Genomic DNA, 65949 nt, shown 5'->3' with positions numbered 1-65949 from the left:
GGGTACAATGTGTGATGCACATTTCTAGTGTTCCCCGCCGTGATATTGCTGGAATATTGCTAAAAGCGGCGTATAACCTTATCACTCACTCACTCATATTGGTTGCACCGACTGCTACTTCATGGGTTAGTGCATGAGTGAGGGTTGTATCATCCTCCCGATAATAATCTATGATATCCACCAAACAATGGAAATGTCAGAAATACCTTTAGACGCGTATAGTCCGGTACCTATAGTCCTGTCAATTCTAAATGTTCCAGTCTCATCAGAATCAGATGATAGTGCTCGCTGCCTCTAGATGGTTAAACGGGTATATTAGAGACTACATCAGAACGACCAATAAAATGAGTGAGTTTAGTTTTACGCTGTTAGTTTTACGCTGCTTTTAGCAACATTCCAGCGATATCGCGGCCGGGGACACCAGAAATGGGCGTCACACATTGTACCCATGTGGGCTAATAAAATGACAAGCGCTAAGTCGACATTAGCCAATCTGAATGCAGCTTTGCCAGTCTTTCGACTCCATTTCAGATGATTGTAGGAACATAGTTCCTCGGTTATAAAGTACCGAAAAAATAGTCCTGATGTAATAAAATCCTATTTATTCATCAACTTTGATGTCAAAGATTTTAGAAAATCATTGATAACTCACACATAATTATGGGTTATTAAACAGATAAATTGATCGTTTATCTTCAAACGTGTCCATGCGTGTTTTTGTTCACTGATTATGTTGTGATTTTAATTGATTACATTGTAGTCCAGTGTTTAGGACTTTTTTTCCGGTACTTATTTTCCGAGGACTTTCTTCCGCTCACCTTTCAGATTACCTTTGGAAATAATTTGACGGTTCTAGATTCAATATTTTGAAATTGTACAAAAGAATAATATCGCGTGTGCCTATAGATGTCTGAGAGTTTATGTCATAAAATCCTGCGGCTGATCGAAAGTCTTCCGTTTCAAATGGTTGCTTGACCAGTCACCACTTGTGGCAACATCTGTAATCACCATATTACCACTTCTGTGATCGACCCTGTGACTACTTCCTTGACCGACCCTGAAGACAAGCTCGATGATCATGTCTGTGATCAACCCTGTGACCATCCCTGTGATCACGACTCTCACTACCCCTGTTACCACCTCAGTGACCATCCCTGACACGACGTTAGTGGCCGACGACTGTTGACCATGACCCCTGACTCGATGTTGACACGACGTTAGTGGTGGCCACGACTGTGACCATCCCTGACACGACGTTAGTGGCCACGACTGTGACCATCCCTGACTCGACTGTGTTAGTGGCCACGAGTGGCCATCCCGACTGTGACCATCCTGACGTTAGTGACCTGACCGATCCCACGACGTTAGTGGCCACGACTGTGACCATCCCTGACACGACGTTAGTGGCCACGACTGTGACCATCCCTGACACGACGTTAGTGGCCACGACTGTGACCATCCCTGACACGACGTTAGTGGCCACGACTGTGACCATCCCTGACACGACGTTAGTGGCCACGACTGTACGTGTGACCGACTGTGACCATCCCTGACACCGACGTTAGTGGCCACGACTGTGACCATCCCTGACACGACGTTAGTGGCCACGACTGTGACCATCCCTGACACGACGTTAGTGGCCACGACTGTGACCATCCCTGACACGACGTTAGTGGCCACGACTGTGACCATCCCTGACACGACGTTAGTGGCCACGACTGTGACCATCCCTGTGAGTGGCCACGACTGTGACCATCCCTGACACGACGTTAGTGGCCACGACTGACCATCCCTGACCGTTAGTTCCCTGACACGACGTTAGTGGCCTGTGACCATCCCTGACACGACGTTAGTGGCCACGACTGTGACCATCCCTGACATCCCGACCTGCCACGACGTTAGTGGCCACGACTGTGACCATCCCTTGACTGTGACATCCATCCCTGACACGAGTGACGGCCACGACTGTGACCATCCCGACACGTGGCCACGACGTTAGTGGCCACGACTGTGACCATCCCTGACACGACGTTAGTGGCCACGACTGTGACCATCCCTGACGACTGTGACGACGTTAGTGTGGCCACGACTGTGACCATCCCTGACTGTGACCATCCCGACGACGTTAGTGGCCACGACTGTGACCATCCCTGACACGATGTTAGTGGCCACGACTGTGACCATCCCTGACACGACGTTAGTGGCCACGACTGTGACCATCCCTGACACGACGTTAGTGGCCACGACTGTGACCATCCCTGACACGACGTTAGTGGCCACGACTGTGACCATCCCTGACACCACGTTAGTGGCCACGACTGTGACCATCCCTGACACGACGTTAGTGGCCACGACTGTGACCATCCCTGACACGACGTTAGTGGCCACGACTGTGACCATCCCTGACACGACGTTAGTGGCCACGACTGTGACCATCCCTGACACGACGTTAGTGGCCACGACTGACCATCCCTGACCATCCCTGACCATCCCTGACGATGTTAGTGGCCACGACTGTGACCATCCCTGACACGACACGTTAGTGGCCACGACTGTGACCATCCCTGACACGACGTTAGTGGCCACGACTGTGACCATCCCTGACGTTAGTGGCCACGACTGTGACCATCCCTGACACGACGTTAGTGGCCACGACTGTGACCATCCCTGACACGACGTTAGTGGCCACGACTGTGACCATCCCCCTGACACGACGTTAGTGGCCACGACTGTGACCATCCCTGACACGACGTTAGTGGCCACGACTGTGACCATCCCTGACACGACGTTAGTGGCCACGACTGTGACCATCCCTGACACGACGTTAGTGGCCACGACTGTGACCATCCCTGACACGACGTTAGTGGCCACGACTGTGACCATCCCTGACACACGACGTTAGTGGCCACGACTGTGACCATCCCTGACACGACGTTAGTGGCCACGACTGTGACCATCCCTGACACGACGTTAGTGGCCACGACTGTGACCATCCCTGACACCACGTTAGTGGCCACGACTGTGACCATCCCTGACACGACGTTAGTGGCCACGACTGTGACCATCCCTGACACGATGTTAGTGGCCACGACTGTGACCATCCCTGACACGACGTTGGTGGCCACGACTGTGACCATCCCTGACACGACGTTAGTGGCCACGACTGTGACCATCCCTGACACGACGTTAGTGGCCACGACTGTGACCATCCCTGACACGACGTTAGTGGCCACGACTGTGACCATCCCTGACACGACGTTAGTGGCCACGACTGTGACCATCCCTGACACGACGTTAGTGGCCACGACTGTGACCATCCCTGACACGATGTTAGTGGCCACGACTGTGACCATCCCTGACACGATGTTAGTGGCCACGACTGTGACCATCCCTGACACCACGTTAGTGACCATCAGTCTGACCACCTCAGGGACCTACGTGACCACCTATAGGACCACTCGTGTAATTATCTCGGGACTACCCCATGTGACCAACTGTGTGACCATCTCATTGACAATCAGTGTGACCAATCCAAGCAGAAAATGTGGCCACGATAACCTATGATTGATTGATTCATTGTTGCCGCACACTCAGCAATATTACAGCTATATGGCGGCGGTATGTAAATAATCAAGTCTGGACCAGACAATCCGGTGATCAATAGCATGGGATACGATGACATGTGTCAACCAAGTCAACTACCCTGACCAACCGATCCCGTTAGTCCCCTCTTACTACAAGCATGGATTACTGAAGATCAATTCTAACCCGGATTAATAACCTATGAACTGCCAAGACTGTACACAACCCGGTGTTATGTACGAATAACCTTTAAAGCGCATGTTTATAATGATCAAGCGGGTTGGCTTTAACGTCCTTTCGAACAGTATTTTAGTACCCCGGCTTGAAATACAAGATTAACAAATCTGGGCTTTCAACCCATGACCCTTTCTCCTGGCCCGCCCACGTAACGCAACTCTGAACCTAGAAATAAACTGGGTCATCCGTGCTCCCTCACATAAGCAAACGAGTGCGTAAATAAGGAATGACGCATGCATTTTCATACTATACTGCTACAGCAATGGGTAAAACCAGAACTAACTTTAGTCATGTATACATGCCCGATACTGAAGTTTGGTGACGATAGATGTGTACGTTACAGTGATTATCTGATTGTTCAATCAGAGACCATATAACTTTAGTCATGTATACATGCCCGATACTGAAGTTTGGTGACGATAGATGTGTACGTTACAGTGATTATCTGATTGTTCAATCAGAGACCATATAACTTTAGTCATGTATACATGCCCGATACCGAAGTTTGGTGACGATAGATGTGTACGTTACAGTGATTATCTGATTGTTCAATCAGAGACCATATAACTTTAGTCATGTATACATGCCCGATACTGAAGTTTGGTGACGATAGATGTGTACGTTACAGTGATTATCTGATTGTTCAATCAGAGACCATATAACTTTAGTCATGTATACATGCCCGATACTGAAGTTTGGTGACGATAGATGTGTACGTTACAGTGATTATCTGATTGTTCAATCAGAGACCATATAACTTTAGTCATGTATACATGCCCGATACTGAAGTTTGGTGACGATAGATGTGTACGTTACAGTGATTATCTGATTGTTCAATCAGAGACCATATAACTTTAGTCATGTATACATGCCCGATACTGAAGTTTGGTGACGATAGATGTGTACGTTACAGTGATTATCTGATTGTTCAATCAGAGACCATATAACTTTAGTCATGTATACATGCCCGATACTGAAGTTTGGTGACGATAGATGTGTACGTTACAGTGATTATCTGATTGTTCAATCAGAGACCATATAACTTTAGTCATGTATACATGCCCGATACCGAAGTTTGGTGACGATAGATGTGTACGTTACAGTCATTATCTGATTGTTCAATCAGAGACCATATAATACAATTTTTTACATGATCTCTGGTTTCTTTAAAGGCTCTGATTAACATAAATATATATTCCTAATTAAAGAAACTGCGTGATATATAGGATTTTCTGCAGATGAAGTACTTCACACGTTACGCTTATGTGATCCCTACGCGATGTACATGATGGCCTCTTTTCATGTACAGCAGACTAGAAAACCTGTTGACAGAGAGGCAAACAAAGCAATATATCCACCTCACTATTATAATTATGAGATGAGTGTAACCAATATTACTTCAGGTTTCAGCAAATTATGCTGTAAATAACTGTCCAAAGTGAACCAACTCTCATCACATTTACTCTTGGCGAAAACTGTTTCATTATGTCAGAAAATGTATTTTATTGTGTTTTGTATACTGTTTCCGTTATCAATTCATATAATTTTCACCCCTATTTTCCATTGTACACTTAATCGATTTATTATTGGAGGATAAATAACACTTGCTGTTCCTTGACGATGGCGTTTAATAAATGGCGCATGAATACGTTACTATTCCTTGTAATCTTTTCGTGAATACAAAACAGACATGCATTCATTCTATGTAGTTTCCAACTTGACTGTCTATATTTCGCCTTCTTGTATCAGAAATGATCATGATAAATGCCCCTGACAGACACCCCGTGAAGATTCGGGTTAGACTTGATCTTCAGTAACCCATGCTTGTTGAAACAGGCGACTAACGGGATCGGGTACGTGGTCAGGCTCGATGACTTGGTTGACGCATGTCATCGTATCCCAATTGCGTAGATCGATGCTCATGCTGTTGATCACTGGATTGTTTGGTCCCAATTCTCGATTATTTACAGACTGCCGCCATATAGCTGGAATATTGCTGAGTGCGGCGTAAAACTAAACTCACTCACTCCTGACAGACATATCTTGAGATTAGCAAGACACGTTACAGAAAATAATTTACATTGTATCAATAATGATGGTAGCTCATATGTAATAAACTGGGTGTGGAAGACGGAATTGATGACTGATACTGACAATAAGTCCTATCACAATCCTCAGGGAACAATTTGATGACGTCAGTCGGATGTCGCTCCTTCTCTTGAGTGTCCAAGAACAAACGGCATTATTCGGTCTCTGTCAAGGAAACCTGTAAATGATCTGAAAACAAACAGAAATATTTACGCCATTGAGCTTTTGTTTGCTGTCCAGCGCCGAATAAATAGTTAAGCCTGGACCAGTTATTCCAGTGATCGATACAGTGAGCAACAAAGCACACCGTCAGGGCACGAAGTGACGCAATCAACCAAGCCACCCAGCTTAACCATCGATCCATTTGGTTGCATATTGCGAGCAGAGTGGATTGTTAGGGACCAAATATAAGCCTAAATTATCACGGGGTAGTATAAATCCCTGATTCATCCATCCTTCATCCACGGGGTAGTTGTTACATTTACTACATATCTATGTAGAGGACACTAAACGACCTTCCGTGAAATACCATTTTTATTAAACGAGTTAATGATTTGGTATCAAACGAGCAAAAGCGAGTTTGATACTAATTCTTTCACGAGTTTAATAAAAATGGTATTTCACGGAAGCGAGTTTAGCATTCTGTTTATTACTCTCCAACATAAATTGATAGAAATTGCTTACAGTGTGATGACTCTGAGCTTTCCGCGTGTCAAGCAAAGCCTAATACCATTGTGACAGAGGTATTAGAATTGTGACGTCATAACTGTAAAACATTATGACGTCATACGCCTAGCGGTATTACTCTAGTGTAATACTGACGTAAAAATATTACACAACGGTATCTTCCACGGGAGAGAAATAATTACTTTTATTAACTATCGTCGGGTTGGGTTGGGTTGAGTTGGGCTTTACGTCACATCGGCATTATTCCAGCCATATAGTGACGAGAACAAGTCTGCATTAATATACATTGTAAGTACAAAGTGGTTTCGTTTCAAAGACACACATTCATTACATTGTCATTTTGGAACAGAGAATGTCATAGCACTAAATTGAAAAGCAGGTAAATTCGTTAGTGACATTACACAGTTACAATTTATGATATAGATCAACTTCCCTCAGGTAGTTCAGAATCAGATGAGCGCTCACGCTGGAGAACAGATCTTTCAGATTGGTTGCGTGATAATGCCAGTCCCTTGCAGATGTAAAGTCCACACAGTCACGCAGAATATGCTTGACGGTGAAAGCCTCATCGCAGGAGAGACATATGGGGGGTCCATCCCCATCCGTTTTTAGCAGATAGTCATGTGTAAATCGACTGTGGCCAACACGACATCGTCGTAAAATTACTTCATCACGTCTTGACTGGCAACCCAAGTAGGTATAACCGATTGTTGGCTTCAATTCATGGAGTTTGTTTCTTCCTACTTGAGTGTCCCACTCTTTTTGCATCAGGTCCCGAGTATAGCTTCTGATAGTGGGTTTGAAATCACTGTACGGGATTAGCAGTGGAGATAGGGGCTTTTCAAGAGCTGGTTTTGCTGCAGCATCGGCCTTAGTGTTACCTGCTATGCCGACGTGACCTGGCAACCAGCAGAGGACGATGTCATATTGGCCAGTAGAAAGGTCGTTGTACAGTTCTAGTATGTCCAGGATGATTGGGTGACTTGAAGTCACGTTTAGAAGTGCTTGAAGGCAGGATAATGAATCTGTAAAAACGATGAAGTTTTTTGGAATGATTTGCTGTTGAATGTAGGTCAAAGCTGAGAAGATAGCTTTGGCTTCAGCGGTGAAAATGGAACTGTTGTCGGGGATCCTAGAGGAGACAGTCTTGGCTCCGATGACTGTAGCGCTGGCAACTTGGCCATCGTCCTTGGATCCGTCTGTGAAAATGGATCTGTGAGTGTTATACTTCGAACGTAACTGGTTGTATTCCTGTTGGAACACCAAGGGATTTGTTTCAGACTTTTTGAGTTTGGTGAGGGTAAGATCGACCTGTGGTTTCACCATTTGCCATGGTGGTGAGGACAGAAGTCGGTATGGTGCAATGATGTTGAGATCAATTTTAGCTGCAGATATGTGTGGTTTGATCCTGATTCCAAGTGGTGGAACCAGGCTTGGCAGTTTAGGAAATAAGTTTTCATAGAGTGGGTTGAAAACACAATTGTATGCTGGATTGGACTCATTTGAACGAAATTTAGTGATATACTGCAGTGAGAGTTTAATGCGGCGTTGTTCAAGGGAAGGTTCATTGGCCTCCGCATATAGACTGTCTACCGGAGAGGTCCTAAAAGCTCCCAGGCAGAGCCTCAGCCCTTGGTGGTGGATAGAGTCTAATTTTTCTAAATTGCTTTTGCAGGCTCCACCGTAGACAATGGAGCCATAATCTAGTTTACTGCGAACTAATGATCTGTACAAGTGAAGTAGGGTGGTCTGATCCCCTCCCCACTCTGTATTTGAGACTACTTTTAGCAAGTCTAGAGCCTTCAAGCACTTTGTTTTCAAATATTTTATGTGTGGTAAGAATGTCAGGTGGCGGTCGAATATGAGTCCAAGGAATTTGGCCTCTTCTACTACCTTGATGGGAGTACCATCTAAAGTTAGGTCTGGATCCTTGTGTGGTTTGTATTTACGACAAAAGTGAATACAATTTGTTTTGGATTTTGAAAACTTTAAACCATTTTCATTGGCCCATTTTTGGATTTTGTTAAGGCAGAGTTGTAGCTGCCTTTCTATTGCGTGCATGTTCTTACCACGTCATGAAATATTGAAGTCATCCACGAAAAGGGACCCATCAACGCAACTGTTCAGAACGTTAGTGAGGCTGTTAATTTTGATGCTAAAAAGTGTGACAGACAGGATGCTGCCTTGGGGGACGCCCTGATCTTGGTGGAAATAGTCAGACAGTGTGGAACCCACCCGAACTTGAAATTGTCTGTTATTTAAAAACTGAGATATGAATTGAGGTAGTCTACCCCTCAATCCAAACTCGTGTAAATCTTTTAGGATACCATGTTTCCACGTTGTAACATATGCTTTTTCTAAGTCGAAAAAGATAGATACGGTATGTTGTTTGTTGAAAATGGAGTTTTTGATGAATGATTCCAGACGCACCAGATGGTCAATGGTACTTCGGTTTTTTCGGAAACCACATTGGAGGTCACTGAGGAGGTTATTGGTCTCCAAGTACCAGATTAATCGATTGTTGACCATGCGCTCCTTGGTTTTGCAAACGCAGCTAGTTAGTGATATAGGACGGTAGTTTGAGGGATCAGTATGATCGCGGCCGGGTTTTGGTATAGGGATGATAATGGCATTGTGCCACGAAGGGGGGAAGTGTCCGGATGTCCAGATGTCATCAAATATATTTAGGAGTGTTTCCAAGCCTGTGTCAGGGAGGTGTTTCAGAAGCTGATAATGGATTTCATCAGCTCCTGCCGCAGTGTCGTGAGCCTGTCCTAGGGCAGTACGTAATTCATGGAGGGAAAACGTTTCGTTGTAATCCTCCCCATTATCAGAGTTAAAATTGACTGGTTTCTTTTCTTGGTTGGTTTGGTATTTCTGGAACTGAGGGTTATAATTTGATGAGGAGGAGTGGTTTGCCAAAGTTTCGCCAAGTTTGTTTGCAATTTCAGATTTATTTGTTAGGAGGGAGTCACCATCTTTCAGGTGGTGAACTCCTGATTTTGACCCTTTGCCCTTAATCTTTTGAATCATGTTCCACACCTTGGACATGGGTGTGCGGGAGTTGATTTTTGACACATATTTCCTCCATGACCGGCGTTTAGTTTGTTTGAAGGTACGTTTTGCCCTGGCATTTGTCATTTTAACAGCATTCAGGTTATGCACTGTAGGATGTTGTCGGAAATATTTTTCCGCCTTCCTCCTATTTTTCCTAACTTGTTTGCAGTTTGTATCAAACCATAGTTTGCGTATGTGCGGGTTTGCAGAGGACTTTGGAATAGTTTTGTCTCCGATGGCATTTAGGACGTCTGAAAATAGTTCAATGGGGTCAGGAACATTCCTGAAGTTGTCCGGCTTAAGTTTTCTGAACATAGGGTTTGGAATAAAGGCCAATTGGCCTTAGTAAAATTTGGTTGATAGGAGTAAGAATTGTTGGGAAGTGGTCGCTTCCACAAAGGTCGTCATGGACCGACCATTCGAACTCATTTAAAAGATTAGAATCTGTAAGTGATAGATCGAGAGCAGAGTATGATCCAGTGGCAGGATGGAGGTAGGTGTTTGATCCATCGTTGAAGATGCATACATCATTATTTGAGAGAAACTCTTCAAGGACCTTTCCCTTACTATTTGTATCAGTACTCCCCCATAGGGGGTTATGGCTGTTGAAGTCGCCCATGATTATGCAGGGCTTCGGGAGTTGATCATATAAGTTCTGAAGATCTGATAGGCGAACAGTTGAGGTGGGAGGGAGATAGAGGGAACATAGTGTAAACCCTATGTTCAGAGTCATGCGGACAGCAACAGTTTGTAGGTTGGTTTTAAGTGGAACGGGGCTATGAAGGACGCCCTGCCTCACCAGGATAGGTAAGTGATTGTTTAGTTACTCATGTGCTTGTATTGTATGCTACCTTTATTAATACCTTCAGTATCCCTGAATTGTCTCCAGTGTTTAATGTAATGAAGAGTGCGAGGACATAATAAAGCACCAACTAGCATATTGTACGGCTTTAGCAAGAAACTTTCTTTATAAGCATCTATTTGAAACATGAAGCCTCCAACGGTACATGTGTATCGAAGAATGTGCAGATGACGAAGCCAAAATTGTGAATTACTAGGTGGCATAACCCCTATGGTAGAGAATATGAGCCTTGACAGTTGATGTGCATCACATGACATAAGCTCCTGGAGCCTGCGATCACTGCTTTATCTATAGACAGTGATCTTACAGGCAGTGACGTATTTCTCACAACGATCATGTAAATATGTGGCTTTGTGAAGATTTCATTTTTCTTTATGATACCTTTGTAAATATGTTATGTTGAAGGGGTGGCGAACATGTGTCACTCTCCGGAGTAACTGGAAGAAATAGAGATCATTAATTCATATGTAATTCAACGTATATGTATTATATCCTTGCTTAATAAACAATAGCTTCGAACTGACCATCTCCTTATATATATTTTCTCGAGTAGTTGTCACTGGAACACATATTTATAATTATATGCAGGTAAATGTAGAGCATAGGTATAAACATTCTTGAGATATATTTTGTTCATCGCGTGACAGTGCAGTGATTTTAACGTAAATGGTTTTCATTCATTCGAAAGTTGTATACTTCTCAAGGAGCTGATAATGCACATTGACTACGGCATTCCTTTTACCAGACAATGCTTGTCTTCTACATGAGCATGTGATGTGTTTTGCAAAGATTATGAACATATTTCCATTGATACTATTTGTACGGCTCAGCCTGTTTGCTGGTTCAGTATAGAAATACCATTCATCCATCGAAACATCCGTCTACCCCTTTATGTGAGGTGAGGTGAATTTGGGTTCAACGTCGTGCTTGAGAATATACACACGCATATGACGACGTGCATGCGTGTGAATGTGTATGTGCGGCTGCTTGTACTAGCCCAGACTGAAGCTGGTTTTATAGTGCTAGCCCACTGAGATACCATGCCGCAGTGAAGCATGGATACCTCACTCAGACACATTATAATGACTCCGAGCCAACCAGTCCTTGTTGTACCCATTAAAGACGAGCGCCAGGCAGGGACCAACAAGTATCATATTTTAACGTCTTTTGGTATGACGCGATCGGGGATCGAACCCGCGACCTTCCGCTCTCCGGGCGGACGCTCTAACCACTACACCACGGAGGCGGTCCTATCCCTTTATGTGATACCTGCTATACGTGTATGCGTATATATTCAACATGATGAGATAGAGACCACAGCTCGACTCTTTGAGAAATGTTAGTGTTGAAGACAATGATAACTATGCATGACTTGACATGATACAAATCTTTCAAATGAATGAGGAAGGAAGCTGCCAGTCTAAATGTAATGCACATAACGCAATACATGAGACACGGCATTAATGCCATTTCATTGACTACACATATCACGAACTGCCATGTTGGGCGAAGTGTCGTTTGACTGTTGACTCAGTTGAGATGTTGATTCATGTGGTGTGCCTGTTTTTGTGGAGTGTCTCTCTTTGTTCCGGACAAATATGTGAGTACGGTTTACTACTTCACTTCTTCACTATATCAAATCACAAGTACATACCCAGTGAGACTGGAGTATCATGTTTCTATTCGACGATATGAAATAATGTATGGATACAGACTTTGATTTTTGAGTGGATTAGATTGCTGGCTTTCTATTCTGTCGATTAGGTGTCTGAGAGTGTGGGTTCGTATCCAGGATGGGACTCTACCCAACGAAAGTACTAGAATCTGTACTTTACTGAGAAAGTGTAATCCCAAAACTAATAATGAGATAAATTAACCACTGCATTGTTTTCTTATAGGAAAGCATACAGTATGTAGTCAAACGAAACATTAATGTTTAAACCAGTTCAATCTTTCCTGACTGTGTAAACAGGTACTGGAATGTGTACTTGAAAGTGTAATCCCCAATATAACTTAAATTACAGATTATTTTCAATTCCACCACTGGCATCAGGGGTCTATTTACACATGTTCCGACATAAAGGTCATCGCTTACAGATTATATACACTTAAACACCGTTGTGTCGAAGTATCTGCGCAAATATTTCGCATTACCCGATGCTCGACATAACCGAAATGATAACTAAACTGAGAATACGAAGGGACCAAACATATACTTCGACACAACCGTCGGTTCGACACATGAGTGTTTGACTGTACAATATACTGATTACGCCTTGTATTAGATAACACGGCTCACCCTTCTGTTTCAGCTGGGGCGGTGTTTGACTGTACAATATACTGATTACGCCTTGTATTAGATAACACGGCTCACCCTTCTGTTTCAGCTGGGGCGGTGTTTGACTGTACAATATACTGATTACGCATTGTATTAGATAACACGGCTCACCCTTCTGTTTCAGCTGGGGCGGTGTTTGACTGTACAATATACTGATTACGCCTTGTATTAGGTAACACGTCTCATTCTTCTGTTTCAGCTGGGGCGGTGTTTAACTGTACAATATACTGATTACGCCTTGTATTAGATAACACGGCTCACCCTTATGTTTCAGCTTGGGCGGTGTTTGACTGTACAATATACTAATTACGCCTTGTATTAGATAACACGGCTCACCCTTCTGTTTCAGCTGGGGCGGTGTTTGATTGTACAATAATAATAGCATGCTTGTAATGCGCTGTTTTCCATGTACAACATGCTCAAAGCGCAAGACATAGATGTACATACAAACAGACTATAGGAGAGAATAAAAGATTAGATAGATACATGGAAACAATGCAATGAATTATCGTTAACAATCATAAGCTAATCTGAAAAAGTGAGTCTTTAGTTAAGATTTAAAATTAGAAAGTTCTGTGCAGTCACGTAGATATTGAGGTAGTTGATTCCAGGCTGTAGAGGCTGCATACGAAAAGGACCTTTCACCATACGTAGAAGTCCTCACAGTGGGGATAACGAGGAAACGTTTATCCTGTGAACGGAGAGAGCGACATGGGCGGTGCTGTGTGAGGGACTGATACGAAGGGGCAGATCCAGACAGACAGCGGAAAGTGAGGCACAGAAGCTTGAATTGAATCCTATAGTGAATGGACAGCCAGTGTAAAGAATGTAGGAGTTTCAGAGCGTCATCAGATTTACGTGACTGGGTCACTATACGTGCAGCAGCGTTTTGCACACGCTGAAGTTTCCTTATCTGTGTCTTAGTGGCACCAGTGAGAAGACAGTTACAGTAATCAATCCTGCTCATAACTAGAGACAGGACAAGGGTGGTGGCAGATTCGGTGGTGAGATATGGTCGGATATGTCCAATCACAGGGGTTCGAATCACTGTTTGGACAATAATTTTTAAAAATAAAAATCTAGATTTTTGCAACCGTATATTGTTTTTATATGTTATGAGTAACTTATATTTCAAATTTGAACGAAATCGGTGAAGAAATGGATTTTTTAGAAAATTCTCCCGCTTCACTCATTTCATAAAATACACAAGGGATGACACTCGCGATGCTCAGAGCATGATCGAAAACGGCACGAAGTATGAATGTATAGTAATCTATTGTCCATAGAATTCCCCAGTGACAAACATCTGCCTCACATAATGACAGATGTAAATCAAATATGTGTATATTGAAAATATTTCTTATTATAAACACAAAACTTTCATATAAAAAAGACATCAATGTTCGAGGGTTACTCCAACAAATTGATTCTGTATATGAATTATTTGTAGACTACATCTGATTGTGAATGGTTTTAACAGAAATGTAGTTTAATTTTATGTTTGTGAAAGTGTTCCAGAAGTTTAGATAAATTTGTTTCACCTTAAGGAATTCATATTATTTCACAATATTTAGTTTGCAATCACCAATGCAATTTTTTTGTGTTGATAAACTCTACTCTTTTTCCAACATCATTTGTCATCTCATGTACAATACTAGCAATATAAGAACTGTTGGAGTTATGAAATATTCATGACAAATTTAGTGTTTTATAGAAATGGGAAATAAATATGTAAGTAAAGATTCAGTTTGTATATGGTAATTATGTAATCTATCATTATGGACAATGAAATGCATTGATAGATAACAGAAAAAATGTGTTTGATTGTTTTATTAATTTTGAGACCATCCATAGGGTTTATCCAGGAACAAATAGGAACAAACGTAACTGGGTAATGAAAACTATTTGAAAGATGAAAAGCTATCTTGCTTCCCACAAGCATTTTCAAAGTGAACCCAAACTAATTTGATTCTCGAAAGTTTACCAAGGCAAAATTTCTTGAGCTCTGTTTGGCATATGAAGTTAAAGTGAATAGAAGTTCTCTCAAGAAAGTTATTGCTACTGAACTAGCACAGAAAGTTCTTTCCTGTGAGAAAAATTTCAAAGCCTGACCTTTTAAACATAGGAATCTTGAAAACATTAACAACAACAAAAATAGAACCATGGACTCTGTAGTTCATGAAGGTAGGCAAGGGATTAGTTGAGCCACTGCCAGCTAGTTGAGCCACCAGGTTTTACTTCCATGTTAAAAATCATCTTGTGAAGTGATGCACCTTACTTCAAAGGTTTTCTAATGATGCACCCTATCGTATAATTGATGTTGCAGTTTGTAGCATTTTGATTGTTTCAGGGGGAATATATTACTTTTAGGATTGAAAAGTGAATTCATGTAACCGTTTTTTATGATTTTTTACTGAAGAAATGACATAATTTCAAAATGTTTCTTGATATTTTCCAACAAGCATATATATTTTGACTTAAATAACTGCAGTCAGTTTTACAATATTGCTGTGTATATATGAATATGTTGACTAATGGGGTAAGGTAATACAGGTATGATTAAGAAGTTAAAATGTAATTCATATATGACTGACTCAATAGATGAGATTGAGAATTGATTTTTAATGGTTTCATTGTTGATAATGCTTGAGTTTTTTGACTGAACTTGAGTCACAAGTATTTCTATAAGAGTTTTTCAAATTTTAGAAATTCTCCTATACAAGGGAAATGACAGAATGATGTAATTTTGATTACTTTCACAATGCAGCAAAAAGCCTATTTGACTATGTTCCGCAACATGAGGATGGCGGCAATAAGTTCAACTATCGTAAGGATGTCTCACTATGTAGGCAGGTATTACTGATTGAAAATGTATTATTGAATACAAGTACCAACATGTGAAATGTTTGTGTGTGTTGTATTATACTGTGGAAACTGTATGAAATATTGAATATTAAATCAACAATCATCATGAATTGATATTGAATTGGAAGTCATTGGATATAACTGAAAATGTTGTTGACCTATCATATTACATGTTAAATCTAAAAATAATCTATGAATTTACAGAAGTGAAATATTTTCCGATTTGCGTGCTTGACATTTTTTATAAGGCTGTCAGATTTTCATTTTATTGCATTCACCACCTAAAATAATTTTACTCACCATGACAGAAGTTCTAAAACCATTTTCGAGTTTTCCAAACATATCAACTGTCAAAACAATATTCCGCTATAATTGCACACGTGGAAATTGACCAATGAGAGCCGTTTTGTGTTCCGAGTCAATCCGAGAGTTTCGGACAGTGTCGATGTTTCCCGAAGGGCGGCCAGACGTTTGTTCAAAACGGAGGGTAGTGGTAATGCGAGGGTCAGTGGTCAAATATGAAATGCAGTTAGACGAACTAAATACGATGAGCAGAAGGCCAAAAGAATAATCTACACGCTCAACACGTTGTTTTGTGAAAAACGTAAGGTTTGATCGAACGCACGTTAAAATAGTCGCGCCGTGCCGTTTTCGATCATGCTCTGAGCATCGTGAGTGTCATCCCTTGTGTATTTTATGAAATGAGTGAAGCGGGAGAATTTTCTAAAAAATCCATTTCTTCACCGATTTCGTTCAAATTTGAAATATAAGTTACTCATAACATATAAAAACAATATACGGTTGCAAAAATCTAGATTTTTATTTTTAAAAATTATTGTCCAAACAGTGATTCGAACCCCTGTGTGTCCAATAGTACGCAACTGAGCAAAGCAGCTCTGGACTAGATGGGAAACGTGATCATCCAGTGACACATCTGAGTCGATAATCACACCAAGGTATTTGACCTTGTCAGCGATTTGGATGTTTGTATTATCAAACCTAAAACATGTAAGACCACACTGTGACAATATACTGATTACGCCTTGTATTAGATAACACGGCTCACCCTTCTGTTTCAGCTGGGGCGGTGTTTGACTGTACGATATACTGATTACGCCTTGTATTAGATAACACGTCTCACCCTTCTGTTTCAGCTGGGGCGGTGTTTGACTGTACGATATACTGATTACGCCTTTGTATTAGATAACACGTCTCACCCTTCTGTTTCAGCTGGGGCGGTGTTTGACTGTACGATATACTGATTACTTTGTATTAGATAACACGCCTCACCCTTCTTCTGCTTCAGCTGGGCGTGTGTTTGACTGTACGATATACTGATTACGCGTATTAGCCTTGTATTAGATAACACGTCTCACCCTTCTGTTTCAGCTGGGGCGGTGTTTGACTGTACGATATACTGATTACGCCTTGTATTAAATAACACGTCTCACCCTTCTGTTTCAACTGGGGCGGTGTTTGACTGTACAATATACAGTGGAAACCTGATAAGTAAAATCTCAAGGGACTCGCCAAAATTGTTTACTTATCAGGTATTTTACTTATCCAAACTTATAAAAACCTGCAAATGACAACCATATGCATGTATATGTATGCATATGTAACAATGAACAACTTATCAGGGCTGGTGTCCAGTTGTCAGTGTATTGTCAACTGCATGACGCCAGCGAGCTGTAAGTAGGATGTTTGTTTGACTGGAGACTGACACGACTACCCCTCATGTCGGATTATGTGGTGATCGCTAATTTAGTTATCCAGTCTCTTTTGTTAAGTAATTTACTTCCAGGGACCGTGAGAGACGTTTAGTTAAGCGGTATCGTTTACTTATCCGAGTTCAGTTAACCAGACTCTAATAATGATAATTAATGAAGAAATTTGCCGGGACCAAAGAAAATTGTTTACTTATCAGGTCTGTTTAGTTAAGCGGTCTTTACTTAGGCGGTTTCCACTGTACTAATTACGCATTGTATTAGATAACACGTCTCACCCTTCTGTTTCAGCTGGGGCGGTGTTTGACTGTACGATATACTGATTACGCCTTGTAGTAGATAACACGTCTCACCCTTCTGTTTCAGCTGGGGCGGTGTTTGACTGTACAATATACTAATTACGCATTGTATTTGATAACACGTCTCACCCTTCTGTTTCAGCTGGGGCGGTGTTTGACTGTACGATATACTGATTATGCCTTGTATTAGATAACACGTCTCACCCTTCTGTTTCAGCTGGGGCGATGGGGTAGCCTAGTGGTTAAAGCATTTGCTCGTCACGCCGCAGACACGGGTTCGATTCCCCACACGGTAACATGTGTGAAGCCCATTTCTCATGTCTCCCGACGTGATATTGCTGGAATATTGCTAAAAGCGGCGTAAAACTAAACTCACTCACTCATTCACTGTTTCAGCTCTCTGGCTTAATTATGACAATTACAAAACGGAAAACACAAGTTCCTGGTGGGCCGCCGTCAATACCGTTTGTACTAGATCAGGCGGGCACCTGTTTGTACCTCGGAAGCAAAGTAGCCTGGATGATCTGACAAACCTACTCGATGAGAACAAGGTGTACTGGGTTGGCGGCTTTCAGTATTCGTCTTTGATATGGACAGGTAAAACCTCTCCCAAACTTTGCTTACCTCCCAAGACTACAAAGACGATAATACCGGTTAACCGGTATATTGCAAATCGAACTTCACAATACGATACATTGCGGTACACTTTTCGCAACAGATTCACCCGATACCATCGGTAATTTCCGTGATGTAGTCAAAATTACTAATAACCTTTGTATTTCCTATATATTATTATACATTAATGGTTTTGAGAATGTTTATTATTCACATAATTGCATTTGCGTGACTTTTAAACTAAATAAATAAAAAAATTAGATTGGTACCGGCAAACCAAAATGGCGGACTCCGCTGCAGATGCTTTTTCTCAAGTTCCAAACTTTAGAGCGAAGTCTTCAGAAACATTTTCAATTGATCTCTTGTTCAAATACATTTAATTCCTGCAGTGGCCATTGGCATTGTTTCAAACGAAAGGAAACAGTAATTTCATTACCTTAACCCAAGTGTTACACTTTCACAATATATTGCAATACATATTGCAATACGCCAACACATATCACAATATATCTAATAATTGAACATTTTGGCGATACCCAACCCTAATTGACATCTGCTTTAATAATATGAAATTACATCATGAAAACTATCTCCAAGATTTCAATCAAACTGGAATAGGCTAACGACTATTAGTCTATATATTTAGTGAATGATTCAGGATAGCTGTTTTATAAATTTCAGAGTGCACCTTTTACCTAATGTTTGTCCGATGTCTGTTGTTTCAGATAACAACACCAGATACTACACCAGGGTCGGGTACATCTCCACCGACGAGGGCAGCAAACGCAACGCGTTTTACTCCAGACAACAACTCGGCATTTACTTGTCGTCTGTCATGTGGAAGCTATTATGGTCTTTTCGGACTAAAGGTAGGTAACGTTATTGCATAATTTCATTGTTATGTTTAAAGCTAAGGCGCTTTAGTTTGATTTATTGTGTAGCAACTGTTTTGTATGTGGGTAGCCTAGTGGTTAAAACGTACGCTCTTCAAGCCGAAGACCAGGGTGATGATGATTTGTATGGAGGAGCATGTACAGTACGCATGACCCCCAACCCCCCCTCCCCAACATTTATGTAAAAAGTAAGTGACCCCTCCCTTCATGTCATTTACAAAATCAATGACCCATTCCCATTACTTTCAAGCATAATTCTGTAATATTTTAAGAATTATTGCTGAGTCTTGGCGTGAAAAACTAAACTCACTTCTCTCACACTATTGCATTGACTGTACTTTTAAACCAGGGATATAATTGCTATTGTCTCGGCCTCCTGAGCACACAGCTGAAGTTGAAAATTGTCCACAAGAGGAGGGCGACAGAGATCCGATGTCCAGGGGACTACAATGACCTGTGTGGCGATGACACAACGGTGACCGTATATCGGAGAGGTAAAGTAGTAGTACATCGCCTTACAAGATTACTCCTTTCATAAAATATATAATATATAAAACAATTTCTAATTGATAGGCTTATAAAATAGGTAAATTTGAGACAATAGTATGTACACAAATAAACAACTCCCAAAACAACAACAACAACAACAACAAACCAAACAGCTATCGGTTATTAAACCATATGCTCTCTCTTTTAAGCAGATTGGGGCGGTGGGATAGCCTAGTGGTTAAAACGTTCACGCGTTACGCCGAACACCGGGTTCGATTTACAACATGGGTACAATGCGCGAACCCATTTTTGGGTCCCCCGTCGTGCCATTGCTGGAATATTGCTTAACGGTGCCTGAAACTGTACTCACTTTAAGCAGATTACAACTTCCTTGAACTGATCTTAAAGACTTTCAGCAGAAAATCAGTTCATGTTTGTTCGAACCGTCCTTTTGAAAATCATGCTTGATTACTCATAAAGTTCTAAATACAATTATGTATGACTGTAAACACTCGTTAACACTGCATTTTGCAAGAAGAATGAATCGTGTATGTGATCGCCCGATGCACATCAACTGATCTGAAACTTTGTGTTACAACATAACGTATTGCTTCAATAGATGTTTGTGTTCCAACATAACTTTAGGCTACAACAGAACTTTGTGTTACAACATAACTTAATTGCTACAACAGAACTTTGTTTTACAACATAACTTATTGCTACAACAGAACTTTGTGTTACAACATAACTTATTGCTACAACAGAACTTTGTGTTACAACATAACTTATTGCTACAACAGAATTGCTATTGCTACAACAGAAGAACAGATTACCATTTTAGGTTGTGATTATTGAATGCCATTTAGAAAGTGGTCAAATGTAACATATGTTATATTTAGGATTACTTTCTTAGTAAAGAACAGACTCTAGTACTTTTTTTAACGTTGGCTGAGCGGGTTAGGCGGCTGACTTTGTGTGCTGGCGATTAGGTGCCTGACTCTGAGGGTGTGGGTTGGAATCCCGGATGGGACACAACCCAACAAGACTACAATATTCTGTACTTTACTAAGAAAGTGTAATCCCAAATATAACATGTGTTACATTTTAAGTTACCCATGAAGATTCGGATTAGACCTGTTTTAAAACAACCCGTGTTCGTCGTAAGAGGCGACTAACGGGATCGGATGGTCAGACTCGCTGACTTGGTTAACAAATGACATCGTATCCCAATTTCGTAGATCGATGCTCGTGCTGTTGATCACTGGATTGTCTGGCCCAGGTCCGGTTATTTACAGACCGCCGCCATATGGCTGGAATATTGCTGAGTGCGGCGTTAAACAACATCCAAACCAAACCATTCCTGAGGTAGAACATAGGGGCGTGGAAGTTAGCATGTATTATGTGTTTTGAGCAGTTTTTATACAATTTAAATATTCTGTTCTTCACGTTGTTTGCACATGCTGTTTAGTACTAAAGTGAATGTACTTTGGTCCAAGAAAATTGAGATATAGTTTGTTTAGAGCTTGAAAACGGTGTAATAATCTACACCGAAACTTTGAAGAAGTTGTTATTCAGAACGTCGTATGCTTTAACATTGACTCGCCAACTTATGGAATGCCCATCAAACGATTATTATTGTAGATAAGACGACGAACGTTAACATCTCACCATCTGGGAGGTGTGGCTATGCAGAGAAAAACAGGCATACCAATAAAAAACAGGACTACTTATCATACCATTTGACTGAGGACTGCGAGAAGACCAAGAAATTCTCTGCATGCAAGAAAACTACAGGTATATGTGATAATTAATACTATAGGTTTTGCCTGTCACGATATAGCATATTGTGATACATGGATAAGAAGCTAGATGGTCTTTTTTTCTATTTGAGCTATGATGACATAGTGAGTGAGTGAGGGAGTGAGTGAGTTAGGGTTTACTCCACTTTTAGCAATATTCCAGCAATATAATTGCGGGGAGCACCAGAAATGGGCTTCCCGATGTGGGGAATTGAACCCGGGCCTGCGGCGTGAAGAGCGAACGCTTTAACCACTAGGTTACCCCACCGCCCCTAAGATGACATAGAGAAATGTATGCACAAGGTATAACCCGCAGTTGTTTAGTTTCGTCATTTACATTTACGTGTCAACAATAGGCGGAAGAAGCCACAGGTAAACTCTTGTTTTCGGGCCTGGTGTTGACCAAGAATCCTAATTAGGGGATGTCTATGATCCCGCAGGACACAGGCGTCACTTTATGTACCCACGTAGGGGTTCGATTTTGGGCCTTCGATATGACACCGCCTGGGTGGTCTAGAGGATAGAGTGATGCCTGGAGAGTGGAAGGTCTGTGGATCGAACCCTGGCCGAATCAAAGCAAAATTGTCAGAAGATCGCACGTGTTGTTACTCTGCCTGTCGCAAGGCATTACGGATGGTATTTTGACATTCAATTACAATTTCTGGCAATTTGTTTTTACCTGAATGTCGTTAACAACTTTAACGTGAAGTGAGGTGAGGTGAAATTGGGTTTAACGTCGTGCTTAAGAATATTTCGCTCATATGACGACGTGCATGCGTGTGTATGTGTATATGCGGCTGCTTGTACTAGCCCAGACTTAAGCTGGTTTTATAGTGCTAGCTCACTGAGATACCATGCCGCAGTGAAGCATGAATACCCCACTCAGACTCCGGGCCGACCAGTCCTTGTTGTACCCATTAATGCCAAGCGCCAGACAGGGACCAACAAGTACCATATTTTAACGTCTTTTGGTATGACGCGGTCTGGGATCGAACCCGCGACCTTCCGCTCTCCGGGCGGACGCTCTAACCACTACACCACGGAGGTGGTCACAACTTTAAGGAAAACTATGGACTACCCTCACATGTTAAATCATATAGTCCTCTACCATTGTAGTCTGGCATCCAGAATGTGAATATAGTAACCTTTAAAGTATAATGTACGACCATTTTCACGTTATGCCGATCGATTTGGACAATGCCGCATTTGACAAAAATAGACATAGGCATTTAAACAGTTCTATTATTGCCTTTTACTCAATTGTAAATGATTAAATGGAAAATGGTATCATGGATTTGAAACAGTTCATTTCATGTAGTTTCTTTGCACAATCTTGTTTTGACCAGTGTCAGCAGGGGGGGTTATCAGTTCATGCGATTCCGCCTTATGAGTAATCTAATTATTTCAGGTTTTCCGTTTTCCAATTGTTCTGGAAACGTATGTGTTGCCAATAGAGCTAGCACATGGGAGGAAGCACGCAGTGATTGCAGACTGGTTAAAGTGACAGACGCAAATAGAAAGAATCTTCTGACTGTGATGAAGTTCGCCGCCTACTGGATAGGTTTACGGCGTGTTACAGAATGGAGATGGATTAATGGTATGATTATAGATCTGTATAAGCCTCGTCACTGGTTGAACATTTGAACCTGTCTTCAAGTTTCTTGTTTTACATGTATGTCATGCAAGTTCAGTTGTAAAATTTAGTAGTTCCAAGTGCGTTATAATATCAAGGTAAAGCGGTTGGTTAGTTCTAATGATCTAATCTAATATGCACACAGATGCGTTCATATATTCAGCCTTGTTGACAGCATTCGATAGCATTGTGTGTCATTCTTGACTCACAGACGGTGCATGTAAGTATATATTCATCCGTATTAATGGCATTGGACATATCAATTTTATCTTACCTCACACTTAAATGTCGTTTTCTGATTGGCTGAGCCAATCAATGTACTCCGCTTACAAGCAAGTAACATTTCCTATGTTACCCGCTGGAAATGCCAAACTATGGGATTTCGTTTGGTACTTCGTGTTAGTAGAGTATAGGCTGTTGTTGTGATGATTTTTATTATGATTCAGTACCCGTGCTTCAAACAGTTCAAAAATAACATTGAGGTGTTCGGTAAGATGATTACGTTGTTCACTGGTCCCTCGGGGCCCATGGGTTGAAACAAACATAGAGGGTACATCAACCCATGTCCCTCTCGTGGCCAGAGAACAACTTATAATAATCTTCCAATTTGACAGCATTGGACATGCCAAATATGTACCATATCTTCCTTAATAGGAATACCAGTGGAAATGAAGTTTACTCGTGAGGACATTTCAAGACAATGTCTGGCTGCACGACATGTAGGTGGCATATTATCCATGGACTGGTATAACTGTTCAGAAAAATACCCAGCTGTATGCCAATCTACAGCTGGTAAGTATGTCTTATCTCAATCTGTAAGAAGCATAAAAGGCTCATAATCATTCTAGAGAGTTAGATTTTCTGACGTTTACTTTAACATTTGTAATGCTCAAATATTGTCTATATTTCCATGACCAACATGGGGATGGTTTTAGCAGAATATCCGCCATTTTGATTTTATGACGTCACATAGGTGTGACCTTTGTGTGACCTAATCGATTGTTGAACCCTTAAGCCCCACCCTCCTTTGGGAGTCCCCTTCCGGCCCAGGTGTGTGTGTGTGACCTTCAGGTTGACCTTAGTGGCCTGTGATTATTATTCAATTATCTTATGAGTGGTATGAGTTTGCCGAGTTTCCCTCGAGTGTTCAAACAGCAAAATCTCTTTTCAACGTTGAATTAATATCACAGTATGCATATGAGGGGAATTTAGCTGCTATTTATTACGTTAAAAGTTGTGAAAATATCAGAGCGCATTTTGTTAAATCAAAGGTATCACTAGCCAGTTAAAATATGCTGTCATTTGGTACACAAGGAACAACTCCGAAGTTCTGAGTATTTATTTTACATATCCGTGAACAATAAACAATTGTAGCTGTTAGCAAATAAAATTCATGCGCCATGTGGGCCCGTATATATACGCGTGAATGGGGCGCAGTCTATGCACTATACTAAGAGCAGAATCGCATGCTCGCTGAGTCGGGCCGTAACTGAAGAGACATGTGACAGCTGTGATTGGATGAAATAGTGTAAGGTGTTATGTTTGTTAAAAACACCTCCATCCAGTCATTAAAACTGACCACCATTTCAAGTATTTAATGCTGTCATTTGTATCACCATGATTTATGTTTATGCGTGTACAGATATGTTCCAGTTGGTGCGTACTTAAAGGGTTGATGTGTTTAGCTTCCTGTGTGTGGCTTCCTATGCTCACAAAGTTAGCCGGTTTAAGTTGACCAGTACAGGCCAGACTGTAATCATGTGTACATGGAATGGTCGTTGATAATTTTCAGCGTGGTGGCGCACAGCCTACAATGAATGTATGCTGACAAGTGGTCAGCTTCCGTTATCTAGGGAGAGAAATGTCTGACCTGAATTAAAGACAGGAAATAGTAAGCAGTTGAGGACTGATGGTCACTGAATATCTCAAGTAGGGTGTCAAGTGGTTGTACAGTGATGAAATGATTTAGCATTTGTCATATATATTACTGAATAAGAAAACAAACCTACATGTGTTCTTCTGTAAAACTTTCCAGTGCTTTTACTAAAAAATTTAAAGCTGAACTTTACTCTCAATTGCAAACATAAAAAACCCATCTTATGTCCATGAATACTATATATGACACTTTTTTGACATCATGTGACACATAGGTTACTCACATGCCGTTAGCCGCTCTTATTCCACAGACAGTACAATGAAATACTGGTGTAAGCTTCTTGTGACTATATTGTGTGGGTATGAAGAGGTAAGGACCTCCTGGTGTTAAGAATTGTATTGTAGGTTAAATGTTTTCAGTGACATAGGGAGGATTATTTATCAGTTGTAAAACAAAGATTTGTACAACGAACAGTTGTCTAATGTCAATCCTCCAGCAATTCATTAAGTGAGTGAGTGAGTTTAGTTTTATCTTGCACTCAGTAATATCCCAGCTCTATGGTCTGTAAATAATCGAGTCTGGACCAGACAACCCAGTGATCAACAGCATGAGCATCGATCTACCCAACTGCGATATGATGATGAGATGTGTCAACCTGCGCCAGCGAGCCCCCACCACCCAATCCCGTTAGTCGCCTCTTACAACAAGCATGGGTTACTGAAGATTCATTCTAACCCGGACCTTCACGGGTACAATACATTAAAAAACAAAGAGATATACAGATTTCATTGTTTATTAGCTCCGTTTCAAATTAGTGGGCTTTCGGATAGGAGCTCTCTCAAATGTCTACTTTACATGTTGTGCTAATTGTCTTATTGCCCTTCCTCATCGTCTTGTCCTTCACTCTCTACATCAGATGTCATGTCTTCATCATCATCATCAATTAAGTCTTCTACCCAAGATTTATATTGGTACAGTTTGGAAAACACGTCATGATACAGATTATTTGTGTCTCCTACACCTTTCAGTATTCCTTGTGGCTTTGGACCCCACTGCATATGATACATGTAAGTAATAAATCGGGCATACGTCTCTTTAAACGTGCTCCAGATGAATTTTTTTCAGTTTGCTTGAATCATGTCTTCATGTAAACCTCTTTTTGTGTACAGCAGTTGTTTCTCATCCAAAAAAGTCTTTATTCAGCTCACGTGTACGTGAATACATTTGTCTTATACCTTGCTCTTTGAGATCAGCCATCTTATTTTACCTGTTGTTTTGTGTGACATCGCTTAACGATACATCATCATCATTATCATCATCATCATTTTCCATTTCAGGACATTGTTTATCGTGTAAATGTCTTTGTAAGTTGTGGTTATTACTAAACACTTGACCACAATAGTCACAATCTGACAGAGGACGTGGTCTCTTCACAGCAGAGAAGTTGTCGTCTTCCTCCCACTTCCTTTTAACTTGAGGTATTTCAGGTGGACCCACTGAAGACTTTTCAGGACACCAGTTTCTTCTATGTTTTTGCAAATCATGCACGTCTTGAAACACGAGTCCACAGTCATCACAAGATGACATTGTTGGGAGGTTTTCTACACACGTCTGCTCACTCTGAACGTCTAACTCGGACTGAATCGTCCTAGCTTGAAGGCCTCCTTTTAAACTGAATGTATTGGGACAAAGTCGCAAGTCGGGAGGTGTTTTGGGTTTTAGATCAACCAACAAGTATCCATAAGGTTTCTGGGTAGCCCTTTGAAATGGCTCCATGAAATGGTCTGTGTTACCTCGATACATTTGCCTCGCCAAAGTCATGATGGGTTTTTGATCAATAGGGTTGTTGAACAGAAGCAGATAATGACAGTTTCTTCATTATGTGGGATCCTTACTGTAATACAAATTCTGGTTCAAAGATATCACTGAGAGATTACGATGATGACTTCCTTCAGTAAAAAGATCTGTAGTGCATGGATCTTTGCTGGCAGTGGACTTTAAGTCGTCGAGGATAACCACATTCACAACACTGGGGTCCAGAAACGCATCCTTTTGAGGTGAGAAGGAATGCCTCGTAAGGATAAACACAGGCTTGAATGGTGTTATACAGTGGCTGCCATTGTTTGTAGAGCCATATAATACGTTCAGGATGAGGTTTAATGTTCATCCTTTCTAGAAGCTGCTTCACTAAGTAGGTTTCCCCACAGGAGGTGGGCCCTGAGACGATCATGGTGAATGGATGGCGCAGCCTAAATTCTTCCAATGCACTGGTTGCATCATAGGTGATGGTACTTGTGGTGGTCGTGCTTGTCGTGGTGGTGGTTTTGGTGGTGCTTGTGGAGGTGGTGCTTGTGTTGGTACCTCTGGGAAAGTTGTTTATCCCAAGGTCAGCTTGTTACATTGTCTCCCTGTGAAATGAGGTCAACCTGAAGATGACACACACCTGGGTCGGAAGGGGACTCCCAAATGAGGGTGGGGCTTAAGGGTTCAACAATTGATTAGGTCACACAAAGGTCACACCTATGTGACGTCATAAATCAAAATGGCGGATATTCTGCTAAACTCTCTTTCCTCACCCCCCCCCTTTTTTTTTTACAACAGTCGCCTCTTACGTCCACCATAGTTACCTAATCTGACCTCTTCCATTGGGCGAGTAAGTTTGGTTTTACGCCGCTTTTAGCAATATTCGAGCAATATCGTGGCAGGGGACACCAGAAATGAGCTTCACACATTGTACCCATGTGGAGACTCGAACCCAGGTAAACGCTTTAACCACTAGGCTACCCACCGCCCTTCCATTGGGTGACGCACGTTACACACTTTACTTGAAGTTCCCTTCTTTCATGTGTAATAGATTACATATTTTTATCTTTAGAACTACCCACAGTGGCCAGCCCAGGGACCGACCTCGTGACAACTCCTGTATATGTAACAGGTAAACCATGAAAGCCTCAGTTTAGTCACTTTATGTGTGTAGGTGGTGATCGCTTATCGCATTCTTCTACACGTGCATACATCAAGTGAGATATTTCTAACGCCGCTTTACTAAGTACTTCACGTATATTACAGCGTCTCAGCGAGTAGTAATGCAGGTCGCTCACGTGTACCTCTTGGGTGAGTGAGTGAGTTAAAATTTATAGTCACATCGGCAGTATCTCAGCCATATCGTGACTATGAAAGTTGTAATTTGTAAATGTATAAATGAATTAAAAAAAACAAACTTAGATACTTACCTGTCTGCAAAGGACAGTAAAGTAATAAGCATAAAACACTATTTCTATCTTTAACAGTACAATACAAACATGGCTATAGGTCGCCAACAACTGAAGGTAGATCACCATACTAGGGACCATGCGGACTTACAGTGCTTTTGCTACCTGCATAGACCCTAGCTGGATTGACACCATCCCATCAGTCGCTGGCAGTTGTATTAGAGTTTAGCTAAACATTAAATGAACATATATTTTGTGCTGTATAGTGCTGACAAAACTAGGTAAATATACCATAGCAAAATATAGGAATGGAGCCAACTAGAGTTTCCGACACGCTTAAGGAGTCGGTGAGTTTGTTTACATCGCTATTAGCACTACTTCAATAATATCACCTGGTGGACACCAGAAATGGGCTTGGCACAATGTACCCAGGTCATCGGCGTGATGAACGAACACTTTAACCATTGGGCTACCCCACCGCCCCATACGCGTGGTATAACTCACAGAAATATTAGTGATGTATTCATGTATTCAATGCTCCCACTATAACCATGTCTGTATGAAGTAAATTTATTTCAAATCTTAATATCTTTGGTTTTAATCTATTTTATCGTAGGTCGACCATGCTTTTATACACATAGACAAAAGTGTCGCAACACCTCATATTGTTCATAGTATCAATATGTTAACCAATTAATTAGCTATTGCAACGGGAACGTATCCAAACTTCAACTGTACTTACTATCTAGATAAATTGAATAATTAACGAATAATTAAATAGCAAATCGAAATGAAATAAAAGAAAAACTGCTTTGTTCATAGAAGAAATCATGCATAAAAACTGACTCATTTGGTTGATAACTATGGTCGTATGTCGTTAACAATTGCGGTCGAAGAAATGTGGTACAGCAACGCCAAAAGGTATTTGGTCCATTATATTCCGTAATGCGCTGTGATTTTTGCGACGCCAAACACGAGTTCAGCCGTCAGTCTCCATGACCTCAAATGTCGGTGACCTCAACCTTGACACCCGTGATGCTTTGTGCTCGGGGATAACAAATGACATCTGATAGGCCATCTGGTTCTACACCGGCCGATTTACTGGCGATTTCGTACCGTTCTGTTGGACAAACGACCATGTGGAAGGCACTTCACATAAAGTGTGTGATTCTGAGAAGAGATGTATACTCGTCAACCTGATGATCCTTTAGGTCATAAGTTTAGTGATGATTTCTGGGCCAATCGGCTGATAGTCGATGGATGACAACCAAGATCTCTTGCAGTAGCCCACAATGGCATGCCAACATTCTACAGTTATAGAATATTTAGTTAAAATTATAACAGTTTACTGAAAGTTTACTGAAACATTTGCCGAATGAAGGATACACCTACTGATGTTCGTCTTCTATGATAGCATGTGTATATCAACAATCAATGTATCCTGCACCCAAATGGTCAAAACAATCATATAATCAAACATAATTATGATATGAATATAGGTGCTATGTGGGGTTACAAATCATAGGTGTTTCGTTACTTTTCTCACTGTGTATATATATTTCCGCATACCCGCCTGTTCATTTGTTTTAACAATCCTAAACGTTTATCGCTGCGAGATAACCGTGGATGAAACAGTTATATTCTTATTACCTACCGATGGTATGTGTTATTATCTGTATATAATGCTTTAATCATCTCTTTTTTCCATGCATAGCTGGAGCTGTGACAGCGGGTGCCGTGGCGGTGATAGTAGCATGTGGTATACTTGTATTTATAACACTGAAAACGTGAGTTAATGACACCAATACTAATATTTGATAAAATTCTTAAAAAACAAACAAACATTATAACCATGCATTTCGTGAACTTGGTTGTGTTACAACTGTAGCCCAGGTTCGATTCTTCTCCAGAATATAATATGTGGAGAATCAAAAATTTCATATCCTCGGTGAATTCATAATAATTTAATATCCTCGGTGTTTACATGACTGATATTTTTTTATACTAAAATATATAAGGCAGTCAAATAGTACATTTTTATCAACAGGTGCAAGATATTTGCACTATGTTTTTCTTTCTTTCTCGTTTCAGAAAGAAGATGTACCGCTTTAAGATGAAGACACGATCTAATAGACACATCGGTCATTTTCCGGGAGATTTATCTGAATCCTCAACAAGAGATGGTCAAGACAAGACTCCATCAGACAAAGGTCCGTGTAGTCTGAATGATGGGAATTATTGCGTCATTGATGACCTCGAGTTGTCAAGGCTGTACCACCACACCACAGCAGCTCCTGGGGGGCATGGAGGGTATGATACGACGCGACACGTACAACGTGTACTACGTCTGTAGCGACCAGAACTGGGATACGACCAGAACTGGGATAAACAGTCCACAATTTCGTAAAACCCTATTTACTGCAGTACTGCTCCCGGTTAACTCTAAAACTTAAGGCGATCTATGCGCGGAATATGATTTAGTTAATGTTTTGTGAGGAGACACTGAAAATTATCAGTTACATATTTCCATATTCCTCTGCAAATATGTAGCTCACATTTAATTTTCCAATATAGGTTGGAAGAACCTTAAGAGTTTCTAATTATTTTTGTACTCGTCAGTTATTCAATCGTTTATATCGTGTGGCAATTCCCACTCAAGCAAACCTCTCATGGTGTACGACGTTTCATTTTCATTAACTTTGTTGTTTTATAATGCAAGCATCATGTAATTTACATCACGTAATAAATATCATATAATCGGCCACGTTAATGGAAATAGTTCACACTCTATTGTGTTCTGAAATAATTCTGATTTTTGTCGTAATAAGCTATGTAACTGTGAAAACATTTCCGTATTCAGGTGTTTGTGACCGAATTTGCTGCATTTTAAATGATCCTTTACTTTAAATTGGTTGCATAGTTCAGCTGTATTGGGTACGGCTCAAAGCTGAAGCCAAACAAATCACATTTGGGACCGTTTATAATTTATGGCTGGGGGTGTGGGGGGTGATGATGATTTTAGGGGGGTCACCCATTTTGTACACAAATACTAGGGGTGGTGTGTGTGTGTGAGTGTGTGAGAGAGTGGGAGAGAGAGGGAGAGGGGGGAGAGAGAGAGTGATGTTTTGTACATGACAAAATTTAAAAACGATGCTTAGACATTATGGGAATAGTGAGGGCCTGGGAGGGCGGTCATTGATTTTGTACTTTACATGCTGCATGGGGGGTGTCACATACTTTGTACATAAATTGTAAGGGGAGTGGGTCATTCACGTTGCACATGCTTCTCCATAAAGATCAGCATCACACCACATCAATTATGAACTATCCCTTAGATAAAAGTGTTGAAAACAAAATATTGTAATATCATTCAGGCTGAAAGGCAAGAGGGGGTATGTGTCGGATATATAACTTCCATCACAGAGAATGAAAGGAGGGAAGGGCGTATATCGGATATATTAACAGAAGAGGCCAAACCTTTTCCACGTCCATAAGTAATCTCTACTAAAAGCAGAGTCGAATGTACAATTCTGACTATATCATGAGCATGTATTTGTTTCAGCAGTATTACAGGTGTGCGATGTTGTTGGTAAACAGTCATTGATTGTCATCATACGACATCTCACAGAATGAAAGTTGGGAAGGGTATACATGTACATCGGATATATAACTTACACCACACAGAATGAAAGTCGGGAAGGGTATATCGGATATATAACTTACACCACACAGAATGAAAGTCGGGAAGTGTATATCGGATATATAACTTACACCTCACAGAATAAAAGGCGGGAAGGGTCTATCGGATATATAACTTACACCTCACAGAATAAAAGGCGGGAAGGGTATATCGGATATATAACTTACACTTCACAGAATGAAAGTCGGGAAGGGTATATCGGATATATAACTTACACCTCACAGAATAAAAGGCGGGAAGTGTATATCGGATATATAACTTACACCTCACAGAATAAAAGGCGGGAAGGGTCTATCGGATATATAACTTACACCTCACAGAATGAAAGTCGGGAAGGGTATATGGGATATATAACTTACACCTCACAGAATAAAAGGCGGGAAGGGTCTATCGGATATATAACTTACACCATACAGAATGAAAGTCGGAAAGGGTATATGGGATATAAAACTAACCCCCACAGAATGAAAGACGGGAAGTGTATATCGGATATAAAACTAACCCACACAGAATGAAAGGGCGACAGTTCTAATCATTCAGACTGAAGGTGAGGAGGGGGTATATAGCATGTTATAAAACTATGCCAATAATGGAATGAAAGACACACACACACACACACACACACATTACACACATGACACATACACACACAGTCACACACACACACACACACACACAACTGCTCTCTCCAATTAAAAATACTTGACAACCATTATTGGCATGAGTATATTACAAGTCAGTGTGCTAACTGGTTTCCAAATTTTGTTACCCAGTCGGGCTACCTATGCCTGAAAGTTACTAGCCCACAAAATAATTCACTAGCCAGAAATTTGAATGTAGAAACTGAGCAAAAGATTGCAAAAATAGATGAGAATAAGATAATGTCGGCATGGCATGGGTTTCATCATTAATCTGCTGATATGAGGAACATTTTTGTCAGACCATAATCTCGCATGATTCAAAAGTTTAATTATAACTTAACAAGTCAGAGAGAGTGAAATATTTACAACATGACCCCGTGAATTGGGTGTGGGATGGGTGGGGGGGGGGAAGAGAATGGTTTCTTTTGTTGTATTGGATATGCTGCATTATGCATGCAGATGCAAGTCACATATATCTTCATAGCTGCTTAAAAACCTGTAACATTTATTGGTGTTTGACACAACCTACCTACTGTGTGTGTGTGTGTGTGTCGCGTCGCGTGCGTCGCGTGCAAGCGTCATGTGTTGTTGTTATAACTATCTTATTCACTTTTATATTTTATTTGTGCCATCAAGTAATTAGTGTCTCAGAGGGCCAACTGGCGGGTGCTCTTTTAAATGTATCATACTATATCTATACATTTTGTACCACAGCATGTGACACTTTGAGAAAATAATTTCTTCTTCTTCTTCTGGCGAGGTGGGGTAGCCTAGTTGTTAAAGGCGCCCGAAGACCCTGTTCGCTGATATTGCTGGAATATTGCTAAAAGTGGCATAAAACCATACTCACTCACTCGCTCTTCTTTTTAAGTGCCTTAATCATAAGCGCAAGCTCACACACCATTTCACTTTAGACATATATACGTGCTGGTATTTCTATGACCGAACCCATTTATAGGCATTTTTCTACCATCTATTACTGAACATTCCTATGGTTGATGATTTGCACTGGATATAAGCTGGATATCCCATATATTTCCACATACCTGCTCCTGATCTGCATAACAAATATTTTATTGAAGAATACCAAGCAGTCCAAACTACTCATTATCACTATTCTTTCACAATGTATAGATTTCTATATTGTAAGAGAAACAATTAAAATCACATCCAGGACCTACACTTTTACCGAATATCTTAAGATATTCAATATCAGTAACATATGTGCCACTATGCTGCTTCATGTCATACCCAAATATATTTAGCCTTGTAGGGTATCTGACAAAAAAAGAATCTTAAATATAGTAAGCAATAAATACACAAATGCTGGTCTACTAATGTTTCATTAATTATTATGTGCATTACATACGAAAATATGCCATATCTTAAAAGCTATACATTTTCACTGCATTAAGATGGAATAACATTTGTCCCACCTGTCCTTGTGCACATGGGTGATCCAATGCTTTGTACTCTTGGCCATGTGACCTCTGATACTGAATAAATTTCTTGTTCTTGTTCTATTTTTATTGTTCTTTAATACATAAGAAATACATTGAAGAAATCGGCTTTAGAATGGAATGCATTTAAAATATTGTATAGAATGAAATGAATGTTATTTCCACAGAAAACATCCAGAATTTTGCTTAATTGTTGTGATTGAGCACACAGTACATGACATTGTTGTTCATTTTAACAATGAAATACTACTCAAAAGTGTTTTTGTTTTGGAAGCTGCATCATAGGTATGTCATACCATTAGCTATGAGGAAGTTAATGGTCATGATAGTCATGGAATATAAGAAACTTTAGACTTGTGCTGCAGTCTAAGAGCTCAATACTTCAAGCATATTCCTGTAACCTATTAAGATTGTTAGATAGGTTAGGAAATGGCAAGCATTACTTTTCATAATTACTGTTCCCATCTTCAGTTATAACTGCACACTTATAACTACATGTATATTATTCATGATTTTTCTTCATTGCTTTGTTCTTGACAAACAAGTGATAAAACCCCACATATATAATATATTTTAATTCATTTTATCAAATTTAACAACCAAAATCACTGGATTGCTGAACATGTCAGTCTATCAAACAAAACTTTTCAAGGTAAGAGCTTACTCCACAGTCCTTCTTAAATTTACTTGTCCAATGGTATACATATTAATCCAAATTCATATTTAATACCTTAATGGGTCACAACTTTTCAACATATTGTATACATGGGTTAAAATCAAGACAACATTATCTGTTTACATGCATTGCAAAAATTAAGAAATTACCTAACCATATACATTCCCATCCAAATTCATTCACAGATTTACAAATTATTTCACAAATATTATTATTTCTCCCACAAAATGTCCTATATGAGATAACCACCTTGCTCAAATAAACAGTAGGTTCTCACACCTTTCATAGAGTCAGTTCCTCCTTGGAATTCTTGTTTCAACAATCTGGTGAGCAGCAGCAGATCTGAACAGACAGCTACTCAGTAGCAATTAGGGAAGCATCTGGTGACATGTTTATGGCAAGTCTGCACAGTCAGTGCTAACTCAAGCTGGTCTCTATTCACTTGATTCAGCCATTAACAGACAGTTTTAACCAATTCCACTTTCACCAATTCAGTTCAAGCAAGTCTAGAAACAGACAAACACTCATATCCAAAGATGATGGCAATTCATTGATTATAATCAACCTTTGATATACTAGTATAGTACATAATATCATCTCTCAAATACTGGAATTTGTTTTCTGCAATACATATTACAATGTTTGCAGCAAAAGTGAGAAATACAACCCAGATATGACACTGTATAATATTGTATAACTGAACTCATTTGAAAACAATGAAATGTGACTGTTTCTTATAGTACATCTACATAACATAGCATTCAAGTGTAAGGAAAGCATCTTCTTTATTGGGGGAGGTAACATGTAAAAGGTGAGCATGTGTTTGGTGTAACAGATATGCTTTGTTATACACCAAAAATGTACTGTGCATGGTTGGTGGTATTAACATGCTAGTAGGTAACATGTAATATATTCATCTCACCTTGATAAGCATCAGAGACCATATAATATATTATATGGTCTCTGATGTTATGTATAACAAAACACTCTTAAATATTTCTATTTCAAGATTATATGAACAAAGTATTAAAGTGATGTAAAGAATTCCACACATACACGACTTTAGTAGTTAATTAAACTCCTATATATACATGAGACACCTAAAACCAAACTGATCACCCAATGGGAACAACATTTGTGTTTGCTCTTAATTCTTACACAGTTACTGTCATGTCAGAAATGAATCTGTATTCCCAATTACCCAATCACAGCTGCTGTAAAATGCCACCAAATTAGGGCTGTGAACTGTTTTTGCACCCACTTCCTCCCCTCAGATGCCAAGACCCCCTCCCTCCTCTACCCATCCCAGTGTCAGTGTCAGTGTCCAACTGGTAACTAGTTGAGGGTTGTTGGAATTAATTAAGAGTGTAAGAACATTTGACCTCTGGGTTTATAACCAAAGGTTTCAGAATACCTTTATCAGATAGTACAATGTTTCCTTCATGAACAGTTGTCAGAGTACAGGCACTGATATAGAAATAACTTCAAAGAAGAAGAAAGAGAAGAATGGCCATCTTCACCTGAATGTTAACACATATAAGGTAAGTTAATGTTTCATTTAAATTCTACCAGATTTATGACCACTGACTGAACTGTTCTGTAATATCAGCCTGCAATGATAAAAATACTGTAATTTACCATTTCTTGCAATTTTTCCAATAAATTTTGTGTTGGATTGTTCCACACTGTTATACATTCCTTTGTGAAGGAAGTCTTATTGCTATACTTATTATCATAATTCTATATATCATTGTTGTTATTCGTAATTATATATATGGGTGGAATTTCAATGAAATTTGTATGAGAAATTCTGTCAATGAAGTCTATTTATCCTTGGCATTATCCAGTTAAAAGGACAAAGGTGGGGAATGAAGATGTATTGAAGGTTTGAGATTATCTCTACAAGTGTATACATATTTTCAAAGGATGACCCCATGTGTTTTCAAGAATTTGATAACAGTATATACATGTAGTAACATGGGGCTTGAAATTTAGTTTTTGACCCCTCAACTGATTTAGGAAATTACCACACTGTATAAATATTCCAGAAGCTTAATGAACTGGAATCTTATGACCTAAACTATGCTTGAAGTGAAATGAAACATTAAATGTTACACTTGAAATATAAAAAGAAAAACACATATAAATTTATCAAGGAATTATGTGTTACCAAACCTGATATGAGTGATATGGAAAATGACCTTTCAGATACATTGATGATTTATTGAGCGATTTAAAGAAAACTCTCATTGAGCAAGAAATAATAATTACAGAATTTCAAAACAGTATTAGAGAAAACTTTAGAAGTGTCAATGAAGGCATGTTATCAAGTCTTTAAAATATATACTATATCTTGAGAAACAACACAGAAGATGAGATACACAGAAAACTGATATGACATAGAATGCAATAGTAGAATGAGAAAAAATATCCAAGAACATCTCACATCAAAAGAAACTCAGTTAGAAATGATACACTACACAATATTTAGAAGCAATCCTAATGAAAAACTAATAAGGTTCCTGGGGTGAGAACAATATCCAACGATTCATAAATTCTATGAACATATCCTAAGAAACTGAAGTACAGTCCTCGACTTTACCCACCAGTCTAATAGCCAAGTCTGGTAAAATTTGTTCTTGTCAAGTAAGAGCACACACTTCCAGTCCATAAAGTGAGAGAAAAATGCTGAAAATAATGCCAATTTACATTTTCAGTCCAGCAAACTTGAGAGACTTTAGCACAGACTGCAAGTACAGTAATCAAAGTTAAAGGGTGCCAGAAACAGATATATCACCTCATCTAGCATAACATTTAAGGAGCTATTTTCTGTGTACTGTAGACTGAATAATGTTATCCTCCTTGACATGAAAAAAATATTCTATGTATATGGTGAAATTGAATCTACGAAAAGAAAATTTTGATTCAAGTACAGGAAATAGCAGCTTCAACTTCAGATTCCAAGAGCATTCTTTGAGAACAAGGTAAGGTAAGTATGCAAGATGGAAAACAATATAGATATTGTTTACTGTTTTAGCATTATAAAGTGTCATAATGTCACAAGTTTATAGGAGTTGTTTCCCACACAGTGATCACTGTTCTTTCCCTATGAGGTGAATCTTGTCATGTATCGACGGAACCTAATACAGGGAAACTTCTGGTAAGAAAATGTAACATGTCTAGCCTGTTCCCATATCCTTGTTCCATGTGATTTCTGAATTGATGTGTAGTTATGTAACAGACTAAACCCAAGAAGTTCTCAACAGCCTAAAAGTTAAATGCACATTCATATAATTCACCTTTGGTATAGCTTACGTTAACATAACTAAAATGAAACTGCCATTCCTATTTATTCTTAAAAATGTCATGGTTTATAAGAAATGAAGTAATTAGTAAGTCAATGTTTCTTCAACCTCGCCCTCACATGATGTCTAGCAAAAGTGTCCTCTCCACCTACAGTGATGACGTGGAATGTGTGCGGAAAGAGTCACACAATGTTTCTCCAGAGATATCTGTTCTCCAGAGATGTCTGTATCAGGAAGAAGTAAAGGTGCAGGATTTGCATCCTGTTACATACCTGTAAAGGTAACTGAATAGTTAATGATAAGATACAGTGCATGAGTGAAGATGTTAAGTTTAATGTTACACTTATTAAGTGTCCCAAATACCAGTTTGGTAAAATAAATGTTTCTATATAACTAAAATTATTAGAATGCTTATAGACACAAAACGTATCACATATCACTCACTCCTCTCCAATCACTCACTGCCTGCCTCCCATCCACTCACTCCACTCCTCACTCCACTCCACTCTCCCCTCCTCCCCTCAGCCTCCACTTAAATCCAGTCATTCCCTAACCCACTCCACCTACCACGCTACTCTCACTACACCTCTCTCCCTGCTCGACTCCACTCCACCCACTACACTACTCTCACTACAGCCTCTTCCCTCAGACTCCTCTCCTCTCCACCCACTAAGCTACTCTCACTACACCTCTTCCCTTGCTCTAGCTCACTCGGCTCCAGTCACTCAACCCACTACACTACTCTCACTACTCACACCCTCTTCCCTCGGGCCAGACTCCTCCTCTCCACCCACTCAAGCTACTCTCACTACACCCCTCTTCCCTTGCTCAACTCACTCTGCTCCAGTCCACTCAACCCACTGCGCCACTCTCACTACACCCTCTTCCCTTTGCCTCGACTCACTCCGGCTCCAGTCACTCCATCCACTACGCTTACTCTCACTCCATTCTTCCCTCTTCCCTGGCTCAACTCACTCCACTCCAGTCCACTCACCCACTACACTGCTCTCCCACTGCACCCTCTTCCCACTCACTCCGGCTCCAGTCACTCCACCCACTCGCTTACTCTCACTACACCCTCTTCCCTCGGGCTTCGACTCACTCGGCTCCAGTCACTCCCACTATGCTACTCTCACTACACCCTCTTCCCTCGCTCGACTCACTCCGGCTCCAGTCACTCCCCACTATGCTACTCTCACTACACCCTCTTCCCTCGGCTCAACTCACTCCTACCTGGGCTTCCACTCAACCCACTACACTACTCTCACAACACCCTCTTCCCTCCCCTCGACTAACTCCTTCCCAGTCACTCCACCCACTGCGCTTACTCACACTACACCCTCTTCCCTCGGCTCGACTCACTCCGGCTCAGTCACTCCACCCACTCACGCTTCTCTCACTAGACCCTCTTCCCTCACTCCACCCACTCCTCTCAAGTCAACTCCACCAACTTCTCTCACTCACTCCACTCATTCCCCAACCCATCCACACACTCTCCCTCATTTCACTTGCACCACCCACTCCACTCCTCTCCACTCCGCTCCACTCCGCTCTTGTTCAATCCACTCACTTGGCAACTGCCATTCCAAGTTATTCAAAGTACTTTCCATGCTTTTAAGTATGTTGGTGGCCATTTTCTTGTCGATGTTTTATATGCAGTTAGTTAATGCAAACATGGTACATTGATAATGTCTTTCTGTTTTCTTCTTCACAGTGCAACACCACACCACACTTTGTACGAAGCAGTGAAAGAAGCATGTCATTTTTTTATTGAGAAATTCAAGAACTTGAATTACAAGCATCTCAACAATGAAAGTTCAGAAATGGAGTCCATCCCAAGTGTTTGTGACTGTATTGAGTTTTGATACAGAGGGGCAGAAGGGCAAGAAGGCTTATGTTAATATCTAACTCTGTAACTGGAAAAGTGTAAATGGAGGAATGACTGAAAAAATGACTTTTAAAGCTTTGCAGATGCCATATCTTCATTATATTTCAAAGTTACCATGTGCAGATGTACATATAAGAAATGGAAATACACTAAGCAGAAATTCTTTTATTAGTTGTATATCTTGTGAGAATTTTACTGGAATTTCAAGATTTCCTCTTAGCTGATGTTACTAGTACTTAGCATTTCAAACATGTGAGCAAGTTATGAATGTACTGGTCAACAGTTCTAATTTTCAGAGATTTGTAACTATTATTATTAATCACATGCATTTGACCAGAAATGGGATAATGCCTTTAAAATCTACAGTTTATGGAATTTCACGAACTTAACTTGGCTGATGATAGTAAATGGCATTTCAAACCTACAAGTAAAATTATTAATGTACTGGGTCAATAATTCAAATTTTCAGAGATTTTAACTATAATTATTTATCACATGCATTTGAACAGAAGTGGGTGATACCTTTAAAACCTACAGTTTATGGAATTTCAAGAGGTTTTCTTGGCTGATGATAGGAAATAGCATTTTAAACTTAAAAGCAAATTATGAATGTACTGGGTCTATAATACAAATGTTCAGAGATTTTTAACTATTATTATGAATCACGTGCACTTAACCAGAAGTGGATAATGTCTTTCAAACCTACAGTTTATGGAATTTCCAGAAGCTGTCTGGGCTGATGATATTGAATAGTATTTCAAACCTCTGAGCAAATTATGAATGTACTTGGTCTATAATTCTATTTTACAGAGACTTTTAACTATTATTATTCATCATGTACCTTTGACCAGAAGTGGGATAATGCCTTTAAAACCTACAGTTTATGGAATTTCAAGAAGTTTTCTTGGCTGATGATAGTAAATAGCATTTCAAACCTACAAGTAAATTAGGAATGAACTGGGTCATTTATTCAAATTTTCAGAGATTTTAACTATTATTAGTTATCATATGCATTTGACCAGAAGTGGGATAATGCCTTTAAAACCTCTACAGTTTATGGAATTTCAAGAAGTTGTCGGGGCTGATGATATTGAATGAGTATTCCCAACATGTGAGCAAATTATGAATGCACTGGGTCTATAATTTTCTTGGCTGATGATAGGAAATAGCATTTCAAACCTTCAAGTAAGTTATGAATGTACTGGGTCAATTAGTTCTATTTTACAGAGATTTTTAACTATTATCATTAATCACCTGCATTAGACCAGAAATGGGATAATGCCTTTATAACCTACAGTTTATGGAATTTCAAGAAGTTAACTTGGCTGATGACAGGAACTAGCATTTCCAAGTTACAAGTAAATTATTAATGTACTGGGTCAATAATTCAAATTTTCAGAGATTTTTAACTATTATTAGTGCTCATATGCATTTGACCAGAAGTGGGATATTGCCTTTAAAACCTACAGTTTATGGAATTTCTGGAAGCTGTCTGGGCTGATGATATAGATTAGCATTTCAAACCTCTGAGCAAATTATGAATATACTGGGTCTATAATTCTATTTTACAGAGATGTTTAACTATTATTATTCATCACGTGCCTTTGACCAGAAGTGGGATAATGCCTTTAAAACCCACAGTTTATGGAATTTCAAGAAGTTAACTTGGCTGATGATAGTAAATAGCATTTCAAACCTACAAGTAAGTTATGAATCTACTGGGTCAACAGTTCTATTTGACAGAAATTTTTTAACTATTATTATTAATCACGTGCATTAGACCAGAAGTGGGATAATGCCTTTAAAATCTACAGTTTATGGAATTTCAAGAAGTTATCTTGGCTGATGATAGTAAATAGCATTTCAAACCTACAAGTAAATTAGGAATGAACTGGGTCATTTATTCAAATTTTCAGAGATTTTTAACTATTATTAGTTATCATATGCATTTGACCAGAGTGGGATAATGCCTTTATAACCTACAGTTTATGGAATTTCAAGAAGTTAACTTGGCTGATGACAGGAAATAGCATTTCCAAGTTACAAGTAAATTATTAATGTACTGGGTCAATAATTCAAATTTTCAGAGATGTTTAACTATTATTAGTTATCATATGCATTTGACCAGAAGTGGATATTGCCTTTAAAACCTACAGTTTATTGAATTCCTGGAAGCTGTCTGGGCTGATGATATAGATTAGCATTTCAAACCTCTGAGCAAATTATGAATATACTGGGTCTATAATTCTATATTACAGAGATTTTTAACTATTATTATTAATCACGTGCCTTTGACCAGAAGTGGGATAATGCCTCTTTAAAACCTACAGTTTATGGAGTTTCAAGAAGTTTCTTGGCTGATGATAGTAAATAGCATTTCAAACCTACAAGTAAGTTATGAATGTGCTGGGTCAATAGTTCTATTTGACAGAGATTTTTAACTATTATTATTAATCACGTGCATTAGACCAGAAGTGGGATAATGCCTTTAAAATCTACAGTTTATAGAATTTCAAGAAGTTAACTTGGCTGATGATAGTAAATAGCATTTTAAACTTAAAAGCAAATTATGAATGTACTTGGGTCTATAATACAAATGTTCAGAGATTTTTAACTATTATTATGAATCACGCGTGCACTTAACCAGAAGTGGGATAATGTCTTTCAAACCAACAGTTTATGGAATTTCCAGAAGCTGTCTGGGCTGATGATATTGAATAGTATTTCAAACCTCTGAGCAAATTATGAATGTACTTGGTCTATAATTCTATTTTACAGAGACTTTTAACTATTATTATTCATCACGTGCCTTTGACCAGAAGTGGGATAATGCCTTTAAAACCTACAGTTTATGGAATTTCAAGAAGTTTTCTTTGGCTGATGATAGTAAATAGCATTTCAAACCTACAAGTAAATTAGGAATGAACTGGGTCATTTATTCAAATTTTCAGAGATTTTAACTATTATTAGTTATCATATGCATTTGACCAGAAGTGGGATAATGCCTTTAAAACCTACAGTTTATGGAATTTCAAGAAGTTGTCGGGGCTGATGATATTGAATAGTATTCCCAACATGTGAGCAAATTATGAATGCACTGGGTCTATAATTTCTCTTGGCTGATGATAGGAAATAGCATTTCAAACCTTCAAGTAAGTTATGAATGTACTGGAGTCAATAGTTCTATTTTACAGAGATTTTTAACTATTATCATTAATCACCTGCATTAGACCAGAAATGGATAATGCCTTTATAACTCCTACAGTTTATGGAATTTCAAGAAGTTAACTTGTCTGATGATAGTAAATAGCATTTCCAAACCTACAAGTAAGTAATGAATGTACTGGGTCAATAGTTCTATTTTATGAGATTTTAACTATTATCATTAATCACCTGCATTAGACCAGAAATGGGATAATGCCTTTATAACCTACAGTTTATGGAATTTCAAGAAGTTAACTTGTCTGATGATAGTAAATAGCATTTCAAACCACAAGTAAGTAATGAATGTACTGGGTCTAATAGTTCTATTTGACAGAGATTTTAACTATTATCATTAATCACCTGCATTAGACCAGAAATGGGGGATAATGCCTTTATAACCTGCAGTTTATGGAATTTCAAGCTAGTTAACTTGGCTGATGACAGGAAATAGCATTTCCAAGTTACAAGTAAATTATTAATGTACTGGGTCAATAATTCAAATTTTCAGAGATTTTAACTATTATTAGTTATCATATGCATTTGACCAGAAGTGGGATAATGCCTTTAAAACCTACAGTTTATGGAATTTCTGGAAGCTGTCTGGGCTGATGATATAGAATAGCATTTCCAACATCTGAGCAAATTATGAATGTACTGGGTCTATAATTCTATTTTACAGAGATGTTTAACTATTATTATTCATCACGTGCCTTTGATACAGAAGTGGATAATGCCTTTTAAAACCTACAGTTTATGGAATTTCAAGAAGTTAATCTTGGCTGATGATAGTAAATAGCATTTCAAACCTACAAGTAAGTTATGAATGTACTGGGTCAATAGTTCTATTTTGACAGAGATTTTTAACTATTATTATTAATCAGGTCCATTAGACCAGAAGTGGGATAATGCCTTTAAAAATCTACAGTTTATGGAATTTCAAGAAGTTATCTCTATTGATGATAGTAAATAGCATTTCAAAGTTACAAGTAAATTATTAAATGAACTGGGTCAATAATTCAAATTTTCAGAGATTTTTAACTATTATTAGTTTATCATATGCATTTGACCAGAAACGGGATAATGCCTTTAAAATCTACAGTTTATGGAATTTCAAGAAGTTGTCTGGGCTGATGATATTGAATAGTATTTCCAGCATGTGAGCAAATTATGAAATGTACTGGGTCTATAATTCTATTTTACAGAGATGTTTAACTATTATTATTAATCACGTGCCTTTGACCAGAAAGAGGATAAATTGCCTTTAAAACCTACAGTTTATGAAATGTCAAGAAGTTTTCTTGGCTGTGATAGTATAAAGCATTTCAAACCTTCAAGTAAATTATGAATGCACTGGGTCTATAATTCTATTTTACAGAGATTTTTAACTATTATTATTAATCACGTGCCTTTGAAATACTATTCAACTAGTAGATTGTGTATACCTGAACAGTGGTTCTGTGAGGTCCTCTCACCTACAAGTCCTTAATGTCCATTTTGTGAAGTGTCCATATTAAACAGGTTTGACAATAATGATTGTCATTGATTCCTGTAGATTGTGCATACCTGGACAATGAGTCCTATGAGGTCCTCTCACCTACAAGTCCTTAATGTCCATTTTGTGAAGTGTCCATATTAAACAGGTTGACAATAATGGTTGTCATTGATTCCTGTAGATTGTGCATACCTGGACAATGAGTCCTATGAGGTCCTCTCAGCCTACAAGTCCTTAATGTCCATTTTGTGAAGTGTCCATATTAAACAGGTTGACAATAATGATTGTCATTGATTCCTGTAGATTGTGCATACCTGGACAATGAGTCCTATGAGGTCCTCCAGCCTACAAGTCCTTAATGTCCATTTTGTGAAGTGTCCATATTAAACAGGTTGACAATAATGCTTGTCATTGGGATTCCTGTAGATTGTGCATACCTGGACAATGAGTCCTATGAGGTCCCTCCAGCCTACAGCTTGGATCCCACTGCTGGACGCCACAGAAGAGAATGGCTGCATGCAGGTACTGCTGTTATGAAGGGGCTCCTATCTGCCCCCAAACATATTTTCAGTTGTTATTTCTTACACCTTCCTCTCTTGAATGTTCAGATAAAGCAAAATATCAAGACATGAGACATCACACCATGGTAGTCAAATATGAATTGATGCTGTGTTTGAAGCCCGAATTGGGACTTTTTGAGCATTCACTCAGGATTAAAATACAATATAAATGAAATTATGTACCCTTTCACTTCTGATTCTGATGTTAAAAAAAGGTGCTAAGGAATATATATGTTTTTTAAGTAAGTGTTTGTAATTTGATTTTTTAAAAGTGAAGCAGATGACAGTGTTTGGGTAAACTTGGTTTGACCCTACACTGGAACATATATTAACAATTGCTTCACGTAGTCATGAAACTGCTTTTCAAAGTGTGATGTGGCCCATCAGGCCCTTGCTGCTACACTTGTTTATTCCGTAGGGGGTTCAGAATATATTCCTGACGTATCAGTTGACTGTTGTAGAAATAAAGTATTTAGCATGATTCAAGAGGAGGGATCTGGTGCATTAAATACACTTGTTATTAATATTCGTTATTAAAAGTTGACTTTCGAATCTCTGTTTCTGGCTGCAGGTTGCAGTTGGGGTCACCGCAGTGGAAAGATTGCCACTCATCAGTGTTTGCTATGGCGCACATGGTACGTCATGCTGGAGGAAGAGGAAATGGGTGAAATCTCTGGGTAATCATGTTGACATTGCTATGATAAACAGTCTCAGTATATCGTTGCGGACAAGGACCCGTGAAGGTCCCGGGTTAGAATTGGTCTTCAGTAAAATCATGCTTGTCGTAAAAGGCGACTATGCTTGTCGTAAGAGGCGACTAACGGATCGGGTGGTCAGGCTCGCTGGACTTGGTTGACACATGTCATCGGTTCCCAATTGCGCAGATCGATGCTCATGCTGTTGATCACTGGATTGTCTGGTCCAGACTTCGATTATTTACAGACCGCCGCCATATGGCTGGAATATTGCTGAGTGCGGCGTAAAACTAAACTCACTCAACTCACTCGTGCAGACAAGCACAGAGTGTAGGGAAGAAATTAGAATTATTGATCTTCAGCAATACTAGTCATAAGAGGACACCACTGGGTTGCCAGACTCAGTAACTTGGTTGATGCTTGTCATCGTATCCAGGGATGATGTGGTAGCCTAGTGGTCAAAGCTTTTGCACGTCATGCAGAAGACCTGGGTTAGAGTCCCCACATGGGTTCACAAATGCTGAAGTCCATTTCTTTGTGTCCCTGCAGTGATATTGCTGTAATATTGCTAAATAGATGTTGCTGTTCTACCAACAAGTAGTCCCCCTCGTAAGAAATAGCGATAGGTGACAACTCAAATAATGATTGTTTGTTTAACAACTTCTTTATCTGGGTGTCTAAAATTATGAGACAAATCATCAGAGTTGGTCTGTCGATTTCATGTGACTGTGCAAAATTTAGCCTTGTTGCAATTATTAGATTTGTGTTCGTGAGCAGTTCATTGGTCTCAAGTCAAATGAAATCAAACAAACTGTAATTAAAGTTTCAATGATTATATCATGGCATTTTAGCCTATAATGCCTGGGCACAATGTGTGAAGCCCATTTCTGGTGTCCCCCGCCGCATATTGCTCGAATATTGCTAAAAGCGGCGTAAAACCCAACTCCCTCTCCCCTCAATTTAGCCTATAATGCAAGGAAAACCCATAGTGATGGATGGTTTAGAGGTACACCACATTATGCGTGCATGTGCATCATTGGTGGTGGTTGTGTCAAACTTGCCTACTATCAGATTGAAAGCGTTCACTTGTCACGCCGAAGACCTGGTTTGATTCCCCACATGGGTACCATGTGCGTAAGCTCATGTCTGGTGTGCCCTCCGTGATATTGCTGGAATATTGCTGAAAGCGGCGTAAAACCATACCTCACACGATTACTCACTCACTTTCTTGAGGGGTGATGGGTAGCCTAGTGGTTAAAGGTTCACCTCGTCACGCTGAAGACCCGGGTTTGATTCCCACATGGGTACAATGTTTGAAGGCCCATTTCTGGTGTCCCCTCCGTGATATTGCTGAATATTGCTGAAAGCGGCGTTAGACTAAACTCACTCTCTACCGTCAGATTGGACCAACTTGCTGTAACTTTGACCATATGAACATAATGTTTGACAATGCCAGGTTATATTGATAGTCTTTGCCTCTCTTGACACAGGCGTTGACCTGAAGAAGACATTCTGACTTGCCCCATTCCCTATGGAGGTTTTCTTCTGTTCAACAACGCGATTCCACACAGGAGGTATGTATATGGTCAAGGTGACCTCACAGCTTACATTACCCTGCTTTCTATTCCAGGATTCTATACTTGGCATTGTGGACAACTATTGGTTTCTGTCTTGGTTTTCTTCACAGTTTACATAGATTCACTGTCTGTATATACAAAATGTGAAGTGAAGATGAAACATACTGAAGCAGGGCCCAGGGTCAGGGCAATATCAATAATCAGAGGTACAGGGCAAAACACCAAGGGCAGGGCAATTCAGGGCAGGGCGTAGGGACGGGCAAAATTTGTTTTGGGCAGATGAAAAATGAAAAAACCCTAATTTGTTTTCTGACCTAACTATTTTTCAAAACAAAAGTTTTGACATCTTCATTCCTGATTAGCAGTATTTTCAAATTCCCAGAAAACTACACGCAATGTTTAGGCTTTGATGTGTGTTTGGTATCCATTTTGAACAGATATCATGCTGCATGGCTTTGTAACCTAAATGCTTCGAATATCATGATTTGCTGCTATTAATAAACTGACCAATGAGAAAAAATCATCTCAACATAAATGTTATTACTGTCAAATCAAAATAAGCTTCATAATAGTGAATTCCCTGCTTCTTATTACCAATTGTTTATTGTAGTGAACTTTTCTTTGGGTGATGTTTTGTTTTATTATTATACATAGGTAATTTGCAGTATTAAATAAAATGCTTGATATATTTTGCGATGTACACTTTGTACCATGTAACTAAACTTAGATTAAACAAAGGTTTTGTACAGAAGACAAAGTTAGTAATGTTTATTGTATTTTTATTCCAAACAAATTTTGGAAATAAAATTTTAAATGTACATTCATTGTGTTGCATGATCTATAGGGCAAGTACAATTTTAGAACGACGACTGGAAAGTTCACTCTGCCCCGCAATGTTTCGAGCCCTGACACTTCATCACAAATACATGCTTGCTAAAATGTGACTTTCTAGATTGATAAACTAGATACAATACTACAGGGTGGAAATCATTCGCTCAATACTAGGTTTAGGTTGTAAAAAATTTGATGAGGGGTGGTGAAGTAGCCTCCAGTGGTTAAAGCTGTTTGCTCATCATGCTGAAAACCAGGTTTGATTCATTGCCGCACTGTACCGAGTACAATGTGTGAAGTCCATTGTCCTAAAAAATCACGTTCGCTAATACTTGAGGTTGGAAAATTGCTAAAAAGTGATGTCAAATTAAACTCACTCACTCAATGCAATCACTCCAACTCACTCCCCTCACTCACTCTGTTTCTAGCCTTCCGAATCTGTCCCAAGACATCCGATGGAGTTTAGATCTCCGATGGCAGCGACCAGACAAACCAGTTGGCTTCTATGGATCAAGGACAACATTCTAATGAGGTCATCGGCCGACCCTGATCATGTGATCAACTGGGATCCGTTTGATGAGGTGGACAGGCATGAGAAAGCTAAAGCAAAGCTCCGGAAAATAAATCCAGTAAGTTTAAGAATGGGATTTTCTAAAAATTACATGCTTTAAAGATTGCCATCGGGAAGAAGTTGAACTCATACATGTTCAAATTGTCCTTCCCTTGGTCTTGGTTTGTGCTAAGTTGGATTTGGTGGTCAGGTTAGAGACTAGACTAATTGCATGACAATTACTTATGCTTTAGGCTTTGAATTTTCTGGTTCTGACCTGCATTTACATACCTCGAGATATAGCTGGAATATTTTGGTGGATTCCAGTGTTATACAACAAACTCACCTTCTAGCATCTTGTGACCCGTGAAGTAGCCCATTCTTGTTGTAAGAGGTGACTAACAGATTGGGTCCGTCAGGCTCGCTGACTTGGTTCACACATGTCATCGTATCCCAATTGTGTAGATCAATGCCCATGCTGATGATCACTGGTCCAGACTCGATTATTGACAGACTGCCTCCATTAAGCTGGAATATTGCGAAGTGTGGCGTAAAACTATACTCAACTCACTCACTCTAGAATCTTGTATGTCATGTGATGAATATTAAAACCAGTCATACATTTCAGACTTTATTCCAGAATGCTTTTTATTATGGATCCCACTTTTATTCAGTATCTTTGTGGAATCGATTTTCTGCTTGCCACTGTTAATAGTTTCTTTGACCATATTTGATATAATTGACAACTTTTATGAAAATAAGGTATTTAAGATGTGACCCACTTAACTCAGCTTTTACTAATAATGACATTATTGTATTTCTAGAATTTCCAGTTGAATTATCAACACTTAACATACACCAAAGTGGAAGTCGATGCTTCACTCCACCATCAGCAGACGTTTCCTGCTAATCTATTCTTAAGATCTTATTTGGAAGCAGTTTAAGGAAATATTTACATCACACCACCAACAGGACTTCCTCATGTATAGCAAGAAATGCATCTACAATATGAAACCAAACCAGGGTGCCATTGTACAGAAACAACCTTTCAGCGGCCAAGGTTACCTTACTATGTTTTCGTGAGTACGATGAGTTAGTATATTTTTAGCACAAACATCATCTTGTAGGTAATGTGGATGTCAGATCAGGCAAAGATAGAGGATGAACATTGGGATTTGGAACGATGTGATTTTTCACAAGTAGAATGAGGTAATTCATGTCAGATCGTAGCTGCAGTTTCTGGGATTTGAAACCTGTGATGACAGAATTAGAATGCGCTTCCATGCATGTTCAGAAGCAGCTTCTAAGATGTATGCAGAAGCAGCTTAACATGCATGCAGAAGCAGCTTAACATGCATGCAGCCTGTTTAACATGCATGCAGAAGCAGCTAATCATGCTTGCATAAGCAGCTTAACACATGCATGCAGAACATGCAGCAGAAGCGTTTAACATACATGTGCAGAAGCAGCTAACATGCATGCAGAAACAGCTTAACAACATGCATGCAGAAGCAGCTGACATGGCATAAGAAGAAATAATTATGCATGCAGAAGTAGCCACCATGCATGCAGAAACAAATAACATGCCGCAGAAGTATTTAATTACGCATTTTGGCAGCTAGCCACCATGATGCAGGAAACGGCTTGAACATGCATGCAGAAACAACTTAACACGCATGCAGAAGCAGCTTAACATGCATGCAGAAACAGCTTAACATGCATGCAGAAACAGCTTAACATGCATGCAGAAACAGCTTAACATGCATGCAGAAGCAGCTTAACATGCATGCAGAAGCAGCTTAACATGCATGCAGAAACAGCTTTAACATGCATGCAGATGGGAACCATGCATGCAGATGGGAAATCTTCTCCAATTCCTTGTAGTTCAGAGTTGGTCCCTTAGTCGTATGCAGAAAACTGTGGGATCATGGGTTTCGAATCTGGATTGCTGCCATGATTGTGGGTTTTCTTTACCTTGATCTTCACGTGCTCCCTTCTACTGCTATGATGACAGTCTGTGATATAACTGGAATACTGTAACATCTGGTCAGTAGAAGCTCCACACACCTCACTTACATTCACCACCTCGTCTGATGTAGGATTGGATAGTTAGTATTTGCATTAATGTCTACACCTTTGTTCATTAACACCTGTGTCCCATTGTCCACACACAGTAAACTGACATACCCAGGTATACTTAAGTTAAATAATAGAAACTCACTCACCTACAGTCACTCACTTAATCAAGTTTACTCTCTCACTCACCTCAATCACTCCGACCCGTCACTCACTCACTCACTCTTGCACACTGAATCACTCATTCTGTCCCTACCACCATCACATCCTTATAGAGCATCGCGCATACATGTTTTATTGTTGTGGCAGGTTGCCGAGGAGGAGGAGTTCACGATCTGACCATCCAGGGACCGTGGATTTAGTTATGGGGCGATCGTCCACATGGAACCAGTATACTGACAGGGCTGTTTAAGGCCGAGGAAGCCACTTCAAATAAAGCATAGTAACCACAGCAGCTGGTTTCCCGCCATAAATTTGATATTTTTTAGAACCTTGAGCTGATAGTATTTGATATTCCTTCTACAATGAAACCCGGATCTTATCTCACCTTCAAGATGTTATTAATGGATTTTCAGAAATCTCAATGTAAATGTTCCATAGATCCCCTGTGTGATTTATGCAAAATCCAAGGTGGATATTAGAAAACCAGGATTCTGTATCTTTTCTTGTGAAGGCGGAAGATTTTAGAACACCTAAGATTTATGTAAGTGGAATTTTCTAGGCGATGGTGCTTGTTTCAATATTGCTGACACGATGATCGAGCACTTCGTTTGTGTTGTGCGTGTCGACCGGATGTGTTATACAAAATAATATATGTCAAATTTCAAGATGTTCCACATCATATTAACAAATGGAAGCCACAAAATGAAACAAGGAAATGATGCTATAACAGCTGCAGGGTCATGGTGACCCGACCTAAACTTATACCCGTATTGCCTTTGAAGAATCAATCCTGACCTCATGCACTTCATTATTCAATTCCAAGTTTATTGATCCATCATTGTACCCATACATAAATGAGGAAGAACGTTCTGCTCCGACGGTTTCAGAAATGAAAGAAACCGTGAAATGTTGCTGTGGGAAGGTACAAACTTGATACTGAGCAACTCTACATATGCCATGACGGGGAGGTATCACATGAAAACACAAACGGCAGGTTGAGTTAACTTCATTAAATGGGGAGCAGAAGAATGTCTTTATTGAACCTGATTCGGCCATAGGGTTGCACTGGAAACACCAGTTGCCGCTGCATGCTGCCCTGAAAAGACCGAATCGGATATACATTAAACCGCTCGCTGGCTTCTTTTAAAGGAAGTTAGGTCATTGCTAGCGATTTCCCGACACTGAGATGCCGTCAAACGACGACCGTCTGCTGTTCATGTTGGCAATCGAATCGACAAAGGTGCACGCTTCACTGTAATGAACCCAAATCCAGTTGCGACATGAATTGCACTGTGGCATTAGTATTCACCTGGATCAGGTCAAGCCGAGAAAAGCCGTAAAGCTAACCTTTTTCATTGAAAGTTTTTACTTTACTTTGAAGCTATCCAGGCCAAAACTTAAAAGCAACTGTATAAGCTAAAGTGACCTGAGTGAAAATGGACTTTATGAAAAGTGAATGGGGAAGCCTGGCGTTACATCTGACCGTACAAGCTCTACTATTCATTTCGCACGTCATGCAAAAACCATACATGCTGCGCCTAACACTTATTTGTAATAAATCCAGCGACCGCTATAAAATATACCTGCCTGCCATCTGATTACGTGTGGAAAACCGAGGAGAGATTTAAGTGCGTTTGGGCATCAATCGGGTTAAAACCATTCGCGATGGATGAATTAGATCGTGTATCCAGGTGATGCTTTGGAGGAATGTCCAGAGATACATGAGGCAGAGCTTTGGAGAAACTTATGGTCTAGATACATCAAAACCATTGCATGATGTGAGCTGCTATTGTGTATTGTCTTAATGCCGGCTGGCACACACACACACAAAAATAAAATAAATTTTAAAGAAAGCAGCGGTGCAAAGCAAATGCATACCTCTAGACACGGTGGAATAAACCATGCACCAGGAATGATGGTATAATTTGACTTTCATGTTACCGCTGTGCTTGATGTAGTTATGTATATACAGCCTTGTTAAAAGAGTAAGTTTAAGATAAAAGGTTGTGAAGATGAAATGATAGCGCCTAAAAGGAATATGAGATGTAAATACGCAGTCAGGTAAGTAGTCCAGATACATAGTAGATTGCGGAACTGAGAGAAATTTATTCCATGCCAATCCAGATTCCTAGCAATTTTGGAACTGAGAAAATTATTAGTACCCAATTTATGATGAAACTCGTGAAACGTAAAGGATATCAATCCAGTTGTGCCGTCATGATTAACAGTTTTCCAGATCATGAAATCATATGGTGACAAAGAGTTCATGTGATGTTACACGAAAAACAGGTATCAGGGACCCTTCTCTGACGCTACGTATTCGGTGTTGCAGGTTTTACTACTGAGAGTACCAGAGTCTTAGAAGGATCTTAGAGTCAAATCAAATTTTAGAGCTTTGGACAGTTAGGTTTTCTGAGTAAATGATTCAACAGCTGTGAGTCACAGTTTCTGTGGAAATCAGTATGTGCACAGCAGGTACCTCCATTTTGTAACGACTAACTAATATAACATTGTGATTTCCATATAGGTTAACGCTAATTTTGTACACTTCGATCAAGAGAGATAACCTAGGAAAATATATATTTGACCGTAGGCAAGAAATAAAGGCTGCATACGAAGATATATTCCTTAAGGCCATTTTGAGGGTTTAGAAGCTCAATATACATATTTGTGAACATCTTCTATTGTTAAAAATCTTTTAGGAATTCGAGTATTTGGAATAAATTTTCTTGATTTTTCTATAGTGTATTTATTGTTGTGTTAGGTTGTGTATTTCTCGGCAAATGGAACATAGGGTGGTCCAACTTTTGAGCCCCCTGAGGTCTTCCGGCATTGGTAGAATGTTGTAGATTGCCTGTTACTGACGGTTTCATCTAAGATTATTTACTTCGAGCTTTCTAGATACAAAGCAGTGACGCATACATGATGATCTGAAACTGGTGGCGGCTGGGTTCAGCCCTAGGATAAAAAATATATGCTTCATTCAAGAGTAAATGAGAGTGAATGCAAAGTGCATATTGTAACTCGATCCAAATTGAAATTATGATCAAAAATTATGAGTAAACGATCGACGCCGTCGTGGGTATTTGACATAATTACATCAGAAATTCGTCGCGTCTTCTTTAATGAAGCTTTCAAAGTCGACTGACTGTATAAACCTTTATGGGGCGGTCGGGTATTCTAGTAGTTAACGCGCTCGCTCTTGTGATGCAAAAGACCAGGGTTCGATTCTCCGCATGCTGGAATGTGTGGAGCCATTTCTGGTTTTCTCCTGCTGTCATTGCGCAGGAATATTGCAACCTGCTATTTAAACCTAATTCATTTCACCATCCAACACTTCGGTAGAGTGCCGTGATTAATAACTCATTTCACCAACCGATTACGCTTCTCTGTCGAGTGGAAAGGACTGTTCCATTTTTGGTTGAGGGGGCGGTGGGGTAGCCTGTCGCGTTACAGCGTTCGTCTCGCCATGCTTAAGACTCTGGTTCACTTCCTTGATTTAGGCAATAATGTGTGATGCACATTTGAAGTGTTCCCCGTCAAGATATTGTTGGAATATTGCCAAAAGTGATGCAAAACCTTACTCGTTCACTCATATTGGCTTGCAACTGACGCTGCGTTCATGGGTTAGTGCATTAGTGAGGGTTGCATCATCCCTCCCGATAATAACCCATGACATCTACAAACACCGGAAATGTCAGGAAACACCTTTAGACGTGCATAGTCCGGGTAACCATAGTCCTGTCAATTCTAAATGTTTCAGTTACTCACCAGAATTCGATGATAGTGCTCGCCGCCGCCAGTTGTTAATTTAACGGTGATTAGATTGAGACCACACTGTGAACGATCAACAAAATGAGTGAGTTTAGTTTTAATACGCCATAAACATTCCAGCAATATCGCGGTAGGGACACCAGAAATGGGCTTCACACACATTGTACCCATGTGGCCCAATAAAATGACAAGCTAACAAGTCGACATTAGCCAATCTGAATGCAGCTTTGCCCGCTAGTCTCTTTCGACTCTGTTTTGAAAATGGCGACTTCATTTCAGATGATTATAGGGACACTAGTCCTCGGTTATAAGTACTTGTTAAAAGCACTCCGGAAAAATAAGTCATATTGTAATAAAAACCTGTTATTCATCAACTTTGAGTGTAAGATTTTAGAACATCATTGATAACTCACAAATAATTATAGGTTATTAAACAGATAAATTGATCGTTATCTCTTCAAATGTGCCTACGCGCACGTTTTTGTTCACTTCATTTCATGCTGCTGATTTTGATTGGATTACATTGTGCAGGCCAGTGTTTGGGACTTTTCCGGTACTTATTTTCGAGGACTTTTTTCCCGCATCTTTCAGGATTACCTTGAAGGGATGGTTTAGACGATTCTAGATTCAATATTTTGAATTGGACAAAAGAATAATATCGGTGTGTCTATAGATGTCTGATTATTATGATTGAAGCTCCTGCGGCTGATCGAGTCTTCCGTTTCCGTGAGTTGCTTGACCTAGTCACCACTTGTAGGGCAGCGTCTGTAACCGGCATAACCACTTCTGATCGACCCTCAGCGACTGCTTCCTTGACCGACCCTGAAGACAAGCTCCGATGATCTGTGTTTAACGATGAACCCTGTGACCATCCCTGTGATCCGCATATACGCATCACCCTCTTCACCACCTCACGGTGGAGCCTCTTGCATGACCTACGCGTTACCAACCTCAGTGACCATCCCTGACTACGACGTTACGTTACCACGGCTGACTATCCCTGACACTTACGTTGGTACGACCGCAGACCATCCCGACACGCAGACGTTAGTGTCCATTTGACTGTGACCATCCCTGACGACGAGTGGTAGAGCGTTGGTTGACGGCCCACGACTGTGACCATCCTGACATTGACGTTAGGTACGACTGTGACCATCCCCTGACACGACGTTGCGTGGACAACGACTCTTCGACGCGTCTTCTGACCGACTGGCGTTGCCACAGGCTACGATGGTACCATCGACTGACACGATGTTAGTGGCCACGATTCATGACCATCCCTGACTTTCGACGTTGGTGGCATGACTGCTGACTATCCCTGGCCTGCCTTTAGTGGCCACAACTGTATTCATCGCGGACACCGGCATTTGGTGGCTGGCGACTGTGACCCATCCCTGACACACGATGTTGACTGGCGGTAACGACTGTTGGTGGCCTGGCTGATATCGCCGTGTGGTACGAACTTCAAGCTATCCTTGCTTATCCCACGCCAGGCCTTTCATGTGACCTCCTCCGGTGACCTCTTACGTTAGTGCCGCCTACATGACCACCATTTGGACGACCTCAGTGGCCACGACCGTGACATCCCTGACACGACGTTTGAAGTGGCCACGACTGTGATAATCCTGACACGATACGTTGTGGCAACGACTGTGACCCTCCTGACGGCACCGTTAGTGGCCTACTGACTGTGACCATCCCTGACACGATGTTAATTAGTACGACTGTGACCATCTACGACGCGATGTTGAGTATTACGTTACTGACATCCCTGACAATTACGTTAGTGGCCACGACTGTGACCATCCCTGACACGATGTTGAGTATTACGACTGTATTACATCCCAATAATTAATGTTGGTGACCATCCAGTCCGACCACCTCGGGACGACAGCTGACCACCAGTACTGGACCACCTCAATTAACTATTTGAATATACCCATAGTGACTCACCCTGTGATTAACTGGATTCATCTCATTTGACCAATCCAGTGTGACCAATCCAAGGGAGAAATTGTAACCCATAGATAACCTATTGATTGATTGATTTGTTGTTGCGCACCGACTCGGCAATATTCCATATAGCGGCGGTCAGTAAATAATCTGATTCTGGACCAGACAGTCCGGTGATCTATAGCATGGGATACGATGACGTAGTAAGCAAAACCAGAGTCAACTACCCTGACCAACCGATCCCGTTCAGTCCCTCTTACTTCAGGGATTTCACTCGGGTAGCTCACCAGGAACGCCAAAGAATTGAACCCCAGGTGTTATAGCAGATAACCATTTAAGCGCATGTTTACAAGTACATCAAGCCCGGTGTTGGATTTAGCGTCAGCACCGACGGTTTTTAGTGCAACCGGCTGGAAATACAAGATTAACAAATCTGGGCTTACCCCACGACCCTTTCCTGGCGGCTCTGAACCTAGAAATATAAGCTCATCCGTGCTCCCTCCGCAAGCAAACCAGGTCGTACGCATAAAGGATAGCGCATGCATTTTCATACTATACCATGGGTAAAACCAGAACTAACGTCAATATGGCAATGCGCGATACTGAAGTTTGGTGACGATGGATGTGGCGTTACTATAGTGAATTCTATCTGATTGGTGCCGTCAGAACTAATAACTTTGAGTAATGCATACATACCCGATACTGAAGTTTGGTGACGATAGATGTGTACGTTACAGTCATTATCTGATTGTTCAATCAGGATACCATATAATACGAATTTTTATATGATCTCTGGTTTGCTAACGAAGGCTCTGATTAACATATATATATTCTATTCTAAAGAAACTGCCGATATATAGAGATTTGCTGCCAGATGAAATTACTTCGCACTGTCATGGTGTCTGAATAAGCGAAGCAGAGTCCACCTTACGCTTATGTGATTCTACGTGATGTACATGATGGCCTCTTTCATGCACAGCGCACTAGAAATTCTGGTTGCCAGAGTACTCGAAGAGCAGACAATTGCTGGCAATAATAACAATAAATGGATGTTTCTTTAGGGCCATAATAGTCCATCCAGGGCATGCTCAACGCACTACATATAAAGGAGTCACTTTGAGTTCATGAGGGAAAATATGAGTTTATCAAAAGGTCATCAGAATATTTTGGTAGTTATAGGTTGGCAGACCGCCATGGAAGCTGGAATATTGCTGAGGATGCGGCGTTAAACCTAAACTAAGGGAGAATAGGTTGCAGAACGATGCTTAACAACAAACAAGGCAATATATCCACCTCACTATTATAATTATGAGGATGCAATCCAATGTAGCCAAGCAATATTGTCAAAAGTGTCCAGACGAACCAACTCTCATCTACATTTACTCTTGGCAAAACTGTTTCAATTATGTCAGAAATGTGTTATTTATTGTGTTTTGTATACTGTTTCCGTAATCAATTCATATAATTTTCAGCCCCTATTTTCCATTGTACTCCTAGTCGATTTATTATTGGAGGATAAATAGCATACACTTGCTGTTCCTTGACGATGGCGTTTAATAAATGGCGCATGAACACGTTACTATTCCGAAATCTTTCGTGAATACAAAACAGACGTGCATTCTATTCTATGTAGTTTCCAACTATAGTCTGTTTTGCAGTGACAACGTACCGATGAATTTCCTTTAAACAAAGAGTGAAATCCAATAAGTGTGAAATTAAGATTGCGAATCCTCATGGAATTTTACCTTGCCAATGAATTAGACATTTGAATCTTCAAGAATTTTATTCAACTTAGGATAAACGTTGTTTAACAAGAGCGATCAAACATTCAAGTCGCTATTAGTGGTTTTGTATTAATAAGGGGTAAGTACGATGTTGGAACACTGGAATCAAATGCATTTGTAGTGCGTGATGAGCGTTAATAACTTAGGACCAACCTTACTTGTTCTCAGTGTTTTTCATTTAATGTGCACACGCCCTTACAAACCAATAATAACGATTTGAAAACTAACAGATCGTTTGTTAAACAACTTTATTGTGGTTAATGGTAGATTCTGATATTCAAATGTTCAATTGTCGAGGTAAAATTATGAGGATTCATACTCTTACATTTCAACTTAATTTGATTTACTTTCTTAAGTAAAGTGAAATCGGTAAAGTGTCGACGTTCACCTGGTACCAGACTATAATTATCTATATTTTGCCTTCTTTATCAGAAATGATCATGATTAATGCCCTGATTGGCATATCGCCGTGAAGATCAGGGTTGGGGTGATTCAACAGCAACCCATGCTTATTGGAAACAGGCATGACCAACGGGATCGGGTGGTCAAGCCTCGATAACTTAGTTGACACATGTCATCGGAGTTCCCAATTAAAAGTAGAATCGAATGCTCAAACTGCTGTTGATCTGCTGGATTAAATGCAAATTTGAATCTCTCGATTGTTTGGGGCTGCCTGCCATAGCGGAAATATTGCCAGAGTACGGTGTAAAACGAAATCACTCCTTCAGACATATCTTGAGATAAAGTAAGACACGTTACAAGAAATAATTTACATTGTATCTATAATCGATGGCAGCTCCTTATGCTTAATGACGTTTGGCTGGAAGACAGGACGAAGATAACTGATGCGGACGATAAGTCCTATCACGATCCTCAGGGGAACAATTTATTTACGGTGACGTCAGTCGGATGTGGCTCCTTCTTTTTGGTGTGGCACAACAAACGGCATTATTCGGTCTCTGTCGAGGACACCTAGCAAATGATCTGTGAATACAAACCGAAATATTTACGCCGCTGGGCTTTGTTTTGCTGCCCAGCGCCAGACAAATGGTTAAAGGCTGAACCAGTTCATTCCAGTGATCGATTGTAGTAGGCAATGCTAGCACACCGTCAGGGCAATGAAGTGAGCAATCAAATCCAAACCACCCGGCTTAACGATGCAGGTGTTTGGTTTGCATATAATATGACCAGAGTGGATTGTTAAAGGGTTAGTATAGTTTCTAAATTATCATGGGGTAGTATAAATCCCTGATTCCTCCATCGCTCATCCACGGGAGTAGTTGTTACATTTTACTACATATCTATATATGTATAGGATACTAAACGAGCGCTGGTGTAACCGCGTTTTGAACGCGATTATTGATTTGAGTATCAAAACGAAGGCGGCAAGTTTGGTAATAGACTCTCTTCACGAGTTTACTAAAAATAGCATTGCACGGAAGTGAGTTTTGCATTCTGTTTATTACTCTCCAACATAAAATTGATAGAAATTGCGTACAGTGATGAAACCTGGGCTTTCCGCTGTAATCGAAGCAAAAAGCCTAAATGCCATTGTGACAGAGGGTATTAGAATTGTGACGTGTCATAAGTGTAAAACATCATGACGTCATACGTCTAGCAGTATTACACTATCATGTAATACTGACGTAAAAATATTACACAACGGCATCTCCACGGAGAGTAATAATTACTTTTATTATATAGGTAGTATTTTTCCTGTACCACGATTGGTCAAAAGACCGTCACGGATTGACCACAAAACACTATTGACTTGAATTTCTGATAAATTACGATATTGGACTTGGGTTACTAAAAATAGACAAGTAGTCCTGCAATGAAGGCTTCCGCTTCAGCCAATCAGATCACTCGGATAGATGGTACAGTGTGTGCATTAAAAGTTTATGTTAAAAACCTCGTTTCTACTTTTCATTAGAGAAATATTATAGATTTCTAGAGAAGCCGAATTGAAAGTTATTGATTTGAGAAAACAATATCGACTTCGCGAAGCTCGGTCGATATTGTTTTACCTCAGGTCAATAAAAACTTATATCGGCCTCTACAAGAGTCTATAATTGTATATTATTAACCATCATCTCCACCATTGTCTCCAGTGTTTAATGTAATGAAGAGTGCGAGGACATAATAAAGCACACCAACTAGCATATTAAATGGCTTTAGCAAAGACACTTTCTTTATAAGCATCTATTTGAAACATGAAGCTCCCCGAACGGTACATGTGTATCGAAGAATGTGCAGAGACGAAGCCACAGGATGTACTAGGTGGTATAACTCCCCATTAGAGAATATGAGCCCTGATAGCTGGGCTGGCTGAACTCCAGCGATGCCCCACACAGCCAAGTCCGGTTCTACACTAATCTGACAGTACTCTATTTCTCACAACGATCAAGTGATAAATTTGTGGTTTTGTGAAGATTTCCAATTTTCTTTATGACACCTTTGTAAATATGTTATGCTACAAGTATGGAACATGTGTCACCTCCGGAGTAACTGAAAGAAATAGAGATCATTAATTCATATGTAATTCAACGTATATGTATATCCTTGCTTAATAAACAATAGTTCGAACTGGACTACTTCCCTGATATATTTTCCTTCGAGTAAATTGTCACTGGAACATATTTATAATTATATGCAGGTAAATGTAGAGCATAGGTATAAAACATTCTTTGAGATATATTTTGTTCATCACGTGACCGTGCAGTGATTTTAACGTAAATGGTTTTCATTCATTCGAAAATTGTATAATTCTCAAGGAGCTGATAATGCATTATTGACTACGGCATACCGTATTAATGCTTGTCTTCTACATGAGCATGTGATGTGTTTTGGTGAAAGATTATGAACATATTTCCATTGATACTATTTGTAATGGCTCAGCCTGTCAGTTGGTTCCAGTATAGAAATACCATTCATCCATCGAACATCCGTCTACCCTTTGGCGTGGAGGTGAGGTGAAATTGGGCTTCGTCGTCGCTTGAGAATATTCTCGCCTCATATGACGACGTATGCGTGTGTATGTGTATGTGCTACTGCTTGTACTTCAGCCCAGACTGAAGCTGGTTTTATAGTGCTAGCCCAATTGAGATACCATGACGCAGTGAAGGCATGAATTCCCACCATTCACACACATTATACTGACTCCTTCGAGTTGACCAGTCCTTGTTGTACCTATTAATGCCGAGCGCAGGCAGGGACCAAATAAGTACCATCGGTTTTAACGCTTCTTTGGTATGACGCGATCACTCTCTGGCGGACGCTCTAAATCACTAATATTCACGGAGGCGGTCCTATCCTTTGCGTGATACCTTATGATGTGTATGCGTATATATTCAACATGATGATAGAGACTCACTGCTCGACTCTTTGAGAAATGTTAGGTGTTGAAGACAATGATGTCCATCCACAGACTCTTTGCTACGATACAAACCTTCGCGAATGAGGAAGGATAAATATAATGCACTTTACGCAGGACATGGTTCACGAACAAAATACCTACCTGGAGCAACATATCATGAACTGCAATGTTCGGCTAGCGTCGTTTGACGGTTGACTCAGTTGAGACAAGCGATTCATGTGGTGCCTGTTTTGTGTGGTGTGCGGCTCCTCTCTTTGTTCCGGACAAATATGTGAGTATATGGTTTACCAATTCCACTACTTCACTTCTTCACTCTTCACTATATCAAATCACAAGTACATACCTCGTGAGACAGGAGTTCACAAGCCTATTCGACGATACAGCCAATGTATGGATATGACTTTGATTTTGAGTGGACAGATTGCTACTTTTATATTCCCAGTCGATTAGGTGTCTGAGGAGTGGGTTCGTATCCAGGATGGACTCTCACCCAACGAAAGTACCAGAATCTGCACTTTACCGAGAACTAACTCAAAACTACTAATGAGATAAATTAACCACTGCATTGTTTTCTTATAGGAAAACATACAGTATGTAGTCAAACGAAAACATTTAATGTTTAAACCAGTTCAATCTTTCCCGACCGTGTAAACAGGTACTGAATGTACTTGAAAATCCCCAATATAACTTAAATTACAGATTATTTTCAATTCCACCACTGGCATCAGGGTTCATTACGTTCGACATACAGGTCATCGCTTACAGACATAACACTTAAACCGTTGTGCTCGAAGTATTGCGCAAATATGTCGCATTACCCGATGCTCGACATGCCAACCGAAATGATAATCCAACCAAGAATACGAAGACCAAACATATACTTCGACACAAACTCGTCGGTTCGACATTATCAGTGTTTGACTGTACAATTATACCGATTGTCTTGTCTTAGATAACACGGTCACCTCTGTTTCAGCCAGCGATGTTTGATTGCGGACAATAATAATAGCATGCTTGTAATGCACTGTTTTCCATAAAATAACATGTTCAAAGCGCAAAGCACATAGATGTACATACAAACAGACCATAGAGACAAAGATTAGATAGGATACGATGAAACAACAATGCAATGAATTATCGCTTCTACACTCATGTTTCAATCTGAAAGTGAGTCTTTAGTAAAGATCTAAAATTAGAAAGTTCTGCACAGTCACGTAGATATTGAGGTAGTTTCGATTCCAGGCTGTAGAGAGGCTGCATACGAAAAGGACCTTCACCACGCAGAAGTCCCCGCTATGGGGATAACGAGGAAACGTTTATCTGTGAACGGAGAGAGCGACATGGCGGTGCTGCTAGTGAGGGACTATCAGGGATAATGAAGGTAAGCAGATCCAGACAGACAGCGGAAAGTGAGGCACAGAAGTTGAATTGAATCCTATAGTGAATGGAGCAGCCAGTGTAAAGAATGGTGAGTTTCCAGAGTGTCATCAGATTTAGCGACTGTCAATTATATCGCAGCGTTTTGGTACACGCTGAAGTTTCATTCAGGTTCAGAGTAACCAGCGAGAAGAGAGTTAGGTAATCAATCCTGCTCATAACTAGAGATGTGACAAGAGTGGTGGCATCTGGTGGTGAGATATGGTGATATGTCCAATAGTAAGCAACTGAGCAAAGCAGCCTTGGATCTAGATGGGAAACGTGGATTCATCCAGTGACACATCTGAGTCGATAATCACACCAAGGTCTTTGATCCCTATTAGCGATTTGGACAATAATATCAACCTAAAACATGTAAGACCACACTGTGACACATAATTGATTTACGCCTTTGTATTAGATAACACGGCTCACCTCTTCTGTCGAGCTGGGCGGTGTTTGACTGTACGATATACCTTGATTACGCTTTGTATTGATAACACGGCTCACCCTTCTTGTTTCTGCCATGGTATTTGACTGGTATTAATACGATTGCGCCCTTTATTAGATAACAAGTTCAATCTTCTGTTTTAGCTGGGCGGTGTTTTGACTGTACAATATACTCGATACGCTTCTATTAGCTCTATATTTATGGAATGATTCAGATAGCTGTTTTATAAATTTCAGAGTACCCCTTTACCAATATTCGATGTCTGTTGTTTCAGATGACAACACCAGATGCCAACCAGAGTCGGCAATACATTCCACCGACGAGGCAGCATACGCGCCTTCAACCCAGACAGCAACCTCGGCATTTACTTCGTCATCTGTCATGTAGCTTCTCACATGCTCTCGGACCAAAGGTAGGTACCGTTATTGCATAATTTCATTGTTACGTTTAAAGCCAGGGCGCTTTAGTTTGATTTGTTGTGCAGCAAATCCGTTTTCAGAAGGTGGTCCGAAAGGAATGAAGATATTTTCCCCTCCTGAACCGGTGGTAACGGCTCGCCAGATACTACAGAGCGCTGGCTGTGTTGAATATCCCTGTTTCAGGGTGCGTTGACAGACAAACGTTTTGAATCTTTGAACTGCATTTGAAGCCACAAGCATCGGAGCTGTTATGGATTCAACTTTTATTTTGAGTAACACGACGACGTATATTCTTAACTCCCATCATCAAACATTCTTTTCCCCACCTTCGAAACACCGAACGAAAATAAAGAGGAGTGAGTATGTATTTTGCTGCTTTTAAAGTAATATTCCATAATATTTACTATGGGGACAATTCAATTGAAACAGTGTTTAAATATCTCTGCCTTATTCATTTCGAAGCAGGTGCCTAGTATAAAACGTACGCTCTTCGCCGAAGACTAGGATGATGATTTGTATCGAGAGCATGTACAATACTGTGAATGATTTACTACTTATGAAAAAGTGTTATGACCCTCGCTTCATAGTCATTTACAAACAATGACCCATTCTATTACTTATAAGATAATTTTAATATTTTAAGAATTATTGCTTAGTACGCATGTAAAACTAAACTCACTTCTCAATCATTGCATTGTCTGGTACTTTAAAACCAGGGATATAATTGTTATTATTCCTGGCATCCGGAGCAGTCGAAGTTACATTGTCCACAAGAGGAGGCGACAGATCCGACGTCCAGGGATATAATGACCTGTATGATGACACAACGGTGACCGCATATCAGAGAGAAGTAGCAGTACATCGCCTTTAGAAGATTACTCCTTTCAAAATATATATATAAAACAATTTCAATTGATAGGCTTATATAAAATGGGTAAATTTGAGACAATAGTATGTACAATAAATAAACAACTCCCAAAACAACAACAAACCAAAACCAAACAGCTATCGGTTATTAACCATATGCTCTCTTTAAGCAGATTGGGAAGTAGGGATAGCCTAGTATTAAAGCTAGTTCACGCGTCACGCCGAACACCGTTCGATTTACAACATGGGCACAATGCAACCACTTTTGGTCCCCCGTCGCCATTGCTGAATATTAAGCAACGAAAGTCTGAAACTGCACCTCTCACTTCAAGCAGATTACAACTCTTGAATTGATCCAAAGATCCTTCAGCAGAAAAATCAGTCTATATTCGAGCCGTCCTTTGAAAATCATGCTTGATTACTTATAAAGTTCTAACAGCATTTTAATACAACTATAGTATAGATCAGGAAACACTCGTTAATGACTGCATTTTGTAAGAATGAATCGTGGCAGATCGCCTGATGCGCACATTAATCCATCTGAACTTTATGTTACAACATAACTTATTGCTTCATTGATTTAGGTTCCAACATTACTTTGAGGCCAGTAACATAACTTTTGTGTTCAAACATAACTTATTGCTACAACAGAACTTTGTGTTCCAACATAACTTATTGCTACAACATCAGAAGAACAGATTACCATTTTGAGACAGATTATTCAACGCCATTTAGAAAGTGGTCAATGTAACATATGTTATATTTAATGATACTTTCTTATAACGAACAGACTCTAGTACAAGCAATAATGCAAACCAGAACGAAGTGTCGAT

General features: G+C 40.0%; 1 protein-coding gene and 1 pseudogene across 1 annotated transcript; both read left to right on the top strand.

Moving 5' to 3' along the window:
• Positions 1-10429: 10429 nt before the first annotated feature.
• On the top strand, positions 10430-30691 carry LOC124276135. Its single transcript, XM_046711809.1, has 10 exons — positions 10430-10458; positions 17960-17972; positions 19083-19226; positions 19600-19744; positions 21381-21533; positions 22947-23135; positions 23826-23963; positions 27923-27982; positions 29974-30046; positions 30351-30691. Exons 1-10 carry the CDS (start codon positions 10430-10432, stop codon positions 30610-30612), a joined length of 1206 nt encoding a protein of 401 aa, XP_046567765.1. The 3' UTR covers positions 30613-30691.
• A 14335-nt stretch (positions 30692-45026) lies between these two features.
• Positions 45027-64242, top strand: LOC124276113 (annotated as a pseudogene).
• The last annotated feature ends 1707 nt before the right edge of the window (positions 64243-65949 follow it).

The sequence above is a fragment of the Haliotis rubra genome, unplaced genomic scaffold (genome assembly GCF_003918875.1).
Source record: "Haliotis rubra isolate DU_JTF1 unplaced genomic scaffold, ASM391887v1 Scf206, whole genome shotgun sequence".
NCBI classification, from domain to species: domain Eukaryota; kingdom Metazoa; phylum Mollusca; class Gastropoda; order Lepetellida; family Haliotidae; genus Haliotis; species Haliotis rubra.
Note: the sequence above shows the minus strand (reverse complement) of the source record. Positions and strands in the feature narration are given on the sequence as shown.

What these genes read in the sequence shown, in the direction of transcription:
- LOC124276135 (XM_046711809.1), top strand. Translation starts at nt 10,430, where the DNA reads ATGAAGGACGCCCTGCCTCACCAGGATAG. An exon ending in AGAATGGAGATGGATTAATG is followed by an intron (nt 23,136 to 23,825) that starts GTATGATTATAG and finishes CTTCCTTAATAG; the next exon opens with GAATACCAGTGGAAATGAAG. An exon ending in AACTCCTGTATATGTAACAG is followed by an intron (nt 27,983 to 29,973) that starts GTAAACCATGAA and finishes TTCCATGCATAG; the next exon opens with CTGGAGCTGTGACAGCGGGT.